The sequence below is a fragment of the Lagopus muta genome, chromosome Z (assembly GCF_023343835.1).
Source record: "Lagopus muta isolate bLagMut1 chromosome Z, bLagMut1 primary, whole genome shotgun sequence".
In the NCBI taxonomy this organism is placed as follows: domain Eukaryota; kingdom Metazoa; phylum Chordata; class Aves; order Galliformes; family Phasianidae; genus Lagopus; species Lagopus muta.
The window spans coordinates 15113681-15185769 of NC_064472.1; the positions used below are offsets into that span (position 1 = coordinate 15113681).

General features: G+C 39.9%; 1 protein-coding gene across 1 annotated transcript; it reads left to right on the forward strand.

The window, feature by feature from the left end:
* Positions 1-32724: 32724 nt before the first annotated feature.
* MRPS30 (mitochondrial ribosomal protein S30) lies at positions 32725-37531 on the forward strand. Its single transcript, XM_048931181.1, has 5 exons — positions 32725-33448; positions 33679-33824; positions 35108-35210; positions 35753-35929; positions 37034-37531. The coding sequence occupies exons 1-5, from the start codon at positions 32740-32742 to the stop codon at positions 37300-37302; spliced, it is 1404 nt and encodes a 467-aa protein (XP_048787138.1). The 5' UTR covers positions 32725-32739; the 3' UTR covers positions 37303-37531.
* The last annotated feature ends 34558 nt before the right edge of the window (positions 37532-72089 follow it).

Sequence of the window (72089 nt, forward strand, 5' to 3'; positions counted from 1 at the left end):
CTGAGCTCTGCCAATCATCCAGTTGTCAATTCACCTCACCATTCACTCATATCCTGCACTTTCTAAGCTTCACAACAAGGATGTTGTGGTAGATGGTGTCAAACGCTTTGCTCAAGTCAAGGTACACAACCTCCAGTATTCTCCCCCCATCTACCCTGCTGGGGATGACATCATAGAAAGCCACTAGCTTGGTTCAGCATGTCCTCCCCTTGGTGAATCCATGTTGACTATTCCTGATAACCTTTTTCTCTTCCAGTTTCTTGGAGATGGCATCCAGAACAAGCTGTTCCATCACCTTTCCAGGGATGAAGGTGAGACTGATTAGCGTGTAGTTTCCTGGATCTTCCTTCTTGTCCTTTTTGAAGATTGGAGTGGACAATGGCTATCCTCCAGTCTTCAAGAACCTTTCTCATTTGCCAGGACATTTCAAAGATGACGAAGAGCAGTTCAGCAATCAACTCTGCCAGCTCCCTCAGCAAATACAGGTGCATCCTATTGGGGCCCCATGGATTTGTGTATATCAGAGAGCTAAATGCTCTCTTATCATCTCCTCTTCACCCCTAGGGAAGCCTTTCATTCCTCAGACTCTCTCTCTTATCTCTGGGTCTGGGATTCCCAAAGGGCAGTCTTTATTACAAAGACTGAAGCAAAGAAGGCATTCAGTATCTGCCTTCTCAGTGTCCTCTGTTAGCAAGGCACCCACCTCATTTAGTACTGAACTCACATTTTCCCTAGCCCTTATTTTACTCTTGACATACTTCAAAAAAACCCTTTCTTGTTATCCTTTACCTACCTTACCCTACAATATTCCTGTATTCTTCCCAGATGGACAGGTCTGTTTTCCACATTTCATGGACCTTCTTCTTTTCTTTTAGTTTATCTGTGCAGGCCTCCTGCCTCCTCTCTCTGGTTTCTTACACTTAGCACAGATTTTAAGCTCAGAAGTAGCTTAAGTGTTTACCAGATCTCATGGGACACCTTACTTTCTAACATTCTAGTTCATGGGGTACCTCTATGTAGGTCTTTGAAGAGGTCAAATTTGACTCTCCTGAAGACCAAGGCAGCAATTCTACTGATTACTTTGCTTCTTCCACACAAGATCCTGAATTCCATCATCTCATGATCAGTGCATCCCAAGTTGCACCCACTCTTCACATCCCTGACCAGACCTTCCTTGTTAGTAAGGACAAAGTCAGGCAGGACATCTCTCCTTGTTGATTCCTCCACTTGGCACCCAGGTGTCAGAAGATTATCTTCAATGCATTGCAGAAATCTCCTGAACTGTGTGTCTGTCTGTGTTGTTTCTTATCCAACTAATATCAGGATGACTCAAATTTCCCATAAGAACTAGTGAAAGGGATCATGAGGCTACTTCCAACTGTTTGTTGGCCTCCTCAACTTCCTCTTCCTGATCAGGTGGTCTGTAGCACACATCCACAACAGCGTCGCTTATATTAGCCTGCCCCTTAATTCTTACCCATAAGATCTCCACTGGTTCATCATTCAGGTGGATCTTGATACGTTCTACTTGCTCGCTCACATAAGGAACATAAGGAACACCAGCACCACCTCACTTGGCCAGCCTGTCTTTCCTAAAAAGGACGTAGCCACCTATGGCAGCTTTCCAGTCATATCAGCTGTCCCACCGTGTCTCCAAGATTGCAATGATCATGGCCTTGTGACCACTCATGAATCTCTAGTTCTTCCTGTTTATTTCCCATGCTGCACGCAGTGGTATATACACACTTGAAGGAAGAAAAATGTGCAGGTATCCCTAGAAGAATACAAGATTTCAGCCAGTCTATTGACAGCGTTATCTTCTCTGAAGAGTCCTCACAAGATCCTATGGGACAACTGAGAGAGTTTTCCCTGTAGTTTCCTAAAATGACAGCATTTTTGTCCCTTCTCTGTCACAAGGAACTCCATCCCCTCCTCCCATCCAGTCAGCTTGCTCCTCAGAACACTTTTGCCCTATCTGCTCTCTCACATTCCATCTGACATCCACATACCCAGTCTCTCTAAGACCTACTCAAGATCATAGTACCCAAAATCTTGATCTTGACATGATCCCCTCAGCTAGTAATTTACCCGACCCCTTCTTTCTGGGTCCCAGCCACCAGTCGGGAGGATAGAGAAAACTACTTGGGTTCCTGATCAATTCAGAGTCTTTCCAAGGGATGCAAAGTCCCTTTTAATATTCTGTAAATTCCTTAATATTCTATAAATTCCTGTAATTTCCAGTTGAGCCTCTTGTGACCTACCTGAATGACAATGATTGGGTAGTAATCTGCTTGTTTTATCAGATGTAATAGTCTTCTTAACATCTCTGACATGTGCCTCCAGCAGACAGCAAACCTCTCCAGGAGAGGTTATCTGGGTGGCAAATGGGAGCCTCAGTGCCCCAGGAAGGAATCCCCAGTTACTAAGACTGTAAGTGTGCCCTGCACAAACCATCACACCACACACTTCTGATGTACCTTGTCTTTTGCCTTTTGCCAGTTCTGCTCACCACAGTCCTTGGTTGCTTCACTCTCTAGGTGCTGCCTTTGTATCTGTCGGGTGCAGCCCCCCTGCTGCTGCTGATTCTGCCACAGCATGTCAGAGCACTGCAACCATGAGCAGGCAATGGCATATGGCAGTTACTCACAGACTGGGGCTCGCCTTACCCACTAAGGTGATTCCTTGCTTCAGCATGGAATGCATCTGCCCCAGAGCCGAGTTCCTCACAGAAAAAGTGAAAACAGTGTTTGTAAATTTGATCAGAAGAATAGTTGGGGTAAGGTGGAAGCAGATTAACTTGCAGAAGTCTTTTCTTTGATAACTTCTTAGATATAAATACTAATCTGTTAGAATGGACCTTTTTAGCATTAAGAAAAAAAGCCAGTCTTTGTATAGTAAATGCATTATTAAAAAGAAACATGCAACAACAGTAACAAAAAGTTGTCCTTTCATGAAGCTTATAATAGAAATGGGACTAGAATAAAAGTGGAATAAGAGTACTGCCTTGTGCTGATCACATGAGTATGTTCTGGCAGAGGAGAGAAAATCTGGATTCAGAAACAATGGCAACAGAAGACAAGATGAAAGAAAGATGAAAGGAATAGCATGGGCCTAAATCAGCACAAGATGAATCAAAAACCAGCTCATTTAAGTGTCTGACTCTTCAGATTCTGCCAGTGACTTCCAAAAATAATAACAATAATTAAAAACAAACAAACAAACAAACAAAAAAACAGCTTTATATATAATGCCAAAAGGATAGAGACTGCAAAATATGGGAAAAAATCAGTGGTTCCCTTCGTCCCTCTATGGACCTTCTACATTAGGAAGCTGGATGTATTCACAAAACCCCACCAGAGGCACATAATTTAGTCAACTAAATTAGGAAGTCTTGCTAAAATCCATGGATAGGTACAGGAGATAGGTGTCTTCTGCAAAGGCAAGGTCCAACTTAGGTGCCCCCCTTACCAGGGGTCTTTAGGAGTGATGAACTTGGGTCTGCTAGCAGAAGTAGTATTCCTTTTTTGAAATGAGGTGCAACAGACTTCATGTGATCAGCCATATTACCAAGCATTTCTGAAGCTTAAATCGCAGATCTCTACCAAGGCTCTAAAGAGTCAAACTCTTGAGCTGAATATTTTAGCAAACTTATCTGCAACACAGCTATGGTACCAAAAAGGAAATTTTTTATGCATAACGACAACAACAAAGGTACCTTTGGGAGCTAACAAAAAGCAAAATCTATACAGCTCTAAGGCTCTCTATTTCATAGAAACTATTAATCATGCTAAGAAATACATAGGAAGACTGAACTACATGGATTGATGTGAGGTAACCATATGCTAAAGAGGCACTGATAACACTAAAATTATGCTTCTAGAACTTTTCCCTTAGGGAGGCAGGCTTTATAAATGACTCCAACAAATGTGGGATCTGAATGACCAGGGTCTGGAAGAGTCATATAATCACAGAATGGCTTGGGTTGGAAGGGATCCAATCAACAAGTTCCAACCCCTCTGCCATAGGCAGGACCACCAACCTCCAGATCTGGCTCTAGACCAGGCTGCCCAGGGCCCCATCCAACCTGGTGTTGGAAGCTAAATGCAAAATTATAAAGACAAAGATAAGGCTTATAATACCGGAAGATGTTGAATCTATCAGCAAGTTTGTTAATAATACAAAAGTGGGGAGGAGTGGCTGACTTACCAGAAAGGAGCTCTGGGGAGAAGGAGCTGGATGTCTTGGTGGACAATTGACCATGATCTAGCAGTGTGCCCTTGTGGCCGAGAAGGACAATGTTACAGAATCAGAAGGGATCAATGCTTACAAAAACCTAAAAGGTGAGAGTCAAGTGGATGGGGCTAGGTTCTTTTCAGTGGTGTACAGCAACAGGACAAAGTCCAATGGGCACAAATTGGAAGAAAGTAAGTTCCATGTGAAAGTGAGAAAAAAAATTATTTACTTTGAGGGTGACAAAGCTGCCCAGAGAGGAGATGGACTCTCCTCTGTAAACATTTCTGGATAAATATACCTGTATTCTGTAAATATATCTGGATTCCTGTAAATATACCTAGATTCTTTCCTGTGTAACCTACTCTAGAGAACTTGCTTTTGCAGGGAGTTGAACTACACGATCTCCAGAGATCCCTTCCAAATCCTATGATTCTGTGATTCTGTGCCTTGTTCCAGACATTGGAAAAGATAAACCTGTCTCCATTAGCTAACTGAAATATTTGGGCTCCTCTGCAGGAACTGCAGTTCTGAGCAGCAAGAACAGCAACAAGTGATGAGCTTACTGCTCTGTTGCCATCTCCTATCATGACTCCTATGCTAGGGTGCTCACCTGTCAACAGTGATTGCTACAGCATTACAGAGTGACACTTCTGAGCCTTGGAATATTGTTGGGTCGAGCAGATCTAACAACTGAGCAGCTCAGATATAAACTGCATCAGCAGCTTACTTAAGCATCACTGAGCAGGTGACCTTAAAGTTTCCAGGCAACCTTAACATAGGTGCCTGAAGGTGCAGTTTGTATCATATGATAGATACTGTTATGTACTTTTGTTTAAGATATTTGATTTTCCATTACTATGCTAACTATCGCAATTCAGTGTTTTTTTAATTATTTTTTTTTTAATTTTGCTAGTAATGCTTATTTTTCGGATCACATTAATGTGGTCCACACTGTTGCCTTTCCTTCACATTGCTTAGAATGCTAAGTAGTTACATCTTGAGTACTCATGACAGATGCTTGCCTGCCCTGTTTTTAAGACTGGCAGAAACTCCACAACTTCCCCAGGCAATCTACTCCTGCATTGCTCAAAAAGATGTTAATGCCTTGCGGTTAGAAACTGCGCACAGTGCAGTAATCCTGACAAATCCTGAAGGATTATGTGAGATGTTTTACAAGCTATACCTCTGTTTATTTAACAATATGATGTTTGCCTTTCTTATAACAGTCTGATGCTATTGACTGATCCTCAGCTAATCCCTTTCTCCTCCAATCCTATTTTGCAAAACCGTTTCCTAGTATCTTGCTAACTATATTCTATTCATGTAATGGATTGTTTCAGTCTACATGCAAAGGCTTTTCTAGACTGAATAGCACGCTCTTTTCATACTATGGATTTAATTTGTTCATATCTATTTGAATTCACACGTGTCCTCTAACACACCTTACAGAACCTCTCCTCCTTATATCAGGTATAGATTTAATAAGTATATATTATCTAAGTTACTGTTGGAAACAGTACCAGATTCTAAATGGACTGAGGTCAAGTCCAGATGTATGACATGCACTTTCTTTTTTCTAGCCCCCAGATTTTTACTCATGATAAACCCATATAAGTTATTAATTTTCTCTTTGTTTTCTTGTAGCTGACTATGAATAGTTTGGTTATTGCAGTGTTTTTGTCTGGGAATTAAATTTAACCAAAAATCACATAATTCTGCACATTCTGTTTCCTCATGTTTTGAAGACCAATCACCATGTTTCCCCTCTATTTATCCACTCAGAATCATAGAATCATAGAATCACAAGGTTGGAAAGGACCTACAAGATTATCTAGTCCAACCGTCCTCCCATTACCATGCTACCACAAACTAAACCATATCTCACAGCTCCTTGTCCAGACACCACTTGAATACTGCCAGGGACGGTGACTCCACCACCTCCCTGGGCAGTCATTCCAGTGCCTGACCACTCTCTGAGAGAAAAAGTTTTTCCTTGTGTCTAATCTACACCTCCTCTGATACTACTTGTGGCCATTTCCTCAGGTCCTGTTTGTTGCCTGGGAGAAGAGGTCAAGCCCCTCCACATCACAACCTCCCTTTAGGAAGTTGTAGAGTGCAATGAGGTCTCCCCTGAGCCTCCTCTTCTCCAGACTGAACAATCCCAGCTCCCCGAGCTGCTCCTCATAAGACTTGTGCTCCAGACCCCTCACCAGTTTTGTTGCCCTTCTCTGGATGTGTTCCAGGGCCTCAATGTCTTTCTTGTAGAAACTGAACACAGTACTTGAGATGCAGCCTCACCAGTGCTGAGTACAGAGGGTTGATCACCTCCCTGCTCCTGCTGGCCACATTATTTCTAATGCAGGCCAGGATGCCATTGGCCTCTTGGCCACTTGGGCACACTGTCATCTCATGTTCAGCCGAGCATCAACCAATACACCCAGGTTCCTTTCCTCTTCACAGCCTTCCAGCCACTCAGCTCCAAGCCTATGGTGCTACATGGGGTTATTGTAGCCAAAGTGCAGGACCTGGCACTGGGCCTTGTTGAACCTCATCCCATTCACCTCAGCCCAGCAACCCAGCTTATCTAGATCCCTCTGAAGGGCCTCCCTACCCTCAGGCAGATCAACACCACCTCCCAGCTTGCTGTCATCTGCAAAGTTACTGAGGGTAAACTCAAACTGCTCATCCACATCAGTAAAGATATTAAAGAAGATGGGCCTGAGTACTGATCACTGGGTGACACCACTTGTAATGGCTTGTCAGCTGGACTTAACTCCATTAACTATGACCTGCTGGGCATGGCCCTCCAGCCAGTTCCTTACCCAAAGAAGGGTATAACTGTCCAGGCCATGGGCAGCCAGAGAAAACTGTGAGAGACTGTGTTTTAAAGGCTCTGCTGAAGTCTAGGTAGACTATAGCAACAGCCTTTCCCGGTCACTCAGTTGTAAAAGGAGATGAGGTTGGTCAAACACGATCTGCTTTCATGAACCTGTGCTGGCTGGGCCTGATCCCCTTTCTAAATACCTCGACTTATTTGGCAACAACTACTAGTGGGTTATATTTGGCAGCAGTTTACAAATGACAAATGAAACTTAATAGTATTGAGTAATATGAAAATATTTAAAATTGCCTATTTCCATTTAAAGCTGGTTATTTTCTGTTTATGTTTTAATTGTGATAGCATTTTTTGTTAGTGAAAACTTGTGCGAAGGGCATATCTTATTTTACATGATGGACCTTGCTTATTGCATATTAAGCAGTTTCTTGACTCTACAAATCATGCTCCTACGTGCTTGAATCACATACTTACTCTTGTCTCTATAATCTTCAGGGGCAGTCACTATATACCACTACTTGTGTTTATTCCTGCAAATAGCAGTTCGGGACCCTACAGTCTCTGAGCCCCATGGATTGTGCTGGCTGTTAATGAGGCTAGAACTTCACTTGTCAGCAACTAAGGCTATTGATTTTGATCCTAACAGCCCTTCTGCAGATCTTAATATACGCCTTTTATCTTCTTTTTTTTTTCAATCTCTAAGCTTTGGATATGCTGTTATTACCATGCAGTAGAATGGAAACACTTATTGGCTTTATTGATATTACCAGTTTTATATTTTAGACCATTGAAATTACTGGGAATACTACTGGAATCTGCAGCATGTCCAGAGTAGGTTCATTATAATGAACTTTAAAAATCCCTCTGCTATATGTTTGTAACATGATTCAAAATGCGGACACCCCCACATAGTAACACACCTTGTCTCTCAAAGTGACAATGACAGTGGCATTTAGGCATCTAAATAATTTTGCGATTCAAACTCTGGATATAATTTGCAAGTGAGGGTATCCAGTTTGCTAAAATGTTGATACGTTTTTCCTTTGCTTTTTGTGGTAGTACACTCACCAAACCTCACACTACCAGCAGTGTTTTTGGCACACTGTACTATTAATGAAAATTAAATTACACTGCGTGACATTAAGCCACTTGGGATTTTTCCAGGGCATCAATTTAGCAACATGTGCTTTCAATCACTATATGTTCTGTTCCCTTGGAAACTGAAAAATACAAGAAATTAAACATAAGCTGCAGCTTTTTGTGTGTGCATAGAAATCAGAGATTATTTTCTTTTCAACAAGGGTTTGCATGTAGTTTCAGGCACTGATTTGTATTTTTCTAAGTGACAATGAGCAGCACCAGGAATTTGCAGACAGTTCCCATTGTGGCCTTTCTTTTCAGATTTTCATACCTTCCTTGTCTGTCTTCTGCTCATCTGTGACCTTCCCATACCATTGTAGACTGAAAAGGTTCTTGTCTACCTTTCTCTCCCTCAGTGCTTTATGTTTATTTCTGCTCTGGAAAAAAAAAAAAAAAAGTGTATTTAGAGCTTGGTCTTATGGGCAGCTACGTTTTATTCAGCTGAAGTTTCAGCTCTGTGGCCATGCAGCTGCAGCAAGCCTAAATTTCTATGAAAACAAGCACTTGGATCCAGATGGACCCCAGCTGTCTGGTGAGGCATCCAAGGTAGTACAAGGTAGTAAGCCCTAGGCCAGGCTTATCAGTTCAGGTGCAGCATTGGACTAACACTGCCAGACTGCTTTTGGACACAGTCTAGCATATGTCAGCCTGCCTGTGTTTTGTCTCGCCAGTTTTGGGGCCAGTAAGAGAAGGTTTGTCCATGTCTGTCAGCATAGCATTATCCAGTGTGTGAATGGGGCAGAACTGGGACGTAAATCAAAAATTGCAGTACTTCACCCATCCATTCAGATGGTAACTTGACTTTGTTGGTGCGTCAGTGTTTGCACTTCTCTGGTCAACCTCTGATAATGCCCTTAATTCTATTTAATACACTTTTCATCACCAAGCAGTAAGGCGTATATGTCTGGACTGTTGCTACATAGTAATTCAAAGCCTAAGAAATCTGACTGCTTCCTTAGAAAATACCAATAGATTCATTAGTATTAGAATGGAAAAGGAGAATTAAAATGGAATACTAATATGCTTTTTTTTCTATAAATCTTGAGAAGAACCAGAATAAACAACAGAAATGAGAAAAGAGGAGGTTATTGGCAAACTGTGACAATTCATGCTTAGGACTGTAGAGCAGGTAGGCTGCAGCAGCAAAGAAACTTACAGCGTATGGTTGCATGTATGTCTGAGTTAAATACAAGGAAAAACAAGCTAATCAAAAAAGGGAAATATCATGGAGCAGGTGAAGAGATTAAGGAAAAAGAATTATTAAAATCTGTGATTTTTTTCCATTACTCTTGTTATTTATGTGTGTTTTCTTCACTGTCCTTCAGTCCTTAAAGCCTCCTTCTGGTCTTCAGTGAACTGTATATAAGTTTAAGTTGTTGTAAATAAATTGAACTCTATTCCCATTCTCCCATCAAAACAGCTCAAAACCTACAAGAACATACAAAAGTGATCCAAATTTAAAGTTTTTTGAAATGCCGTGTTTTTTAAGCTAATTTTATTACAATGTGGGAAATGGTAGGCTGGCACATGAGTTCTGACTCTTTTATTCATAAAAACTCATGCCTTGCAAACAGTAGCTCTCGTGATAATTGAAACTCATGCATGCAAATGCACACGCATGAGAGGCTGTGAAAATGTGAAGCAGGGATAACAAAAGGGGTTGGGAGGAAAAGAAATGGAAGAGTTTCTTTTAACAGGCTTTTAGAGAAAGCCTATTTAATCTCATACTTACTTTTAAATTAGGGGTGTTTTGGCTGCTTTGGACAATGCAACCTCAAAAAATGTTTCCAGAATGTAGACGTGAAGACAAAGCACGCTTACAAGTTCTGCCCCTCAGTATCTCGTTTTTTTGTTCAGGGCCTATTTTCTTTAAAAAAGCTGTTAGGTAATTCATATCTGTACGTGTATGTTATCTTTGAAGGTGTCTTTTATTCACGTTTTGTTTTAGTAGTTAATAACACTGTAGCGCTTTGAGTCTCTGTAAATTTACTTTTAGGAACATATTCTTTATAATCAAAATCATCTGCTAGGCTCACAGACTGTTTTCTTTCCAGAATTGTTTTTGGAAGCCTAACCAGTGTAATTCCAGGGATGATTTTGGCCCCCTGCTTCAGAACCTGGGCCTGCAGAGGGACTTCATATAGCTCTTTGGGAGGAAGAACATAAACTACCAATGCATAATCCTCTGCCAGAATTAGGCCTTAATTTCACAAACCACTTATATTATTTAAGCTTCTGCTTAACTTTAAGCACGTGCACACTGATAGAAATACTAAATTTTTTCTTTATTAAAGTCCCCAGAACAGTGTTTCCTCAGGAGACTGAAGGCCGGAAAGACTTCAAGTATATGGTCCACATGTGGCTGGAGAAGAGGTGGGAGTAGATGGCTACTTGAGGAGCACTCATATGGCTTTCTTCATCCGGACTGGTAAGGGATAATGGAATGAGAAGAGAGACAAGAGAGGGGAAAGCTAGAAGAGTTCTGTGAAGATGCTGTGCTAGACAAGGAACGGGCTACATTTGGATTAAAATGGGAGTAGCAGACAGCTTATTTTCGAGGAGGAGGAAGGGAACACAAAGACTTTGATGTCACAAACTTCAGTTTACATTTTACCATTCCTCTAACTTATCTGCAGTACAAAGTGAGTACAGGTGCTGAAGATCACTGGGGAGTTTAACACCATCTATTGACTCTGCAATGAGAACTGTTTCATACTGTTGAGATGTCTGTGTTCATAGGTAAGAATATACCTACTCATATTTGCAGAGAAGAGCTATATGGACAAACTCCCTCTGGCTGGGTAGCCACTGCACGGGGACAGAGAAGTGTTAAGGTTGGCTTACAGCCCACCCTTAGTACATCTGTCATCTGTGTACTTGAATGGGAAAATGATGAGCTTAGACACTTGGGAGGGAAAGCTGAGCTTTCCAAAACTATTCATAATATTGATGTTTTAAAGGTTTTTCTGAAATCCCAGAAGAAGCTACACCTTGGAGGAGAGAATGTAAATTGTTTTCTGGAACAGAAAACAAGAGTGGAATTAAGAAATCGCACACACACACACAAAGTATTTGTAGGTTAAATTCCTAAACTAAACTGTTAATTTGAAATGGAGACATTTCAGTGTGGAAGAGCAAATGTAAGAGCAATAAATGCTATAAATATTTTACCCTGTACACCATGCTGTCAAATAAAAACAGAAAAATGAAGGACATTTTCTGGTTCCAACTGCTGACTCCACTTCTTCTGGAATCAAACAAAAATATGTTGATATATAACAGGCCATGTGTGATAGCAGCAGCAGGATTTTGAAAGTGACTTTTTTTTTTTTTTTTTCTGAAGGACAAGTAGAAGTAGAAAAAGCAAATCAAGCTCAGTGTAAAATCATTCAAAAGATTTAACATTTGAAAAGAAGAATATGAGAAGATTGAAGAAAGTTAAATCCAAATTGCTGGGCAGAAAAAAAAGGTGGTGTAGGCAGAAAGGAGGTAAATCAGAGGGATCATATTTCAGACATTGTTCTAGGAAAGGCTCTAAAATAAGAGGAAAAGAAAGCAAGTCTCTCCAACAGGAAATTCTGATATGTTGAAACTTACTCCCATTTTGGACTGGTATGAAAAGATGAAAAATAATTTTTTTTTTGTGGGAAAAAGAAGTTTATATAAAAAGAAAAATTTTCTATTTGTATATTTATGGAGAACTCTGAAGACAGTTTGTTGCCAGTGGCTCCAATGTCTCAAATCCAGACAGAAAACAAGGTTGATTTTTAAACGATCTTGTGTTTTGGTAGCCAAAACCTCCTTCATTTGAATATTGCTGTTGGTTAATGACTTAATTATAAAGCTAAACTTTTCAGCTATGTAAATGATGCATTGTCTAGTTCCAAGACTTTGGAATGAAAATTCAGACTTCACACTGCTTTCAGTAGGTTTTGGCTACACCTCAGCACCGTATAGGAAATTGCCTAGAGCAGCACACATGCAAGTACTGCACAATCACCTCTCTTTATTGCATAAATCGCAGCCCCAAGGCCAGTTGGCCCTGCTGGCTGACTGTGGTGAGCTAGGTCATTCCCTCTGGAAAGCAAAAGCTTTCTAATTCATTAGCAGAGAAGTTCAAGTTTGCCTGCACTACTGAAACACCTTTATCTGGTTTTGACTACCCCTAATGTATCTGGTGAAAATAAGGTACTCTCCACGTAAGTATCAGGAATGGATTCAGCTCTGATATCTGCCATGTGTATCTGCTGTTGTGTACAGACACATAATTTCCCACCATAGGGAACAGCAGTAGAGCTTACTCAGCTGACTCAATGTAGGAGGGAGAGGAATTGCCCTCTGACTGTTGTTGAATGAGTTGACTCATATCAATTTGCTGTGAGGGAAGTCTAAACAACTTTCCTAAGCTAAACACCTGTTCACTACATGCATATAATCTGACAAGTTTTTGTCCGCAATGTCCTTCAAATGATTTCATCAGATGCATCACATGTAATGTTTATAAAGGAAGATGGGAGGTGAATGGGTGAGGCCACGTTCTTCTTGGTGGTGTGTAGTGATAGGGAAAGGAACAATGGCATGAAACTTAAACGCGGGGAGTACTGTACTAACATGTGGAAGAACTTCTTTATGGTAAGGATACAGAGTGCTGGATCAGGTTGCCCAGAGACATTGTGGAGTCTCCTTTTATGCAGATATTCAAGACCTCTCTGGAGACCTCTGGAGACATGCACCCTATTCTAGGGTACCTGCTTTAGAAGGAGGTTGGACTCAGTGGTCTCTCAAGGATACTTCCAGCCCCTGTGATTCTGTGTAACATTTATACCTCAGTAGTGTAAAGTTAGTAAATGTTTTCTTGATTAGCCCTAGGACTTCCCATCAACCATTTTAGACCATGATATTAAAATCTCATTTAAAAGCTCATGATTTCTTGGGAAAAAAACAAACAAACAAACAAACAAAAAACCCACAACAATTCATGAAATATGATTTTCTATACTTAATCCTCAAAACCTTATTGATGTGTGTTCATGAACTGATGTCATCTGGAGACGTTAAGAACCTGTGTAGAATATAATGACAGTTTGCTGATTCTGTATTTTTCCTTGAACCTTGCCCTAGTCAACATCTGTTTGCTTTTCTTTTCATCACTCTGAATCTACATTTACCTGTCACTCTCTGCCATATGGCTTTTTTAAAGATGTTCTATGTTAAACGTGTTCTAATCCACATACAAATATATTACGATTTCTTTTTATAGAATTATATACGTTTTGAGAAACAAGACAACTCAGTTTTTGTACTTCAGCGGAGAATTTTCTGTCCATGTAATAACATATTCTCTGTATAACTGTCCTGTTAAAATAATGCTAAGATAGCAAGAGCTTCCATATCTGTGGAGCTTTTGATGGAAGTGCAATTGTGATTTTTGATTGTCTCATTTAAAGAACAAGTAGCAACACTTTGCCGCCCAGATTTAAATCTCCTGTGAACAACATCTGGTGTTCTTTAGCAAACTACTGCAAAGGCCATTATTCAATCTTTTATATGCTAATGACTTTGAATGCCTTCATTTTTTGGAAACCACAAAGCTATAGTTTTGTCTGATGATGCTGCCATTTGAAGTGTTGCTGCTAATCCTGCCATGGCTGCTGAAGTAATGTGATATAACAGTGTTGAAATGTATTATCACAAACCAAGTGTGTGCAAAACCAACTGTAGAGAAATCATCTTCTTTCCAACCCAGCTTTAACACATCAGCTTGCTCTGAGGGAAGCTCCACATCATTTGGTTTTTAACAGATGCTTCTGAAATAGGAGTTGAAAGCCATTTACATTTGTATCGTGCACTACCCAGGACAATGTTGCCTAAAGAATAAAAGCTTATTGTTTTGATAGCATGGCTATCTCTTTTCAGATGGCTGTGCTGAATATCAGTCAGCTTTCAATGGATACAACTAGTCAGATGCATGCAGGAAGTAATTCAATGGCGGATCAGTGTTTGTCTCACACTTTGTTGCAGAAGACTAGGAGGTTGTATTTTGAAAGTATACTGTTGTCGTTTTACAAATGGATTTCAAATCTGATATTGGAAAACAAGAAATTTGTTCTTTGACCATTTTAGAATGTGTAATACTAAAATTGCTTTTTTGCAGAAAAATGACCACTTCTGTTATGCAGTCTGCCTTCCATTTTCCATTCTGTGCCTCTTTCTAGACTCAGAGCAGCCTCCAAGGGACATTGTGGACTACTATGGTTGTCACCTAGTGCTCTGACAGGATTAAAATAAATGTTTGAAATGTTTGCCACAGCTTTCCATTTGTAACATACACTGATAGACATGAGCATATCTCAGTCAAACTGTTTGACAATGAAATGTGTAATTAAATAAAATCAATACCCATATTAGGGCTGACAGTTTATGAACATGTGTTCTTTTATAGGAAGCACTTAGTAACCTTTGTACTTTTTCTCATTAGTCACTTTTTGTTCTTCCAGCCATACATGCTGCAGCAGTAATGAGACAGACAAAATGGCTCAAAAATTTTTTTTTTTTTAGACTCAAAACAGTATTCTCATCAGCCTTTCATTTTCTCAATTCCTGCAGGAGCAAGGGGAGAGCTGTCAGTGGGAAAATCAGAGCTCGTTAGGTTCATGTTGAGGATGTTTGGTTGGGTCTGTGTTCAGAGTTTTTACCTTAATTTTACCTTAATTTTACCTTAACCACAGTCTTTTTTGGGGCGGGTTTTGTGCAATTACTTTTGTATTGCTTTTTCTCGATGGAAAACAAAAGCACCTAATGGAATAAAATGAGAATAAGTTTAATGGAAGGCTGCATATTCTCATTATTATCTTATTAATCAGAAAATTAGATGTTCCCCTTATGTTTCAATTGATCAGATCTAGCTGTGACAAAAGAGTGATCCTATCAATAAGATTTCTTTTTTAATGTTCTGTTTAAACGTACTTCTGTCAAAGACAGTGATGAAAAAAACAAATAGAAAACCACAGCCTGGATCAGGGCCTGTAATGGAGGATGGCCTGTAGAGGAAATGAGATTAATTTGGCTCCTCTCTGTATCATATCACAAACTTAGAGCTGAATGTAGAAGTGATGCCACTCAGAGGAATAAAAGGAGTATGAGCAAGAACAGGTGACTTTATGTCTAACTTTACATGGTTCCACTAAGTACCCTAAGCCTGGCTCTGTCTCTAAGGAAGTTTGATCAGTAAGGAGGTAATGAGCAAGGCTAGAATAGGGGTGTATATTTCTCTCCACTATTTCTCCCAGCTGGTCTATGAAACTTTTATTCATACTCTGTGGAATACCCAGCACTGAAGTAGAATAAAGGCAATGCAATAACCACATAACTGAGGAAGACATAGTGTCAAAAGCAAAGGGAATACAGAAACACTAAGATGAAACGAATTGCCAAAGTCATATAGTATGTCAGTCACATATATGGGAATTATGGGACCTTGACTTCTTATCCTCCACCAATCCACTGTCTGCTGGACTGTGCTACAGCAGCACTGGACAAACTCGACCAACAATGTTCGTTCTTAGGATAGCATCAGCTATCAACCAGCATTTTCATCTGTGAGTTAACCTTCTAAAACTGAGCACAGTGCAACTCAATAGAAACTATACCACTTCATTTCAACTGGACTGTGAGCTAACAAAGCTAGCAAACAGTGACCTAAATTGGTTGTTCAAGCAATTACACTTCAGTCAGATTTAGGAAGGAGTTCTCCTAAATTGTTGGTGGAAGGATGGTGACATCTAGTGGTATAGATTTTTGCATTTTTCTTCAAAATGTGTCTTGAAAGGTCTTGGCAAAATAGTGTGGTGACATTTTCTTTTACATACCTAACACATTTGCTTTTTGAACGCTTTAACACTAGACTTTTACATATAAATTCATGGCTTAAGTTCATGCATTACTTACACCAGAATGACATGATGAATTCTGTTTCAGTATGCACATAGATTCAGGAAATGAATTATTCCTCGTAAAATAAGTATTAAGAAAGGATGGAACTCATTCTCGTGCTGCTTTTCTTTCTGCTTTGGTTATTAATACTGTCTACGTGCCTAACTTTGTGCCAGTTGAAATTAGGTAAGATGAGTCGTAAGTAAAAGTGGCTTTGTTGTTTATCTCTCATTCAAAATCATAAAGTCTAGCCTGTCAAATTCATTGAAAGAACTGCTGGAAATGTATCTTAGAGAAGTTCAGAGAATGAGAGATAAGAATGTAGGGGTATGAAGAGAAGCTAAAGTAATATACATAGCAGATAATTAACCTGTGCCAGGTACTGTTTTAATTGCCATAGCTGAAATGTCTTCATTACTAACTTGCTGGATGTACCTGTGATCTTGTCCAAGTAAACCTTTCTAGGACATTTCTGGGCAAAGGACATTCCCAAAGAGCAGTGTCTATCCACCTTCTGATTTGGGAGCTAAGAAAAGTTGACTGCACGTAAGTATGCTGCCCTGCACTTTGGCTACAACAACCCCAGGCGACGCCACAGGCTTGGGGCAGTGTGGCTGGAGGACTGCGTAGAGGAAATGGACCTGGGGGTATTGATTGATGCTCAGCTGAACATGAGCCAACAGTGTGCCCAGGTGGCCAAGAAGGCCAATGGCATCCTGGCTTGCATCGGATACAGCATTGCAAGCAGGAGCAGAGAGGTGATTGTTCCCCTATATTCAGCACTCGTGAGGCCGCACCTCAAGTGCTGTGTCCAGTTTTGGGCCCCTGACTGCAAGAAAGATATTGAGGCCCTGGAACGTGTTCAAAGGAGGGCAACAAAGCTGGTGAGGGGTCTGGAACACAGGCCATATGAGGAGAGGCTGAAGGAGCTGGGAATGTTCAGCCTGGAGAAGAGGAGGCTCAGGGGGGACCTCATTGCTCTCTATAACTTCCTGAAGGGAGGTTGTAGTGAGCTGGGGGTCGGCCTCTTCTCTCGTGTCATTAGTGATAGGACCAGAGGGAATGGCTTCAAGCTACGGCAGGGGAGATTCAGGCTGGACATGAGGAAGTATTACTTTTCAGAAAGGGTGGTCAGGCACTGGAATGGACTGCCCAGGGAGGTGGTGGAGTCACCGAGCCTGGGGGTGTTCAAGGAAAGGCTGGATGTTGTGTTGAGGGACATGGTTTAGTGGGAGCTACTGGGAATAGGTGAACGGTTGGACTGGATGATCTTTTAGGTCTTTTCCAACCTTGGTGATTCTATGATTCTATGATTCTATGCTTTTCCATGCTATCTGATTTACAGGTGTAGCCTAAGTGTTATTCTGCTAATATGAAATGTAATGATAAACACTAAAAATATTCATGATACAACTTGGAAATACAGTAATGAAGAAGAATTCCTAAAAGTTTTCAGTCTTCACCTTTGTTTAGCCATATACCAGATTGCCAAGTGGCATGGTACCTTGCATAGGCCATTTTGCTGTGCATGCAATTATACAGTGATCACTGTGTTGAGGTTATTGCAGTCAGAGATATGGCCGACAGAGGAACGCCTTGAAGATGGACAAAGACAGTGCAAAGACAGATAATCCCATGCATCTCTGCAGGCTAGGGGCTGACCAGCTGGAGAACAGCTTTGTAGAAAATGACCTGAGGCACTTGGTGGAAAACAAACTCAACGCAAGCCAGCAATGTGTCCTAGCGAACATCAGAAGGCTGTGAGCATACTGTGTTGTATGAATAGAGAGGCAAGCAGCAGACAGACAGAAGTGATTCTGTCTACATGTGAGACTAATTTGGAATCCTGTGCCCAGCTTTGGACTTATCAGTAAAAGAAAAATTGACAAATTGAAGCATACTTAGTAGCAAGCCACTGAGATGTGCAGTCTGGAGCAACTGTCCTTTGAGTAGAAGGTTAAGTGACCAAGGCTTGTTCAGCTTGGCAAAGGGGAGGCTTATGTAAGATCTAATTGATGGATTCAGTTGGAGATCTAAGAGAGAACAGAGGCAGACTTTTTTTTTTTCTTTTTTTTGGAGGAGCAGAGTAAAAGGCTGAGGATGAACAGGCACAAGACGGAATGCAGAAAATTATAATGACGTACGATGATACAAGAAAAAGTATTTTTACCACAAGGATAACTGAACACTAAAACAGTAGATCCAGAGTAGCCCTACAGTCCACATCTTTGGAGGCACCGAAATGTGGACAGGACACAGCTCTCATAAGCCTAATCTAACTGTCCCTATTTTAAGTAAGGCTAGACTGGTGACCTATGGTCCCCTCTAGCCTATAAGCTTTATAATGCTGAGATAAGGCCATGCCAGATTTCATGAAATCAGCACTAGAAGGATGTGAAGAAAGAAGAAAGAAAGTCTTCAGTTATATGTTGTTATTCTTCTATTAAAAGACACAGTCTTACCAACCATTTGACAGCATGTCAGTTGTCAGTTGCCAGCCAGGTCATGTATTTATCTTACCGTCATCCTCTAGATTGACTTCCAGCTGACCATCAAACACACCAAATGTTAAGTAATGCTAGGGAAGACAGTCTAGCTAGTTTAAGTAGTCAGTAGCTGAGAGTTTATCAGTGAAAGTTTCTGTACTGTACAGAAAAAGGTACACTTATTTTTTTTAATCACCAAATACACTACTCTCAAACTATTCAGTTTCTGCTTCAGATTCCGTCTCACCACAACATTAGAGCAAGCCTTCGGCTTTTGGACACTATCTCATTTAATTTGATTTACTAGCTTCAATTGTAATTGTATTGTATTGTATCATAGTGTGTTATCTTGCATTCCGATATTATATTTAGTAAGTTAGCTTGTTTCTCCTCAGATTGTTGCCGCTGTTTTCCCTTTCCAGGGCATGGATCTGTGGTTTCCCCTCACCCTGCCAGTCACACAACCAGGCCGAATCAGCCCATAAACTACTGGCAGAATTGTCAGTTACTTATCCCAACAGAATCCCATTAGCTCTACATGCATTTCAAAATAGCAGTATATTATTTTCTCCAGTCAATCAATTTATTTCTTCTAACAACAAAAACATGAAGAAATCATTAATTTCACAAGAAGATTTTTCATTTAATACTAAGCTATCTCAAAGAATAAAGGTTAAACTCCCTCATGCTCCTGGATTTTCAACTCATAAAATAAACCTTACAAAAATTTGCCTTGTATGTTTGCAATGGCCTGAGAGATCAAATATGAAGTACCTACTATTTGGATGGGATGCATGGGATGCATGGGAAATGTGTGAGGTATTATTTCATAGCTGACATAATAGCACTGAAATACTATATAAAACTAAGAAATCTATTTTTCCCATTTTCCTGTAATTGAGGAGCTTTGATTTTGCTTAAGATTTGGGGGCAGGGGATTGATCTTTGATTTACACAGGCACATAGCCAATTGAACAACAAAAGAAATTTCTTTTGAGTAGCTACACTACTGTCCAACTGTAGCAACTGTAGCTGTTGAATGCAGCTTAACTCAGACGGTGCTGCTTGGGGTACTATGAAGCTGTAGAAGCACTTTCATTTTGAAGTATGTGCAGTGAAGTTCAGCCTACCACATGAATTTTTCATTCCTCTGAAGATATTTGGAAATCCTATGTTTTTGTTGATGTATTTTAGTTAGGAAAGATCATATTGGCTTATCCCTAATGCATGTATATACCGAATGGATTGTTTAAATTATTATCCAGCAGCTGTTGTTATAGCATATAATCTCTTTTAAAGTAAGCTAAGGAGATAAATAATAAAATAATGAACATCTGTCAACAGTTCAGATTGTGTCTATTACAATATGTGGAATTTTACATAGTGCATACAGTCCCACTGTACTTAAGGTGACAAATGTTGTAGACTATATATAAAAATATATCTATAAAGATAGTAATCCCAACTGAAGAGGGCAGGAAGCAGTTGACACTCTCTTTACCAATGAGTCAGTCAGAGATAGAGTGTGAGCATGAATATGGCACTCACTTTTTCTCTGATGAATGTCTATATCATGTGTTCTCTGTGAAATAATGAACTTTTAAACTTTTGGAATGTGTTCTTAACAGAGCTATGCCAATAAGAGGGTGAAAAGACCTTCAGGACAGATCTGTTCTAGTCCCAAAATACTCCATACATTTTAGTTACTCTATTAACTCTGTCTATAAATAGGTGGGTTCCAGTACTGGTCCAAGATTTTGTAATTTATGAGAGAGTGATGTAAAGTCCTCAGTAAAGTTATTTTGTGGATCTAGCCCTGCATCACCAGCAAAGCTTATGGCTACACAGGCAATTAAACTTAACTGATTAGAAACAGAGATATTCCTGTCTGGCTGAAATCTGGTCCTCACCTTCAAGGTCATCATAAAGAACAGGGATCAAGATCTGTCCAAAAATTGAGAGCCATTGGCTAACAGTGTTGCTGTAAAATTTTAAAGTAAACTTCATTGCTTAGAATAATAATTTGAAAAGTATGTTGTCTATAGTCTAGCATACTGAGAAGTACACTGCGAAACAAACAATTTTTATGTACAGGTAGCATATGAGCTGTTGCTGAGGCTCTAGTTTAAAAAAAAAAAAGAAAAAACAATAACAGTTAAAAAAAAGAGTTTGCCATCTTTGGAAAACAGGTCAGAAAACTCAGGAAGAGTGCGGGTTATACAGAAAGAAAATTAAAAAGAGAAAACCCAGCAGGAACTTAATCTGGCCACTACTGATAAAGATAATTAAAATGTTTTTTACAACTATATTAACAGTACTGTGCGCAGCCAGCCCTCTTTAATATCTTTATTGATGATCAGGATGAGGGAATTGAGTGCACCTGCAGTAAGTTTGAAAATTACACTGATTTGGGAGGGAATATTGATCTTCCTGAGTGTGGGAAGACCCTACAGAGGGATCTGGACAGTCTGCAACTACAGATCAATGTATAAACTTCAAGAATGGGTGCCAAGTCCTGCACGTTGATCAGAGCATCCCTGTGCCACAAGCTAGAAGAAGAGTGACAGGAAAGTGGTGCAGAGAAAAAGCATCTTGGTGTATTAGTTTAGCAAGCTGAACATGATCCAGCAGTGTGCCCCAAAGGCCAAGACGGCCAGTGGCGTTCTGGCTTGTACCAGAAACAGTATAGCAGGACTAGGGATGTGACTGTCCCTCTGCACTTGGCACTGGACACAGCTTGAGTACTTGTCTTCAGTTTTGGGCCCCTCACTCTAAGAAGGACATTGAAGTCCTGAACATGTCCAAAGTAGGGCAGCAAAGCTGGTGGTCTGACGCACAGGTCTTACGAGGAGCCGCTGAGGGAAAAGGGATTATTCAGTCTGGAAAAGAGGAGGCTCAAGGAAGAGCTTGTAGCTTTCTACAACTAATTGAAAAGGGTGGTATGAGGTAAGGGTAGATCTCTTCCCAGATAACTAATGACAGGATGAGAGGTAATGGCCTAAAGTTGTGCCAAGAGAAGTTTAGTTTGGATATTAGGAAAAAATTCTTCCTAGTAAGAATGTGGTGAGGTATTAGGACATGCTAGATAGAATTTTAACTCATGAGTTTTTATGCATACCAGAATGTGCTTTACCTGTCATATGGGACAGGATTTGTTGAACAAATTGAGGAGGTGGTTCAAGACTTTACCAAGAGCAGATGCCTGACCAATCTGGTGGCCTTCTGTGATGGAATGATGGCATTGGTGGATAAAGGAAGGGCAACTGATATCATCTCCCGGGACTTGTGCAATGCCTTTTGTTATGGTTCCACACCAGATCCTTATCTCTAAATTGGATAGATATGGATTTGAAGGCTGGAATATTAGGAGAATAAAGAATTTGCTTGATGGTTGTAGCGAGAGGGTTGTTGTGAACGTTCAGGTGGAGGCCAGTCATTAGTGGTGTCTCTCAGGGATCTGTCTTGGGACCAGTGCTCTTCAGTATCTTTATCAGTGACATAGACAATGGAATTGAATGTACTCTCACCAAGTTTGTTGATGACACTTGTTTAGGACCAAGTCAGCAGAAAAGACAGAAACCAAGTTAAAGAATTGAGTTTACTTACATTTAAAGCAATGAGATAACAAGAAAATGAACAAAACAGAACAAAGTAATGCACCTAACCATTACTAAGATTAATTATAGCACTGAAGATACATCTCCAATTGCTATAATACTTTACCATCATCCAGAACTGCAGTCACTGGTAAGCCCTCATTGCAGCTAGGATTTGGAGAGCATTTCCCAGCAACTGAGAGGTCACAGAATCACAGAATTGTAGGGGTTGGAAGGGACCTCCAGAGATCATCGAGTCCAACCCCCCTGCCAAAGCAGGTTCCCTACAGCAGGTCGCACAGGTAGGCATCCAGGCAGGTCTTGAACATCTCCAGAGAAGGAGACTCCACCACCTCCCTGAGGTCCTATGTAGCATGTCCACTTGTAGGTGAGGTCTCCACTACAAGAAAGTCCAGCTTTTATACTGCTGAATAAAACAGTTTATAACATCAAAGGCAGAAATATCTGGTTCATTCTCCCTTTTCTGATTCCACCTCAAGCTTGGCCAGAGCTCAAGGAGGAACAAAAGGAGTCTTTGTACTAGTAGACCTTGACACTACACTTCCAAACAAGGAAAGCTTAATACATACTCAAAGTGCTTTATCTAAACCACATTTCTTGCTAATGAGACATTTTATCCAGTATATATATTTCACCAATGATCATACTCATTTTGCTAATGACAAGATGCTGTTGTTATATAAGATGAGGTTGTGAGTTTCATCTGGAGGTCAACTTTGTTTCAAGGCCTACTATTCATGCCTTAGTGCTTCAACATTAAGCTGAGTGGTGCAGCTGACAAAACAGAAGGGAGAGGTGCCATCCAGTGGGATTTGGAAACACTCAGAAAGTGGGCAGTGGAGAATGTATTCAAACATAACAAGGCCAAATGCAAGCTGGTGCATTTGGGCCAAGGCAGTCCCAGATATGAGTTCAGACTGTGTGAACACATTGAGAGCAGCCTGTAGAGAAAGACTTGGGGCTCCTGATGGGAGAGAAACTGGACATAATCTAGAAGCATGCTGTTGCAGTCCAGAAGAGTATCCCAGGCTGCATCAGAAGAAGGGTGTCCAGCAGGGGGAAGGAAGTGATTGTCCTCCTCTGCCCTTGTGGGGCCCTTCTGGAATACTGTCCAAGTGTGGTGTTCCCAGTACAGGAGGGACGTGGAGCTGCTGGAATGGGTCCAGAGGAGGACCATGAAGATATCAAAGGGCCTGAGAACTTCTGTGAAGACAGGACAAAGGAGTAAGGCTTATTTAGCTTCAAGAAGGCTCCAGAGGGACCTCACTGTGGCATTCCAGTACTTGAAGGGACATTACAGGCAGGCAAGAGACTGAACTTTTTACAGGACAAAGAGGAATGGCTTGAAACTAGAAGATGGGAGATTTGCATTCAGTGTTAGAAAGACATTTTTTACTCAGAGAATGGCTTGATCTCTGGAAGGCATTCAAGGCCAGACTGGAAGGGATTTTGGACAACCTGATCTAGATGTTGGCAACTTTTCTCATGGCATGGGGGTTGAAGCTAGACAGTCTTTAAGATCCCTTCCACCCTAAGCCATTCTATGAAATAAGGAGCTCAGATAACTTCTGATAAGAACAAGAACTGGATTAAGATTCTGCAAGATAACATGTAGCAGGCACAAACCTGTTCATTACAGGAATTCTTGAGAGAAGAAAGCAAAGAAAAACAAATGTGTGCAGAAAAAGAAGGTTGTGGCAGTACCTTCTACTGGGATACAAGTGCTATGGATCAAATGGAAGAAATGGATGGAAGAAAAAAAATTAGCTCACCTCTTCTGAAAAGTGACAGCTCAAGAGGAGTTCAATCTCTATCCAGAGAGGGATATTGTTCCCTCAGCTGCTAAACCTTAAGTGAGGGTGTGGAGACGAGGATCCACAGTCTGGTTTGTCAGGTGCATTGCTTGCACCTGATTTCCCTGGGTTAGCCATGCCTTTCACTTCATGCTCAACCATTGTTTCAGGTTGTGACCTGGCAATTCCTCTACAAAGTGACTGACTGAAATTCCATCTGAAATCATGAATGCAGTAGTGCGCTTCGTGTATGTGTCACAGAAAAGCCAAATCTGCTGAGCTGGCAGAAGTAAATTTGTAACTAGCAGCTAAAATGGTAAGAGAAAATCAGTATCTTATGAAGCTGGAGGCCAATATTGGGCCAATATTGGGCTAGAACCTGCCATAGAGAATTTTGTAAAGTGTGAACTACTACAAGAATACTAGTTGAAATATAGTACTCCATTGTACCCTATTAAAAAACATGTTTTCATGATTATTGGATAATGTCAGCTTTGAGAGCTTTTAATCAAATTGTTACCAATATGCATCTGTAGTACCAAACCCCCTACATTTTGTTGACAACTATAGCTGACTCTAATGTTTACAGTTTGAAATTTGAAAGACACTTTCTTTTTCATTCTCTTGGAATAGCAAAGCCAGAAACTGTTTGCTTTTGAATGGGAAAGCCCAATGGGATGAAAGACTCAGCTCTGCTGAATGGTGTTTCCTTAGAAGTTTAAGCAAAGTGCTACCTTGTTTGGTAATGCGGTGGCTAAATAACTGCAACAATGGCAAGGTAGGAATTCAGCATTATTGATGTGACATTGAAAATGCCAAGTATTCTAACCCAGCATCATTGTTGCCTTTAAACAAGGGAGGAGAGCTATTGTGATTGTTTGCAAGCAAGTGAACAAGTACATTCCATCTAGCCAGCCCTAAAAGATACGCTCTGGAAAACCCTGACTGGGAGCTGTTCACTGAAGCAGTCTTGTGGCTAGGGGGAAATGGAATGCTGGATAAGCAATTGTCACCCTAGAAGTTGAAGCAGTAAGAAGATACAGTTACTGATGGCGAAAAATAATTTCTGGAGGTGCAGGATATGTCTTAAAAATAATCCTAAAATTCGGAGGAGACCTTGCACCAGGACAGGTTAGAAGAGGTTCCATACCTGGAATATTGGCAAATTAATTTTTCTGAATTACTGAAATGTAACAGGTATAAATAGTCATTACTATTGGCTGACACCTTTTCAGTGTGGCCTAGGGCATTCCTGTGCCAAGCAAACAAAGCAAGAGAATATAATTTTTACTCAAAGAAGTAATTTCAAGATTTTGTATTCCAGGAGCATTCTCATCAGATAGAGGACCTCATATACTATAAATTTTACGGGAAATGGCAATCGGATATATATAGCTTGTGATCAAACACTTAAACTATCTCTTGTCTTGTCTTTGGCAAAAGTTATTTCTTCACCCCACTGCAGTGAAGAACCTCAGTATCCCTGGACATGCCTGTGTATTTTTTTAAACCAGAAGAATAAGTGTATCTTTGAACCTGGAAGGATGAATCTTTGGCCAAGAAATGGAAAGAACCTTATCTGGTGCTCCAAACAGTGAATACTATGGTAAAAAAGAGATTAATTTTTGGGTTAATTACATGAAGATAAAGGTATATATGTGGGAGAAATGGAGAGCTGAAGAGAGATTCTCTGTAGCTGAAAATCAAAAGATACACATAAACTGCACTTAGAACATTTTTAATACCTATTTAGGATTGGACAGTACTCAGTGAATATTGTTCTTGTAACTCTGATATGACTCATACTATCTTTTACCTATTTGTGTAAGTATACATATTTATTTAAATATAGAAATGAAGGAACTAAGTTGGGATGATGCACATCCATTGCCTTAGGATGAGTAAGAAAACTGAGGGAAGTGCATGGAAACCAGGAGACCAAGGGGATCAGAATAAGTTTCATTAAATAATGTAACAAATAGATCATATTGCTGTTAAAATGGGTTTCACAGAATCACAGAATCACAGAATTGTAGGGGTTGGAAGGGACTGCTAGAGATCATCGAGACCAACCCCCCTGCTAAGGCAGGTTCCCTACACCTGGTTTCTGGATTTGTGCTCATGTTCCTGGTTCCCTGATTTATATTTATGGATTTATTTGAATTTACAGATATGGAAAGTCACAGCAGCTGCATTTCTAATAATGTTAGCATTTGTCTGCTTGTATGTTATATCAGTGTATAACTAAGTGCTACTTGATATTATTTAACAAAGCCTCAGAGAAAAAGAGACTGGTCTAATCTGTATTGCTAGATAAATCTCAAACAGGGGAAGTGTCAATCAAGCAGGAGTTAATTTTTGTACAAACTTTTGTGTATGTATCCTTAGATATAGCAAATATGTACTTTTATCTAAGTCAGGATGACAATCCTTGAAACTGCTAATGTGATTAAATAGAGGAACTCAATCACAGCGCAACAATTAAACTTGTCTTTGAAGACTGGAGCATCTTGAAAAAAAACCCATGTAGTTAAATAGCATGACTTGAACAACTTGCAGGGAGTGAGATTAGCCCTATCTTAAGTGACCAACTTCAGCCAAAGACTGTAAGAGAAGTGGTCCAGTGATAAGAATATGTATAAAAAAGCGTCATGAAAATCCTGGGGTATGCTGGCTTTGCGGAAGACCACTTAGTGCCCAAACCTGCACAGCTTTGCCATAAATCATTATCCAATCTCTATGCAGAAGATTGGTTTACTGAGTGTTCCTTTCAGACAACACTTACCTAAAGAGGACCTTTGGTAAGGTTCGTTGCATTGTTTTCTGAGCTACCTTTGGGCTTCTAACAATCTCCAATTGCAATTAATTTGCAACTGAGAGACAGTTTTCGTTCTTGGTTCTGTTTTAGAGATTTAATGACTGGCTATAGTGTTCACTTTAAGCATTTATATCAAGCATTTGACATACGAGTTTCCTAAGGTTCTGTTTAACCACGCATGTCTCACCAGCAGCCAGCATGCGGCCTGGTCCAGCAAGCACTGCATACTGCCCACTGCCCAGTGCCATCTGCCTCTGCTGTCACGGAGGCTCTGCCCCAAGTGGCCGGTCCCAGCCCTGGCATTCATTGGCTAAACATAGTCCTGTGAACAACAAAAAATATGCAGCTGTGCTTTCTGTTCTGATAAAGGAACTGGAGAACAGGTTTCAAGACTGCCAAAAAATCATTGTTTTTTTTTTTTGTTATTTTTGCAACTCCATTTTCAGATGACCTAAGTACATAACCTGGGAATTTTCAAATGGAATCCACAGGGTTGTGATCAAGACACTCAACTTAAAAATCTGACCATGTCTCTTTACTTTTATAAGCCCTGTCTTATCAAAGGAAAACATTCCTCACTTCACAGTCACACTTTATTCATACCAGTGCTTTTTGGCAGTCTGTGCATTTGTGAACAACTGTTTTCAAGGATGAAGGAGTGGAATAGCAGTGGAGTAAAATTTCACCAAAAATCTTTGAAAACTCACAAAGGGAGCTAACGAAGAACTGCAGCCACTGCCACGGAACCACTGATGCACATTCACAAAAACAAAGTTAAATATCCCAGTAGTTCCGTGCTTTTGTTGCTCTCTTTAAAAAAAAAAAAAAAAAAAAAAAAAAAAAAAACATCAAAGATCCAAACAAGTTTTGTGACTTACATACATGAACTATATTATGTATCTTGTGAAGGCTTCTCAAAAATGAATGCCTTCAATTTTATTATATTGGCACATGGTAAAAAAGGCAGATTGGTGGTATGGTAGTAGAGGCTGAATCTTCCCACCAGTATTCCATTACATTTTGTCACCATATGATAGACAACAGCAGAGGGGCAGTCTTACAGAATGGTGTCTGACATGAAAGTGTGCATGAAGCAAAGTCTGTCACTGAATTCTACCATGCAGAAAAAATTGCACCAATTGACATTCATCAACACTTGAGAACGTTTATGCAGACCAGTCAGTAAATCTGAGCACAGAGATGCTGTTGGTGGCGCATTTCATCAGTGGTGACAGTGACAGTAGGTCACCTTTGCTGGCACAAACTATAGCATGCAGGCTCTTGTTTCATTGCAGGTGAAAATGCATAGCTTATGGCATTTTGTAGCTGAGATTTTGGTCTATCAAAAGTGTTATTGTGCTCTTTGTATCAGTTGTAATTTCCAGTGAAATAAATGGAAGGTATTATTTTCAGAGTGACCTTGCATATGTAGCCCAAGACAATTTCTGTTCACTCAGTGCAGCCCAGGCAAGCCAAAAGGTTGGCCGTCCATGCATTTAAGCATTCATTTAACCAATATAAAGATCAATTTAGGATATTTTTGATATTGCAGAGTGGTTCTTTCAGTAAAGAAAGAAAATAGATCATTTTTTAATGGTTAGTTGCTTTTCAGAACAGGGAGATGGATGGTTGGATTACATATAATCAAAAACTTAATACGGAGCTGCCAGAAAAGTATGCCAGTATCTTTAACCACACTGTCTATTGGACCTTTTTATCCATGGGTTTGCAGTTCCTAAAGCAGCCCTGAGGAGAAGCATTTGGGAGTGCTGAAAGACTCAACATGAGCCAGTACTATGGGCTTATGGCCCAGAAAACCAACTGTATCCTGGGTTGCATAAGGAGAAGTGTGAACAGCAGGTCAAGGGAGGTGATTCTGTCCCTCTACTCTGCTCTCATAAGACCTCATCTGGAGTACTGCATCCAGTTCTGGGGCCTTCAACACAAGAAAGACATGGAGCTGTTGGAGCAGGTCCAGAGGAGGTCCACAAAGATTTTCAGAGGGCTGGAGCACCACCTCTATGAGGACAGGCTGAGAGAGTTGGTGCTTATCAGCCTGGAGAAGAAGAGGCTTGGGGGACCATACAGCAGCCTTCCAGGGGGCCTACAGGAAAGCTGGAGAGGGACTTTTTATAAGGGTATAGTGACAGGATGAGGGGAAATGATTTTAAACTGGAAGAGGGTAGATTTTGACTAGGTATCAGGAAGAAATTCTTTATTGTGAGGGTGGTGAGACACTGGAACAGGTTGCCCAGTGAGGCTGTGGATGCCCCCTCCCTGGAAGCATTCAAGGCTGGATGGGGCTTTGAGCAACCTGGTCTAGATGGAGGTGTCCCTGCCTATAGCAGGGGTGGGGACAAGACGATCTTAAAGGTCCCCTCCAACCCAAACTATTCTATGATACCCTATGATTCTAGGAATATCTAGGAATAGTAATGGTGATTTTTTTTTTAATCTAAGTTTATATGTATTTCCGTGATTACAAGGGACTAAATCTTGCCAGTGTCCTTTATCAGTCAAGGAAAAAATAGGCTTCCAGGGCGCTTGGACATTGTAGTATGTGGGAAAAAGAGCAACACTGCTGCCTAAATGGCCCATCATCAAAATCTGAGGTCTAGTACCTTCAATGCTTTGCAAGGGAGGAGTCAAATTCCATTAATATATCTAGAAAGAGAAAAAAAAAAAAGAAGTCTGGACTTTCTGAGACGTTATATGTATGGCAAACGGAAGATTATCATATAATCATAGAATCCTTAGAACTGGAGGTACCTTTAAAGATGATCTAATCCAACTCCCCTGCAATGAACATGGACATCACAGCTAGATCAAGTTGCTCAGAGCCCACTGGGCAACCTGTTCAAGTACCTCACTACTCTCTCTATAAAAGACTTTTTTCTTATATCCAACCTAAATCTAACCTCTTTAAATTTGAAACAATTTCCCCTTGTCCTATCACTGCAGACCCTGATAAAAAGTCTGTTCCCTTCTTTCCTGTATCTCTCCTTTAGATACTGAAAGTCCAGGATGTTGTACACCTGCTAATGACTGATGCAGGCAAGCTGGTAACAACAGACAAGAAGGCTGAGGTACTCAAAAACTCTTTTTATCTCGGTCTTCTCTGATAACTGCTTGTTACACACTCTTGAACAATGGGATTAGAAGGAGGGGACTGGGGAAGCAACGTCTCTCCTGCTGTAAGTGAAGACCATGTTTGTGACCACCTGAGGAACCTGAGTATCCACAAATCTATAGGTCCTGATAAGATGCATCCTAGAGTCCGGAGAGAATTGGATGATGTAGTTGCCAAGCTCTTCTGAAAATTCTGAAAAGTCTCTAGTGACTGGCAAAAGGCAATATCACATCCCTTTTTAAGAAGGGTAAGAAGTATGAGCCTGAGAACTAATGACCTATCAGTCTCATCCCTGTGCTGGGAAACATCATGGAGCAGATCCTCCTGGAATCTGTACTAAAGCACGTGGATGATGGGAACGTGATATGGGGCAACCAGCATGGCTTCACCAAGGGCAAATCCTGTTTGACCAAACAAGTGGCGTTCTGTGATGGTGTATGTATATCAAAGGACAAGGGAAGAGCCACTGATGTCATCTATCTGGCCTTTGGTGGGCTTTTCACACTGTACCCCACAACATCCTCTCCAAATTGGAAAGCTACACTGAAGTTAAAGAAGTGAAGCAATGCAGCTGCCCTCTGCCCCACACAGTCATGGTGGTGATTCTGATCCACCAAGCAGCCAGGCCTTGGGTGCACACCCATCACTCACAACTACACACTGTTGTGCCATCAGCACTGTCTGGGCACGGGGAGGGTACAGTGCAGTGCCAACTCAAGTTATGGCAAATAATACTATGCATTTTGACACATTGTCTAAATACAGTCCTGTGAATAGTGAAAAGTATGCAGCCACATTTGCCATTTGATAAACGAATTTGAAAATAGTTTTCAAGACTGCTGATAAAATCCCAAATTTGTTGGTAAATTTGCATGTTCATTTTCATTTGACGAAAGTGAAATTTTTTTTTCAAATGGAATGTACTGAGTTGCAATCAGATATCACATTGAGAGCTCACTAAGAATTGCAACCACTGCCATTGAACCTCACAGATGCATTATGGAGACCACAATGAGGTAGTAGGTGGTGTGTTTCAGCAGTGGCAGCAGCACTAAAAGGTTTTTACAAGTGTGTTCATGGCTGGTGAAAATGCATAGCTGTGAGACACTGTGCAAAAGACGTCTTCCTTCTCTCTCAAATATTATTGTGGAAAGCAAGGACAACTGGAGGTGTCTCTCCCTACATCAGGGTGTCAGGAATAAGGAAGATAAGAGGAATATCTTGTTGCTTATCACTTTCCAGGCTATTCCTGAGATGCAGGGGCTTGGCCTTGTGTGGAGGCCCTAGCTTCTATGATGTGGACAAGCCTCTACCAGGCTGTTGCACCTGGGTTGGACATGCTGTTTCTACTGGCAACCTAAGAAGAACTGGACTGTACACATACATATACAGACTTTGCAAATATATGTGTGCGCTTCTCCATTGTTCATTTCCCTTCTGCCTGTACTGACCAAGAAAGAATCTTCACCCGCCACCCCTGCTGCCAACTGGACTCTTGAGACATTGAGACACTGCGGCGGTGATTTTCTCTGCATTTCTATAGCAAATCCATGTTTGTATTTAATTTTCTATTGCTTTCTGTGTCCCACCTCCCATCTTCAGACCTAGCTAACCAAAACTCTTATAATAAACTGGTCAGGCAAATATTTGACTCCTTTCTGAGTCTTAATCTCATGTCCAGTATACATCTATCATGAACCATCTGGCTACCAATAGCTGGAGCGAGACAACAGCTAATGGCTAGACAACAGCACTATTAAGAACAGTGCTTTGGAGCTGAGAATTTGCTCTATCAAGCACTTATAGTGCTCATTGTTGTAGTGCATGTGGCCCAGACAAGCCCAAAGGTTGGACACCCATGAACATACAGAGAAAATGAGGCTGAACTGTGTTCCACATATCCTGGAATGAGTCATACATACCAAGGCTTTCAGATTCAGTCAGAAGTTTTCTCAAAATTCTGCTCTATTTCTTGGTTTGTACAGTTTTCTTTGTCCTTAATACTTCTAGGAAGAAAATGATCCAATAAGAATATTTTTTGTTTAAATTTTAGAAATAATTTATCATTCAATCTGAACTTTCTTTCTAATCACTGAAGATGAGTGCGTTTGCTCATGACTCAAAACTGCGTTGGCTCATAAAACCTGGCCTTCCTGAATGACAGAAGGCAAAGACTTGCAGTGTGTGGGCAACATCACTGTTTTGCTTTCAGGAGACATGGACAAAAAAAGGGGTAGCAGGCAGGCAATCTCTCATTAGATGGATCAAGATGGCAGTTTCACAGACATCCATTTCCCTGCCATAAACCTTAGAATAACATGAGAGCTGGCTGCATGTTCTAACACATTTTATTTCATGGCTTAATCAGAAGGTAATAAACATGTTAATCCTGCCAAGGCCTTCGCATCTTTGCAAGCATCCCATCCATCTCGTAAAGTCTGAGGGAAGCAGGGCGGAGGCGGGACCAAGGTCTCCTCCTTTGCCCGCCGTGCCTCCTGGGTGAGGTAGTTCCCGTCCCCAGAAGGCGGCGGGAAAACAGAAGCGCATGCGCATAAACGGCACCGCCCTTCCTGGAGACGGGCGCGTGGCGGCGTGACTCACTTTAAAACCCCACCCTATATTTTTTTCCCGGCACCACTTGCTCTACCGTAGGAGCGCGCGGATTGGAGGTTGTCTCTTTCACGTGGTGTCCGCCGTCCAATCAAGCTGCTCATCCGGGCGCCGTGCCCTTCCGCTGTCCAGCAGCTCTGCAAAATGGCGGCGTGCAGGGGGCGGCGGTTGCTGTGGCACGGCCGTTGCTGGTTCTCGCAGGACCCTACAGCCCCGCCGCCGCCCCCCCCCGCCCCCGCTCCCGCCCCGCTCTATCCCCCCATCGTGGCGTCCCACACGGCGAGGAGCAAGGCGGCCAAGCGGCGCCGCCTGGAGCTCTTCTACCAGCAGGTGCACGAGGCTGCCACTATCGAGGAAAAGCTGCGGCTGTACGGGAAGCTGCAGCGGCCCAAGTACATGGTCTACCCGCAGACCTTCGCCCTCAACGCCGACCGCTGGTACCGGAGCTTCACCAAGACCGCCTTCGTGCCGGGGCTGCCGCCCAGAGCACCTCCGGCGGTCGAGAAAGCACCGGGGCCCGGGGCGGGGGCTGCCGAGGCCTTGGAGCGGGGAACGGCAGCGGCTGGGCCTGCGTCATCGGGGGCTGCGGAGGCCTTGGAGCCGGGAGCGGCGGCACCTGAGGCCGCGACAGCGACGGAGCCCGCGGCCGAAGCGGTGGCAGAGCTGGGCCTGGACGTGCTGCGTGACCTCGCGTGCGATGCGCTCTTGCAGGAGAGCTTCTATCAGAACAAGAAGCGACCGTTCCTCTACCGTGACCAGGACCACACACCCGCGCCTTTTCTCACGCAGCTTGTTTCCTCCCTTGCCGCCTTTCTATGCAAGCGCAACCCGCTATTGGCTGCCTCCTCTCTGGGTGCGGAGTGGCGTTGGGTGGTGGGAGAGGGATGCGGGCTTTCTGGGCAGGGCTGTGAGCTCTGTGGGATTGCCACAGGTGCAGCGTATTGAGCATTGCTATTGATCTCATCGCTGCTGTCTCTTGCGGTGTGAGCAGGTTTGGATTTGTCTTGCTGTATTGCTGTGTTGCTGTGTTTAAAATACAAGTGTGTGATCTTTGTTTGCCTCTGCTCCTTTGTTCTGTTTCAGACCTAAACCCTGAAGTAAACTATTACTGGCATCATGGTGAGGAAGTTGTTGTTCATGGACATCGAAAAGGTAGAGTCGATCCTGTGCGATTTCAAATAGATGATAAGCCGCACCTCCAGATCCGTGTACCAAAGCAGCTTCCAGAGGTGTGACTATTTTCAACAGCTAGTTAATAACGTGTATTTTCATTTATATTTCTATTGCTGAAGCTGTGCAGTAGTATGTGGTGCAGCACATACAAAACCTGGTTAATCAAATTACATAGTATATTTCTGTGTCTTACCACTCTTAAGGCTTGCAGTGTAAGTAAATGCTGTATAGCTATTGAGAAAGCCTTCTGAACTTAATAATGTTCATACTTGTGCTTTAAGTACGTTGTTACCATTAGCTAATTGTTTTTAAGTTTTATGGTTGTGCCAATAAGTGGAGTCAAAAATAAGGAATGTGATGTGGAAGGTAATTTTATTAGTGAAGGAGAATAAGTAAGATGATGAGAAAAATGAAAATTAAAGAATAAAAGCATGTATCTAGTAACAGAGCATAGCAGTTGATTTTTGAAATTCTGAGCGTGATTTGGTATTCTGACACTTCTCATTTATGTTCACAGAGTGCTAATTATGTAGCCTGTAAGGATCTATTACGCTCTTTCCATCACACTTAAAACTATGCTCCACTTTCCTTAAATTATTTGTAAAACTCTTTGCCTACATGATTGCACAGTTTGCTTAGGTATTACTGTCAAATGTTTCAATACACACAGTTTTTTAGACAAGTATTTGTGCCAGAACTGGTACAAATATGTGATGCAAGAAGTCCCCGCTACTTGCTATAGCACCCGTATTTGTGGTTGATTACTGCCTCTACTGTCAGTGCAGCCAAGTCCCACTAATACTAATAAATGGAATCAGTTAAATATTGTCAGAATTACAGCATTTTCTGAGAATAAGCTCATTAATAAATGGTAGGAACACACAAGCTTGTGTGGCTTCAGCAGTTACATGATTACATCATTAGTTTTTAAATATTAATGGATATGTTCTGTGACATAGTATTATGCATGGACACCTATGCTTTTTAATTTACCTAGCACCCCTTGAAATGTTTCATAATGCACAGCAATGAGAATAAGTTCACTCTTCTGCTACGTGTTAGTTTGACTGCTGCTAGAACTATTTTTGTATATATTGTTAGTGCTATTTCACACAGGACTGTTTGAATTTTACAGAAAATTCAGATATGAATATAACATGAATGTACTATCACTTGCTTTAAGACATGAAGTTCTGTTGCAAACATATTTTCAGTAAATTATATATAGTGTCTGTAAGCAGGAATTTCACTTTCTTGTGCTTGACCAGAAAACTCTGTATTCTTCCTGATATCAGAAACATGGGTTACGTAGTGGCTGTTTTCTTTTGTTTTCTTCAAGATTGTGCCACTGGAGTCAGATCTTGGAGATGTTCCTGTTATTGATCACAAACCATCCAAACTGCCATTGTTCAAAAAACAGTATGAAAACAAGGTATTTATAGGTAAGAATTTTTGGTCCTGAAACATTAGCTGTTTTTTTTCTATGTAAAATAGCAAACCAACAATCTCTCCCAAAAACACTTCACCTGACCTTTTACCTTCTTTCAGCAGAGAGAGCTATCTATTTATATATTTATATTATAATGTATGACAATACATATTATATAATATTATAATAAATCTCAATAGATAGATCCATATCAGTTATGTAATGAGGAATAGTGTCCTCTTGTACATATTGTATTTTGCTTCAGGGTTTGTTTAAAGGAGTTGAGTTGGATAGAAATTCATCAGAAAAACTTGCTTTGTACTGGTACATATCCTTCAGAGAGATTTTATTATGTGAACTTCTGCAAAAAGCAGTCAGTTCTCACATTAAAGGAAGAATCTCAATATTTGTGTTGATTTATGGTAGAGGTTTTAATTTTCTGAGTTTTGGGCTCTGATAGTGAAGAATTGTGGGTTGTTTGTTTGTTCTGGATTATAAAGAGCATTCTGTTACTCAGCTGTAATTTTTTTTTTTTTTTTTTTTTGGTGGACACAGGATCAAAGGTAGCAGATCCATGCTGCTATGGCCACACCCAGTTTCATCTTATTCCTGATAAACTGAATAGGCAGAGGTTTAAAGTAGCAAATCTTGAGGATCAGATTGAAGTTGTTTATCGAGCTAATGGTATTGCAAGTCTCTTTGCTTGGACAGCAGCACAAGCAATGTATCAAGGTAAGACGATCACTGTGGGATTTTATTCCTGTTTGTGTAAAAACAAGCAGAAAAAGCATCTGGGAAGACATAGATAGGTGGATGAATTTTCTGCTTACTTCTTTCTCCAGAAAATGTTGCATTTTTTGTCCTCTTGAGATGCTGCTGTTCTAAAAAACATGTATGGTAACAGTATAAAAATATGAGACTGACCTCCTGTACCTGCTACCAGTAGAGGTAGCAGATTATTGTGTATGAAGTGCTAAATAACAATCTTTCTCTTCTCTTAGGAGGTAAACCAAATGGAAAGCTGTGTGTGTTTTTTTGTTGTTGTTGTTGTTGTTGTTGTTTTTTTTTTTGTTTGTTTGTTTGTTTGGGTTTTTTGTGTTTGGTTGGTTTTTTTTTTTTTTAGGATTCTGTTATGAAGAATTATACAGTTAGTATTTTGGAGAATAAATATCATGAGTGTGATAGTAATTTCACTTCAAAATTTTATGCTGTTCAAGAAACTGAAGCTGAAATTAAGATCTCTTTCAAATTCTTGTCAGGTGGTTTGAAGCATTCGAATACACTTTCACTGTGCTTTACTCGCCATCTGCTTTTGGCAAGAGTGAAAATGAGAAGTACTGAAGAATCAATCCATAATAGTTATTTGCAGTTCACCTCTTGATTTGAAATAAAGAGAGGAGCCCTTTGAAACATTTTCCTTGAAGGAGAAAAAAAAATATCTTGTACAGCAGCATTTTGTTACAGGTTTTTTTGTCAGTTGGTGATTCTTTTGTCAAATACTGGTAGTGTCTCAGTTGACTTTGAACCTCTCCCTGAAAATCTTTTGAATTGTGATCTGCTGTTCTAGCAAAAGAAGGTTTCTCATACTCTATTACAGAAAGTGAGCTTGTGTTAACATTGTGATTGGTGTCCAGGTTTTAAATGGAGCTAGATACAGAACCTAGTTATGTTAGCATGTCTCTGATCTTGAGAAACTTTTAACTAGTGGCTGTGTTTTATCTTTTTAGTTTCAGCTAGTATTTTGCTGTATTCAGAAGTGGGAATTAGATGTGTATGCTATGAGAACTGAGCCCCATAATCAGTGCTTTTTTTTTTTTTTTTTTTTTTTTTGGGTAGGATTCTGGAATGAAGCAGATGTGACTCGTCCTTTTGTATCACAGGCTGTAGTGACGGATGGAAAATACTTTGCTTTCTTTTGTTACCAATTAAATACTTTAGCATTAACTGCAGAAACCATTCAGAAAAACTCTCGGAAGAATATCTGCTGGGGAACCGACAGTAAGCCACTGTATGATGTTGTTGAAGATGGTAGTGTGAAAGGATTTAATGATGAAGTTCTGCTTCAGTTGGTTGGTTTTCTGTTAAATAGACCAAAAGAGTTATAAATCATTAAACTATATTCCTGTTCATGTACCTGAACTTGATTGTAACTCTGAAGCATGGGCTAGAATATGCCTTGTTCTTAGCCAAATATGTCTAACAAATACAGTATACAAACTTCATTATGTTTGAGACTTATATTTTAATTTCAAATGTACTGTACAATGAAAAAATGTCTACAATACATTTGTCTCTTGTACAATTACTATTAAAAGAATATTGTATTCAAAGTCACACCGGTACCTTCTTTCTGCAGATCTATATTGCTATGTTGAACCCCTGTAGCAAAATATGAATTCATTCAGTTGTCTGGTTACTTTGTCTATTAACTTCTGTCTTGGTGTTTAGGACCAGTGAAAACTTGCTAATTTTGTGTCTGGGAGTTTAAAAAAAAAAAAAAAAAAAAAAGCTCTTCAGCACTTACTCACTTAAAGAATAACTGAACTTAGAATAAAAGTGTTTCTTAAGAGTGAATGATTGGCACTTCAGGTACATGTCGAGTGAAATTTTAGGTATTGATCAGGAAGTAGTACAAACATGATGAAACCTGCTTCCCTACAGAGATCCTGCTAGGAACATGCATATGCATCTTAATGCTGTCACCTCAAGAACTGTGGAGAACTTGCACATTATTTGGAATCTCTTTTCCCTTGAGCTTGAACTATCCTTGAATGTTTTTCTTTTTGATTTACCAAGGCTAATTCAGATTACTGCTGAACTTCGGATTCAAAACTTGCTTCTTCCAAGCTGAATGGAACACAAAGTGGTGGGTAGGCATATTGATATTAAAGAATGACTTTGGGCCTAGCTTGAAAAGTAGTGGTGGGTGGAGTTGGGTTTCTGGTGTGATGAAGGGATGATGCAAAATTTCAGGTATACTAGAACATACTCTTAAAAGAGAGGTTTACCTCTGTGCAGTTTTACTAGTGGCTGAAATATTTCTGTAAATGCGTAACCTTGTAGAGGAGCACAGTGTTGGAGAGTAGGCGGACAGAAAGGCTTAGGATTAGCTGGCTGTTAAGTGATTGCAAAAGGGCATGTTGACCTTTCTGCAGCTCTCAGAAGGCAAGGGGATACCCTGGAAAAGCAGTGGGTGGCACTGTTTTACCTTCTATCAAAAAAAAAAAGTAAATACTTTCGTCCTTGCTTTTTGGTACTCTCTGGAAAAGTTTAGACATCACAGAATTGCAGGGATTGGAGGGGGAGATCTCAAAAGATCATTGAGTCCGACCTTCCTGCTAAAGCAGATACACTGCAATAGGTTGCACAGGTAGGCATGCAGCCAGGCCTTGAACATCTCCATAGGAGGCTCCACAAACTGGGCAACCTGCTGCAGTGCTCTGTCACCCTTACTGTAATAAGTTATTCTGCATGTTTGTATGAAACTTCCTATGTTCAAGATTTAGGCAATTACTTCTTATCCTATTGGCTATGCACCACCAAGAAGAGCTTGGCCTCATTCATTTGTCTCCTACCTCTCTGTAGATACTTAAAAACATTAATCAGATTCCCCTCTCAGTGGTCTTTTCCCCATGCTGAACAGACCCTGGTTACTCAGCCTTTTCTCATAAGGGAGATGCTTCAGGCCGTTAATCATCTTTGTGGGCTTCCTCTGGACTCTCAGAAGATTCCTCTTTTTTGAACTGGACACAGTGTTATAAATGTGGCCTCACCAGGGCAGGGTACAGGAAGAGGATCACCTCCTGGCCACACCTGAGGATGCACCCCAGGATACCATTGGCCTTGGCCATAAGGACACACTGCTGGCTTATGGCCAACCTGTTGTCCACCAGGACATCCCAGCACTTCTCTGCAGTGCTCCTTTCCAGCAGGTAAGTCTCTACGTAAGCTGTGCTGATGTATGCGGCACATATTATTCTTCCCTAGGTGCAAGACTCTACACTTGCTCTTGTTAAATCTCATCAGATTCCTCCCTGCCAAACTCTCTAATCTGTCCAGAACTTTTTGAATGGTAGCATAGCTTTCAGGTGTGTCAGCCACACCTCCCAGCTCAGTATCATCAGCAAACTTGCTGAGGGTGGGCTCTATCCCTTCATCCTGGTAGTTGATGAAGATGTTGAACAAGATAAGACACAGCACCAACTTTCATGACAAAGAATATAGTGCTGAAGTCAAGGTACACAACATCCACTGCTCTCCCCCACCTACCCAGTCAGTGATGACATCATAGAAGGCTATCAGGTAAAGTATGATTTCCCCTTGGTGAATCCATGTTGGCTATTCTTGATAACCTTTTTCTCTTCCAATTTCTTGGAGATGTCATCCAGAACAAGCTGTTCCATCACCTTTCCAGGGATAAAGGTGAGGCTGACTGGCGTGGTTTCCTGGATCTTCCTTCTTGCCCTTTTTGAAGATTGGAGTGGACACTAGCTATCCCCAGTCTTCAGGCACCTCTCCCATTTGCCAGGGCCTTTCAAAAATGATAAAGAGCAGTTCAGCAAATCACCTCTGCCAGCTCCCTCAGCACATGTGGATCCATCCCATTGGGCCCCATGGATTTGTGTGCATTGATTTTGGCTACGTGCTCCCTGACCAGATCCGCCTCAACCAACAGAATGTCTTCCTTTAACCAGAATTTCTCAACTCCAGAGATTGGGATTCCTGAGGGCTAGTCTTAGCATTAAAGAAGCAAAGAATTGCATTCAGTATCTGCCTTCTCAGCGTCCTCTGCTAGCAAGGCACCCACCTCATTTAGTAGGGGACTCATTTTCCCTAGCCTTCATTTTTCTCTTGACATAGTTAATAACCTTTCTTGTTATACTTTACCTCGTTTGCAAGATTTAATTCCAGGAGGGCCTTAGGCTTCCTTATTGCATCCTTACAAGTCCTTACAGTATTCCTATATTCTTTCCAGATGGACAGGTCTTTTTTCCTCATTTCATGCACCTTCTTTCCTTTCAGTTTATCCATGAGTTCCTTGCTCATTCAGGCAGGCCTCTTGCCACCTTTTCCCGAATTTCTTACTCTTAAGGATGCAAACGTTATAATGTATGCACTTTCCTACAGCAATCTTTTATCTTGTACTCAGTTATTCAGGGTGTTTAATACCTCTGTAAAATGATAAAATTATTTTTTTAACAGTATGATTACTAAGATCTTTGAAGTGGAAGACTTAGAAGCTGCAGCGTACCTTTCTTGAGCTTTGTTCAGCAGAAATCTTTTGGGATGCTTCTGCTTTCAGTCCCATGGGACTAGTGCTCTGTATCACTCTTACTTTGTTATCACTGTTTAATATAACACAAAGAAAGGCAATTCAAAGAAGATAGGATGGAAATCTAAGAGCTTTGGATCCTTTTTCCTGTATTAATTTCTGCTCAGGCTTGTTGAAGAAGATCACAAAGGACCATAAGGCAGAATCTAAAAATAGGATTTGGTTTTACATAAGCAAGTATTTTTTTTTCTATCACTGAACTAATTTGTTTCAAAGTTGGTGTTACCTTCAAGTATGAAATGCTGTTTGTACTGTTATTTTGGATTATGGAACTGCAAGTTGTGGCTTGGAATTAAACTTCTTGAATAGCATCTGAAAGTGGAAATAAGAAGATGGAAGGACTCTGGGACCCTATAAAAGGTTATGCTGCACCAAACTGTTGAGGGGGGTATGTTTCTTCTCAGGTCGGAGAAACAGCTTCAGTGTTAATAGTACCTGCATAGTCATGCGGAATTCTCTCTTGATGTCATGATTATTTCTCTCATTGGAGAAGACAGCTGTTCTTTTTATCTCAGAAGCAGATAAAAGTCATATCTATTCTGGAGCAAAATTGTGAGGTTTCTCCCAAGGAAAGTGCAACTACTGAAGTCAGCTGTTTCTGGGAAAGCCTATTGAGAACTCAGTCTGCTGGCTCTGTAGAGGATGCACACATGGGCAAAGCAATGAATTAGGCAGAGTTTGTTGAAAATGTGCCATCCTTAATCAGTGATGTAACTGAAATGATCTTACACAATTTAATTACCTTACAACTTAACAAACTTCTTATTGTCCTTGGCCTCCCTCACTAGATTTAATTTGTAGTGGGCCTTAGCCTTCCTTGTTGCATCTCTGCAAGCCAGTGTTTCTATATTTTTCCCATGTGGCCAAATCCCTTTTCCATATTCTGTAGAATTTCTTCTTCCACTTGAGTTTTTCTGTGAGCTTCTTGCTTCTTCATGTTCTCTTGCCTTACTTCTTACTAATCTTGAGCTTGGACGAAGAGGTTCTTAAATGTCAGCCAAATTTCTTGGTTCCACCCCTCCCTCCCTTACCTTCTGATGCTCTAACTCTTAGGATACTTTCAAATACATTCTTGAAGAGGTCAGTGTTGGTTCTTCTGAATCACAGAGTTGAAATTCTTACTGCCTTATTTCTTTCATGCAATATCCTGAACTCTACTCATGATTGCTGCATTAAAGCCTGCATTCAACCTTCACATCCTCAACCAGTCCCTTCCTTGTTTGTAACAAGGTCCATCAGCATACCTCTCCTCGTTGGCTCCTCCTACACCTGCATCAGACAGTTATCTTCAGTGCACTTCAAGAATCACCTCATCAACTTCCTCACTCTGATCAGGTGGTCCATAGTAAAAACCAACAACAGTGTAACCTATGTTAACTGGAGAGACCTCATTGTGGCCTTCCAATACTAAAAGGAGCTTATAATCGGGGAGGAGACAGAACTTTATACAATCTGATAGTGATAAGACAATAGGGAACAATTTAAAACTGAAAGAGGGGAGATTTAGGTTAGATACTGGGGGAAAATATTTTCTCAAGAGTGTGATGAAGTGCTAGAACAGGTTGTCCAGAAATGTGGATGCCCCAACTCCGGAGGTGTTCAGGACTGGGCTGGGCAGGGCAATGGGCAACCTGATGTAGTAGCTTATAACCTTGCCTGTGGAGTTGATACTGTGGATCTTCATGGTCCCTTTCCAAATCAACACCCTCTATGATTCTATGTTATAAACCTCCTGCACACTCCTTCAGGAGCAGGAATTTAGAATGAATGGGAAAGACAGCTTTTATTTATCTTGAATTCAAAATGGAAGAAGGCAATTCAAATTCTTGGAGCTGAACTTGAAGATGACTGCTGTTTATGTGAGGTTAACAATTGTTTCCACAATTTTTGAAGATTATCTGGTTCTGTCAAATTCACTTGGGTGAGAAAGGGATCTCTGTAACTTCCTTGAATGCCATCCTTTTTGGAAAGCCTGGGAGGAATGGCACTGTCTTTGAAGTTTTGTTTGCAGCACTTTTACTTAACTGTTAGAGAACTAGAGGTCACCACCACCCTGGATCTTCTCTGTCTACGTGGTGTGGTAAACTCCTGAGATATTTCTGGTGTTGGCAACACATCCTCAATAATCTGAGTAATATCCTAGTAGAAGAAACTAAGCAGCAGAAGCAGGGAACTGTGAGGCTCTTTACAGAAAATGATGACAATGAATCCTCCAAAATAGCCTCAATATGTATGAAAGATGGAAAATCTACGGTTTCAGTATTGCACTCTTCTGTGAGAGCAAACAATAAGGTGAAGCTGCATTTCTTAGCAGATTTATTCTTTCTTAGCAGAATAAATCTAAGCTTCCACATCCACTAAATTTACTACTTTTCTTTGACTTGGGATCAGATAAAAGTGAAAGTTAATAATTGAAATCTGGAGGCTACTGGGCTCTGGCTGATATGTTTCTGTGGCATATTATAGATATGATGAGTTTTAGTCAGTCAGGGAAGACCAACACAAGAAACATCCTCCATGCTTCAATACCCCAGAGTGAGCCAAAAATAAGATCTAATGGATTTTTATTTCAGGATGATACAACATCCAAACCTGATGAGCAGATATGACATTTATAATCCATACTCGGTTCTGTATGAGAAGCTTACACCCTTTTTCAAAGTCTTCAAAAAAATCAAAGAGGTAGAAGAACACTTGCAAGGATTTTTATTTCTCTGAAGTACAAAGTGCTACTTAACCTCTGCTGCTGGAAATATAAAGATTGTTCTATAGGAAAGACAGCTTTACACTATCTGCTCAACTGTGTCGATCTGTAACTATTTGCAGTCATTCTTAATCTTTTCCCTCCCTGTTTATTTTTTTTCTATTTTATTTTATTTATTCTGACTGGTATCTGCATAATTTGGTAGTTATATCTTCAGCTGAAATATTAAGTCAACATTCAGTATTACTTCTTGGTCTTTTAATAACTGTTTGAAATACAGTCTATTGACCTACATCTTATCCTGACATAGAATCTTTTTTGTATCACCTCTCTCATTCCTACTAAGCCATGCTCCATGTCATAGAATCATAGAATCATAGAATCATAGAATCACCAAGGTTGGAAAAGACCTAAAAGATCATCCAGTCCAACCGTTCACCTATTCCCAGTAGCTCCCACTAAACCATGTCCCTCAACACAACATCCAGCCTTTCCTTGAACACCCCCAGGCTCGGTGACTCCACCACCTCCCTGGGCAGTCCATTCCAGTGCCTGACCACCCTTTCTGAAAAGTAATACTTCCTCATGTCCAGCCTGAATCTCCCCTGCCGTAGCTTGAAGCCATTCCCTCTGGTCCTATCACTAATGACACGAGAGAAGAGGCCGACCCCCAGCTCACTACAGCCTCCCTTCAGGAAGTTATAGAGAGCAATGAGGTCCCCCCTGAGCCTCCTCTTCTCCAGGCTGAACATTCCCAGCTCCTTCAGCCTCTCCTCATATGGCCTGTGTTCCAGACCCCTCACCAGCTGTGTTGCCCTCCTTTGAACACGTTCCAGGGCCTCAATATCTTTCTTGCAGTGAGGGGCCCAAAACTGGACACAGTACTCGAGGTGCGGCCTCACTAGTGCTGAATATAGGGGAACAATCACCTCTCTGCTCCTGCTTGCAACACTGTTTCTGATGCAAGCCAGGATGCCATTGGCCTTCTTGGCCACCTGGGCACACTGTCGGCTCATGTTCAGCCGAGCATCAATCAATACCCCCAGGTCCATTTCCTCTACGCAGTCCTCCAGCCACACCGCCCCAAGCCTGTAGCGTCGCCTGGGGTTGTTGTAGCCGAAGTGCAGGACCCGGCATTTGGCCTTGTTGAAACTCATCCCATTGGCTCCAGCCCAGCTATCCAGCCTGTCCAGATCCCTCTGTAGGGCCTCGCTACCCCCAGGCAGATCCACACTTCCAGCCAATTTGGTGTCATCTGCGAATTTACTGAGGGTGCACTCGATGCCCTCATCGAGGTCATCAATAAAGATATTGAAGAGGACAGGCCCCAGCACCGACCCCTGGGGAACACCACTCACCAGCTGGATTTCACTCCATTCACCACCACTCTCTGTGCCCGGCCCTCCAGCCAGCTCCTCACCCAGCCAAGAGTGTACCCATCCAAGCCTTGGGCTGCCAGCTTCTGCAGGAGAATGCTGTGGGAGACAGTGTCAAAGGCTTTGCTGAAGTCTAGGTAGACCACATCAACAGCCTTTCCCTCCTCCACCAGATGGGTCACTAGATCATAGAAGGAGATCAGGTTGATCAAGCAGGACCTGCCCTTCACAAACCCATGCTGGCTAGGCCTGATCCCCCGCAATGTCATTTGTGGGTGAAAGCTTTTGTATAGAGAGAAATAAAAAGTTGATACCATAATGCCTACAGTAAAGGAGATCTTGCTTCTATTTATTTCCTTTTTTTAATACTTCCTTAAACTGTAATCAAGTAAGTACAATTTACTGCTGCCAAGGAACCTGATACATGATCATTTTCACTGTTGGCTTCTAACACAAGAATGTCTGCGCTGAAAATATGCATGCTTCTGTCAGTCACACATCCCAGAGCAGATTTGAATTTCAGCCTTGAATTTCAGCACCTAGGGGCTCTATTTCTGTTTTTAGCAGCAATTTCTACACCAGCAAATTTTGCTAGGTAATTGAAAGTGATCTGGAGTTGGAATTTTAAAACCCAAGTTTTGGCACTGTTTAAGCTGGAGAACAGAAAGCTCAGGAGGCATCTTATCAATGTGTGTAACTGGTAGGAAAGAATGAGGACTTCTCTCAGTAGTATCGTATTTTGCAAACTGCTAGGCAAAGTAGGTTTTAAAAATACCTTTTTTATACCCTTGCAACTTCATAATTTTAGAAGTAATGTAGGTAGGTGCATTTTGCTTGCATTTTCTTCTGTTTGTGTTTTAACTTGGTTGACATCAGCTGAATATGGCTGCATTATTTCTGGACATGTTTTTTTCCTCATTTCTGTTACCTGGGACTAAAAAAGCTAGATAACAAATGCAGAGATTTGGCAAAAATAGAATGACTGAACTTGTTCATTGTGGGTTTTTTTGTTTTTGTTTTTTTTTTAAGCCCTACATAAGTATTTCTCTAATGTGAGGTATATCTTGTGCTAACAGTGGAAGATTAAAGAATATACCAAAGATTGCTTAACTAATAAACTTTCATGAAGGCCACTAAAATGGATTTGAGGCCAAAACCAGGTAGCTTTTTTGAATACTGGAACCACCACAAAGCAATATAGAGTCAGAATTGCTAGAATTGGAAGGGACCTTGCAGGTCATCCAGTCCAGCTCCCCTGAAATGTACAGGAATGTTTACAGGTAGACCAGGTTGCTCAGAACCTGGTCACACCTGACCTTGAATATGTCCAGAGAGGTGGTATCTGCCACACTTCTGGGCAACTATTCCAGTGCTTCACCAATCTTAGTGTAAAAAACTTCTTCCCTATTGTCATGGAGTTATCTCTAGATCTGAGCCCATGACCGGGGCACAAGCCGAGGAGGAGACAGAACAGAAGTTACTAAATCCAACAAAATGAAACAAAATGGGAGAGAAAAGTGTCCAAAATACGAGGTCTTGCCTAGTACATTGCAGGGGAAGCGTGTGATTTTCTCCCCAGCGAACAGAGAGAGCTCGAGTCAGCGAGAGGAGAGCGGCGGCTGCGCCACCAGGAACTCCGAGAATGCCGCTCCTCCCCTCTGAGAACCCAAAACGCCCAAAAAAAAGGCAGTCCACCGACCCAGAACATTAGATCTGTAACTCCCACTGTTTTACATGATGTTCTGATATGGAGTACCGACAACAAAAATCACAAAACCACAAAATTTATTTACAGTCAAAATCTCTCTTTTTTTTTTTTTTATTAGTTTGAAACCATTTCCCCTTGTCCTGTCACAGTAGACTCTGCAAAAGAGTCTGTCCTCTTTCTTATGGGCCCCCTATAGATACTGAAAGGCCAGTATCAGGTGCCCCTGTTGGAGCTTTCTCCTCTCCAGGCCCAACACTCTCAGCTGGTCCATGTGAGTGTATATGTAGAAATTTGGGTAAAAAATGGGTACTAGGGCTGGATTTATTTTAGAGCCAACATTGACCTCTTCAAGGATGTATCTGAAGTTATGCCAAAGGTTAGAGGACTGGAAGACAAGAGCGCCCAAGAAAGCTGGCTAACATTTAAGTATCACTTCTTCTGAGCTCAAGTTATTGCATCCCTAAAAGTAAGAAATCAGGAGCTCGTGGAAAAATTCAAGTGGAAGAAGAAAGTCTACAGAGTGTGGAAAAGGGTTTGGCCACTTGAGAGGCATACAGGAATGTTGTCAGGGCATGCAACAACGAAGGCTATGGCCAGAAATAAGAGAGCAGAGATCAGCAGTTCAGTATAGTTTTAGGCCTGTAATTAGTTGGCTCCCCAGGGATTGGTACTGGATCCGGTGTTGTTTAACATCTTAATTAGTCACCTGGATGAAGGGATAGAATGCACCCTCGGCAAATTTTTTGATGATACAAAGCTGAGAGGAGTGGCTAGTAGGCCAGTAGTCTTTGCTTCCATTCAGTGAGACTGGACAAGTTTGAGAGTTGAGTGGAGACGAACCTAATGAGATTTAACAGAGGCAAATGCAGAGTCCTACTCTTGAGAAGGAATAATTGCATACATCAGCACAGGTCAACAGCTGAACTGCTGGAGAGAATCTCCGCAGAGAAAGACCTGGGGGTCCTGGTGGACAAATAGGTTGGCCGTGAGCCAGCAGTGCGCCCTTGTGGCCAAGAAGGCCAATGGTATCCTGGCGTGCATTACAAGGAGTGTGGCCAGCAGGTCGAGGGAGGTTATCTTCTTCCTGTACTCTGCCCTGCTGAGGCCACAATTGGAGTACAGAATCTAGTTCTGGACTCCTCAGTTCAAGACAGGTTACTTCTAGAGAGGGTCCAATGAAGGGCCACAAAGATTGTCAAGCGCCTGGAGCATCTTCTATATGAGCAAAGGCTGAGAGACCTGGGACTATTCAGCCTGGAGAGAAGAAGGCTGAAGGAGCATCTTGTCAGTGCTTACACATATCTAATGTCCAAGAGTCAAGTGGATGGGACCTCGCTCTTTTCAGTGGTGCTCAGCAGCAGGACAAGGGCAATGGGCACAAACTGGAATACAGAAAATTACATAAGAACATGGGGGAAAAACTTCACAAGTTGTCCAGAGAGGTTGTGGAGCCTCTGTCCCTGGAGATATTAGAAAATCACCTGAAAGCTTTTCTCTGTAACCTATTCTAGAAAACCTGCAGGGGAGTTGGACTAGTTGATCTCCACAGGTCCCTTCCAATCCCTACAATTCTGTGATTCTATGTTTTTTTTTTTTTCTCCACTCTTTTCTTGTGGTCTCAGTGCAATCATCCATGTTTATACATTAATTCAGGATGGTCATTTTTTTTTCTTGATATATGGCTGCAAGTATTTTCAGCAGAAGAGTCTATTTTTACATCCTCATATGTTGGTAAACTACTGATACTGAGAATGGAGTTAAAGCTGTACACTGAAGTGTTCATCCCAAAATTCATTTTGCAGCTGATTTTGCTCTGAGCTTCCCATAAGTTCAGCAATTCCTTACATTACAGCTCTGAACACACCCAATTGTTTTCTCTCTCCTGGAAGCTGACAGTAGGCATGGTGACTCAGTCTTTGTTTCTGTATATGAAAGTTCTGTAGATAAGCATAGGTATCAAATACAGGCATTTCCAGAATGCTCCTCATAACTACAGTAGCAAGATGCCCTTCTTTCTCAAGATACAGTATTTCATCTGTGTGAATATCTGACTAATACAGATGCTCTTAAGAAGCTCATGTCAGATATTTTATTTTTGTCTTAATAGGGCAGGTAAGCTCAAATAAGCTCTAGGAGAAATCCTTTGTGAATACACAAACAGACCTTGCCATGCAAAACTATTCAAATTGATAAGGAAAGCAAAGAAAGATGGGGGGAAGTGGGAGCTGTAATGCCTGCTTAGAGCAATTATCCAAGATCATAAAGAGAGATTGAGATGGAGACTCTTTGTAGGAGAATAAGATTTAAGTGTTTATCTAGGTCTACACAAGGGATTTTGACTATTAGATGACTATTCGATTATATCTTTTTGAAAACAATAAGCCTTAATTTGATGATTTTTTCTTCATAGCATGTTATTCTTGATGAATGTCATTTTGGACTGAGAATTTTGGTTTTTTTTTAGTTTAATTAAATGTTTATATACTTGTACTAGATAGATTCCAATTAGAAGTTTTGAAGGATCTGAACAGGTTAGATGCCCAAATTACATTAATGCTAAGGAATTGGAATTTAGGTTTTGAAGATGCATAGATATTTTGATGATTTTTTAATGTACTTCTAAAGGTGCTTGTCCGCCTTTTGAAAAAGCTCAGTAAGATTTCATTGCAATATGAATCTACTAAGTAAAGTATTCTGCTCTGCTCAAACTGGACAGTACACAACTTCTGAAGCACACTGCTTTTCCCTTTGGTAAACCATGAGCTGAATTATCACATGGCTGGATTGCACTGAGGAGACATTAAACAAAATCAACATAATGACAGCATGTTTGGATGTTTGCCCTCTTTGGGGACATATCTAGCGGGCTTTTCTGAAAATGTCGTATGTGCACAGAGAATTATGGTTCAAATAAAGCAAACTATATTTTTGTTGCAAACCATTGGATTGGACTATGGCATTCCCCTGAATCTGTGGACGGCTGGAAGCAATTGGAACTGAAGTTTAAATGTCAAGTGTGATATTGCCATTTTACCTTGTGCATTAAAACATATTTGGGAAAGGGCAGGGTGGGCTGAAACACCTCACTGAGCACAAGTTGAGCCAAATAACATAAGGAAACAATTGAGGAAGTATAAGTCTTTTTATCTTCTAACAGAAACTTTTTTGTTAGCTGAATTAAAAGTGAATTGCAAATCTTAAAACTGTAAACAGACACTCCCATAAGAGGACAGATTATAGTAAAAAATGATGACTTTGCAAATAGTAGCTGAAGGGATTAAAATAATGCAAACCGTTGCTGTACTGGTTTCAGTATTATATTTAATTGGTATTAACACTGAATAACCACAATGAAGCCCCTCTGGGCTTGCAATGGTACATACTAGGGAGAAGACTGAATGAAAGCCACTAGGATGATCGGGGGACTGGAGCACCTCCCCTATGAGGTGACTTCACCTTCCCAGCTGAGGGAGCTGGGCTTGTTCAGCCTGGAGAAAAGAAGGCTGCGGGGTGACCTCATTGCAGCCCTTCAGTACCTAAAGCGAGCCTACAGAGGGGAGGGAAATCAACTATTTGAAAGGGTTGATATGTGTAGTACAAGGGGAAATGGTTTTAAGTTGAGGGAAGGGAGATTGAGGTTGGATGTCAGGGGGAAGTTCTTTACAGAGAGAGTGGTGAGGTGCTGGAACAGGCTGTGCAGAGAGGTTGTGGATGCCCCGTCCTTGGAGGTGTTCAAGGCCAGATTGGATGGGGCCTTGGGCAGCCTGGTTTAGCATTAAATGGGGAGGTTGGTGGCCCTGCATGTGGCAGGGGGGGTTGGAGATTCATGATCCTTGAGGTCCCTTTGAACCCTGGCCATTCTGTGATTCTGTGAAAGAGAGGTCTGCTAGCAGGCATATGTACATGACCAGAGTCAAGCAAGCAAGCAAGTGCTGAAGTGCTGAAGGGGAGTCTGTAGGTAAAGGACTGGGAGACCTTCTGAAGCTTTCCAGCCTTCTGGAGTTTCTTACCAGTCACCCACTGTTGAGTCTCCCAGACACTTCAGCAGGAACATGCAGGTGGCTCTGATCTGTGCCTCTGGGTTTTCAGATGCGGCACTGAATCTTACTAGAAGCTGGCTTAGTGATGACAGCTGTGGCTCATAAATATTGCTGGGGGTTCTTGTGTGTCCCTTGCTTTTAATGTACTTTCACAACAGAAAATGTAGGTGTCCAGATTTTGTTGCTAAAGCAGACCTATGAAATAGTTAATGAAGAACACTTACACTGCCTGATGGGAACACTTTGACTAAAGCATAGTCATCATATATAATGTTTTCATCTCTTCTGAAGGTGTGGGTCCCCCGGTGCAGGAAGGACGTGGAGCTCTTGGAGCGGGTCCAGAGGAGGGCCTCTAAGATGATTAGAGGACTGGAGCATCTCTCCTGTGAGGAAAGGTTGAGGGAACTGGGCTTGTTTAGCCTGGAAAAGAGAAGGCTCTACAGGAACCTCATTGTGGCCTTTCAGTATTTGAAAGGAGCATATAAACAGAAGGGGAAATGACTGTTTGCATGGGTTGATAGTGATAGGACAAAGGGGAATGGTTTTAAACCGAGAGAGGGGAAGTTTAGGTTAGATATTAAAAGGAAGTTTTTTGCACAGAGGGTGGTGACACATTGGAACAGGTTGCCCAAGGAGGCTGTGGATGCCCCATCCGTGGAGGCATTCAAGGCCAGGCTGGATGTGGCTCTGGGCAGCCTGGTCTGCTGGTTGGTGACCCTGCACATAGCAGGGGGTTGAAACTCGATGATCTTTGTGGTCCTTCTCAACCCAGGCCATTCTGTGATTCTATGGTTCTGTGAAGTCAGTGGAGAAAGACTCCCCACTGAGGAAGAATTCAGGCTTGCCAAGGAGTAAAATAACAAAGTCTTTGCTACTGCAGGTTAGAAGACAGTAGTGATACTGAGATAAAGTGCCTCTCTTCCAGTGATTGTAGCTCTGATTCTATCCTGTAGGTCTTAGACTGTTGAAGTGCTGTGACAGTTGAGATATAACAGTATGTGGCATAGGTGCTGTATGGATCTTTCTGAACTAAAAACTCACTGCTTTTTGAAAAGGAGACTGGAATTTGTCATCAAAGTGGTTTCCTCCAGGGATTAATACATACATCTCTGTATCCCTCAGAACATCAAGCACTGTAATATGAAGATGAGGTAACATTCTTAAAAAGCATTAGTAGTACAAGATTGGAATATTTTTTCTTGGTATTAAACAGCAGAAGTAGTATTTAAAGGAGGGCTGTAAGAAAAAAAGGAACAGGCTTTTTAGCCAGGGTTTACTGTACGTTAGAAGACAAGGGGAAATTGTTTCAAACTATAAGAGGGTCAGTTTAGGTTGGATAGAAGGAAGAAGTTTTGTACAGTAAGGGTGATGAGGCACTGGAACAGGTTGCTCAGGGAAGTGGTGCATGCCCCATTTCTGGAGACATTCAAGGTCAGACAGAACCAGGCTCTAAGCAACCTGATCTAGCTGTAGACATCCCTGTATATTTCATGCCTCTGATTTTATACTTTCTTTGATGTTACACTTTTTCCCTCATCAGACTTTAATAATATTTAGAGGAATGGGAATGTAGCACTATGGCAAACTGAAAACCTTCTATCATGTTTTGGAAGGAGGCTACTGAATTTCATTAGGGAAAGTCAAGGGAATTTATAAGTACATTTGATGCTTTAAAATAAATGTGCTTAGTTCCTGTCTACAGAAATCTAACATTTAATTTGAACCAGTTTTGAGGTAAGTGGTTTTAAAATATCCTTTAATGTTGCATTTATTGTTTCCTATGGGAACAGAATGGGTATAATGATAGATAATATGACTGTCAGAGGGGAGGAGTCATCATAGGAAGAGAAAAGGGGAAAGAGAGAAAGCAAAGAGGCAGAGTACCGTATACTAGAACTGAATTCTAGGGGGATGATGCAAGGTTGAAATAACGGATGGAAGATTTAAAAGAACCTGACAATACTTCCATGGAGCTTCTACCACTAAATTTTAATGATTTGTTACCATTTCTTAATCACTTTCTTGGTGTTGCTTAGAGTTAAGTTCAACACTTTCTCTCATTGTTTAAATCTGATGGGGTTCCTCACTGTGATGCATGGGAAAGGGTAATGCATTTTTAACTCGTATACTGCCCTTCATGCCATTAGAATGGAGGAAACATTTCAGATGTGACTTTCAGATGTTGATGGGATAGAAGCAAAGCCATTCTCTGAGCAAGGAGAATGATTATCCTTCAAATAAAGATCCACTCACATTCATTTCACTGTCTTCTGGGGGAAAAGAAAATCAAGCCTAAAATGAAATAGGGAAATGCTTTGAGTACTGCAGGAGTAAGGAGTTGGTTTGCAGATGGGTCTTAACATTATGTTCCTTATTTTGCTGTCATTTGTTTTTTACTGGGAAGCCGTACTGAAATGCTTCTGGTGTAGTTAATGGAATACAAATTGCAGTCTCAGTTACCTGGTTACACTCTGCTGAAGCTTTTGCTAAAAGAGCAATTGTAATATCCTAGCTGCTATATTATGCTGTATGTGAATTCATGAAGCCTAATAGTTAATGAATTCTGATAACTGAAAAAATTTTAGTGGCGAGGAAGTACAGCCTGTAGCCAGAACTGCCAGTGTAGATGAGATTTTTGTACATGGAAGTGTGAGAATTCACAATAAAATTGAAAATAAGGAACAGAACTGAGAATGCTAAACAAACTAGTAAGAAGGGGCAAAATAAAGTCTATGACAATATACTGGCAAGAATGCAGAACTACTTAATTCTATAATTTACTTAAAGAAGACCTAATCATAGAATCATAAAATCATAGGACTGCCAAGGTTGGAAAAGACCTAATCTGGTCCAATAATTCACCTATTTTCCCACTAAACCATGTTCCTTAGTACCGATCTAAACATTTCTTGAACACCTCCATGGATGGTAACTCAACCCCCTGCCTGGGCAGGATGTTCCAATACCTCACCACATTCTGAGAATTTTTTTTTCCTAATATTCAACATGAGCCTTCCTGGAACAACTTAAGGCCATTATCTCTCATCCTATCATCAGTTATCTGGGAAAAGAGACCTACCCTCCCCTCACTACAGTCTCCTTTCAGTTAGTAGTAGAGAGCAATAACGTTCCTCTGAGCCTCCTGTTCTCCAGACTGACAATTCCTGCTCCCTCAGCAGCTCCTCATGAGACTTGTGCTCCAGACCCCTCACCAGCTTCACTGCTCTTCTTTGAACTCACTCCAGGGCCTCAGTGTCTTTCTTGTAGTGAGGAGCCCAAGACTGAACACAGTACTCAAGGTGTGGCCTCACCAGGTCTGAGTACAGAGGTGTCACAACTTTCTGCTGACTACACTATTTCTGATACAAGCCAGGATACCATTGGTCTTCTCAGCCATCTGGGCATGCTGTTGGCTCACATTTAGCTCAGCATTGACCAACTTTTCCACTTTCGTTACTTCCACACAGTCTTGTGGCCACTCTATCCCAAGCCTGCAGTGTTGCCTGCAATTTCCAGAGTCTCCAATTGCTAAGACTCTTCACACTTTTTTAGTGGCACTGATCATGTTTCAGATGCACAGCTAGACTTTCTTAGTGTCATCACCACTTCACAGTTCTAAGCTGCTATCTGCAATACTCCCATATTCTTCAACACCAGAGCCTGAAATATATTAGCCAGCAGGACTGCAGATGCAAGGGAGAGGCTTCTCCTTTTGCCCTAAGCAGAGACAAGGGTCTCGCCCCCCTCATCTTGCTCAAGCTAGTCCTCTGTCAGGTGGGAAGCCTCCTTATTATTCTCCCCTGACTTGGCCTCAAGACAGGACTGTCTGTCTGCCTGCTTAACCCTGTGATATGAGGAATCAGTTTCCCTCTCTAACTGTTGAATGCATCTCAGCCTGGAGACCTCCTCTCTCAAGCTGATCAGACGCCCAATAAGATCATCAAGTTGGACATATCTGCACCCATTAAACTCCTCATCTACCTTGTTGCTACGGGTGACTTTGCTCTTGTAGCTCGAAAACCAGATGGTATCCTGGGCTCCATCAGAAGAGGGGTGGCCAGCAGGGACAGGGAGGTGATTGTCCCTCTCTGCTCTTGTGAGGACCCATCTGCAGTACTATGTCCAGGTTTGAGGCCCCCAGTACAGGAGAGGAGATTTAGATCAGATGTCTGGGGGAAGTTTTTTACTAAGAAAGTGGTGAGGTGCTGGCACAGCTTGCTCAGAGAAGTTGTGGATGCCCTTGCTGGAAGTGCTTAAGGCCAGGTTGGATAGATAGGGCCCTGGGCAATATGACCTAATACTTCATCTAGTGGTTGGCAGTCCTGCCTGTGGCAGGGGGGTTGGAACTTGATGATCTTTGGGGTCCCTTCCAATCCAAGCCACGCTGTGATTCTGTAATTTTTTTACAAATCAAAATACAAAAAATACTGGATAAAAAAATTGTATTGGGAGAGCTAATTAGTAACACACAAAACTGGACAGGTAATTCAGGATTGAATGACTTCTGACTTCTGTCCTGAACAAATAACTGCTGAATCAGTTTCTCATCAGATTTGAGTGGAAGTTCTGTTCACAATTTTATATGCTCGTATTTTCAAAGGGGATTGCTTTGGAGACCAAGAGTTGGTCTGTGTTTATTATTATAGAGATGGCTGCTGGTTGCAATGGCACAGGGAGTGAAGCATTCAGTATTCACGTTTTTTTCTGGCTACTGGAAAACAGGATGTTGATGCTCTGAGTCTGCAAAAAAAATCAAACGAAACTAGAACAGAAACCTAAGGAAAATAATAATAAATGAGTGATAGCCGATAACAGTTTGAAATTTGGTTCCATTTTTCTTATTAATATTCTGTCATGTTTAGAAGTGTGGGCTAAAAGAAGAATTTAATGGAATAAAACTTAGCCCTGCTTTGAACAAGAGGTGTTGAATTAGATGACCTCCAGATGTCACATCTTACCTGAATCCTTCCATGCTTCTGAAAAGGTAGGACAATGACTGTAGTGCTAAATTACTACTCTCACGAGTGAGACCACTACCATTTTACATCTCAGTCACTGTAGTCTGAGAAAAATGCCATTTTTTGAATTATTGTATGTTTGTTATGAGCTCCCATGAAGTGTACGTTATGGTTTCCCAATGTTCCTACTGTGGCTGTTTTTATATAAGGTATGCAGAGCTGTAAGGTCTTGACAGTGAATTTAGCGTTAATACATTTTATGAATATTTGAGCTTGAATAATTGCTATTTTACTCTCTGAAGTCTTGAAAATTTTAACAGAAGCTGACCTCTTCAATATGTGCTTGGGGTAAACATCATTCCTATTTAAAAGAAGTTTTAGTCACCCACTCAGGAAAGAAAACTAATCTGGTCTGATTTAAACAGTCAGTCACGCAAAGGGCACACAGGCAACAACACTGTCCAAAATATACATTCTGAAAACAGCCCCGCGTACTGAAACCATTTGGGATCGGCTTTCAGATGTTTCATAAGCAAAACCAAGGTTTAACTTCACCGAATGAATGCTTCACAATGAATAATGCACCCAGCTGTAGCAGTAAATGCCATTTGCTCAACTGCTTAACTGTTCATCCTTTTGACCAAGGTTTATGGTGGTGTGAAATGAAGCTTAACTTTGCAAATATGGAATGTATAGTAAAATTATCCCCTTTTGTGAAATTAGAAGGAATAAGCTTCTGATGGGTGTTTATGTACTGTGCTAGCAGATTATAAAAGATTAAAAGGAAATTTTAATGAAGTGAAAAGCAGCCCTTGCAGCTTCTAACCCTCATGATTAGAGGAGCAGAAGCTAGGGGATTTAAGAGGGTTTAGCAAGATGAGGTTGATGGGGTGGGGAGATTATGACCTGTGATTGAAACTCGTTGCTTGTCTATCTCGTGTGTCCTTAGTTAATGTATTTAGGACCATAGTTGTTTCAAAAACAATGAGGATGAAATGGGCAGAAGAAATGTAGTCCTGAAATAGTTTAAAGGTGCGTTTAATAAACTCGATCAAATCAAATACAATAGAATACAGCATCTACATATACATAAGGCAAGTTATAGGCTTGTGGTATTTCTTTTATACTTGTAACAAAATTCACAGAAAAGTGGGTAATACAGAGTTTGTATTTATAGCTCTCCATCATTTTATAGGAGTGTTTTGAAATGAAGTAACTCAGTCTGCAGTGTAACTTGGATTAAATATCCAAAAAGATTTTTTAGAATGTATTCCAGAATACTAAAAACTTTGAGCAATAATTTGTTCTAATGAAAGAAAGGTAAAATATTACTGCCATTATACAATCTCTAGAAAACTGCAATGAGACCACAAAAGGTATGTACAGAGCACAATTATTTTTCTACATTTTGTTGTATGAGTTATACAAACAGTCATTCACCTACAGAAACTCAGTTTCTGAGCAAATGTCAGTTTTGCAGTTAAGCTTGATTTCTATCCTAGCAAAATGCCTGAGACAGCACTACCCAAAAATAACTAGGCTTCCTCTTGTATCATTGGATCCCATTTCCTGCTTTCTCAAGTTGGCCTGGCCAAGAAATCTGGGGAAAAAATTTGATATGGAACCTTCTTTTTTTCTTTTTTTTTTTTTAAAGTGTCCCTTCTGTCTTTACATCCAAAATAGGTTACTACAAATGTACTTAAAGAGCAAAATATTAAAGTCGTAGCAGATGAATTGTTTTAGTCTGATTCATGAAAAGAACAGAGAATGAATTTGGACATCTTATAAGCTCCAGACCCTCAAAGTAGTTATGACTTTAGGCATCTTTAGCTATCTAATTCATTTGGTATATGTCACCAGAATTCTTAACTTTCAACTCATTTGAATATTAAATAATGTGTTCAGGTACTACACAGCAACATAAAGACCATTGCCATCCATGCAGCCACCTTGGAACCATATCTGAAACAAAAGTCGTAGAAGCTACCCTAAGTAATTGTCAGATGAAGCATAACCTAGTCTGTCATACATGCATGTTTGGACAGTCTTGAAGAGATGGAATAAAGCAGCCGTGTGCTTCAGAAAAACAGTCAAAAGGTTAATTAGATTTTGCGTATCTTCATTCATGGCCAAGGAGCTATCCTAGGGTGCAGGCTACGGATGAAATCCCTCTACATATGGAAGAGATTTGAAACCCTATATCTTAGAACGTAGAGAGTTTCTTTATCACTACAAAACAGATTTCCTGTACTGTCAATTTAGATCTCTTTAAAAAACTTGAAAAGAGGAGCTTGAACGATCCACTTTGGAAAATGCAGTAATTACAGTTTTGCCATAGTTCAATATGAGCGCTAATATCAGATCTAATACATACTTCTGATTATTTCCCTCTTATTTCTGGAGGGTGGGTTACTTAATTTCAGAATTGAAGAGACTGGTTCACAGCTGATGATGTCTGGGTAAATGTGATCAATTTGTGGCCAAATGTTTGTAAATAACAACATCCCACACCTTTTTTCATTTATTCACTTCTGGCTAGCCTAAATATCTTCAAACCATCAGTTTCTGCTGAACTTCTACATCTAAATGTGTCTTTTGAATTGGAAGTTTAACAATCAATTAACAAATCTCCACTTTTCCAACTTCTACAAAAGAGAACCTTGTTTTTAGAATCTGAGTCAGCTATATTGCGTTTCCTGGGACTATCAGTAGTGTAGATGTCAAATAATAAATATTGAACTTTTCCTTATGATGGATTTGCAGTCCACTGAAAATACAGTTTTCAAATCTGCTTTTGAAAGATTGGAAGAGTGTAAGGAAATTAGTCTATAGCTTAGTGCTGGAGGGAGTTACTTCTCAAGTTATAACTTCTGCTGATTGGCACTAGAGTGAATTATTTACCTATTGACTTTTGAAAAGTGGTCTGTCTGTGGACTGCGAAAGTATGTAATTTTCAGTCATTACAACTGAAATTTGTCAATCCAGCATAAGGAAGGGATAAACGAGTTTGCACTAATAGGAAATGGCTTTAGTAATATGGTTTGACCAAGTAATTACCATAGCCAATTTCCTGTGAACTTTAAGCTCGAAAAGAAAATTATATCCACATTTCCTTGGAAGAAATGTAGTCCAGACAGCTTTACAGTCCTGAAGAAATGTCCAGAAGTTTGTCTGTTTTTATTCTGGGTGTTACCAGTTGATCCGAACAAAGAAACAAATTATCTTTACCACGTTGTCTGCCTTGCATTCTTTCACTATTCTAGGTGAAGCAACTTTATTATTATTAAACCAGATGGCTATATGCACAATAGCTTTTTTCAAGTAATGGAGAGCCATTATTAACTGCGATACTCTTTATACTTCAGTTGTACAAGAATCAGCATTAATGAACTTTCAGTTGACTGATTATCATTGTCCTAGTGGTTTATTACAGCTAGTGCTGGAGCTAACAAGTTCATTATTTTCTGAAGGTCTATATGTTATATTGTATGCACCATTGTAGCTGAAAACAAACAAATATATTTTCCTCTGAAACTGGGGTCAGTGAATGAAAAGGTTTATTCAGAGGGAAATTTTTCCATCTTTGTCTACTGATGCCAAAGTATTATACTTGGGCACTGAAAGCTACTCAAAAATCTTGAGTCAGTTCAATTCACTAATTTCATATTCAAGTAACTGATAATAGAATTTGGCATAACTTTTTAACTTGTGTATGCTGAAATTTATAGAGATAATTGGCTGTTAAAGGCAACAGAATTAAACAATTTGTGGTTCAGTCAACTCAAGACAAAGATGAGTTTGAGGAAAATCTTCAACAATAGGTCACTACAACATTCTGAACAAACTGTTTGCAAAGATTCACATATAGAGGTTTCAGTTTGTCCTTCTTTCTGATTTCTCCATCAGATTAACTTTCTTTTTATAGGTTGGATAACCGTGGAATCTTGTTGAAAACATTGCACTGAGTCTCCTATTAAGAAACTTGAATGTTTTCGATTTCTTTGTAAATGTTCCAATGAAGCTTTCTCTTATTTTATTGTGAATTTTTACATAATTGCAGACATAAAGAGATGCTGTCAATACTTTTTTCATTGCTTCTAATTGTTGAAGTGTGAAAGCCACTTCTTCTTAAAAACTGACATTTCATATATTTATAGTCATCTTCTCTCTGATCAGAGCAGCAGCCAGCCTGAAGAATGGCTTAATTCTGTAAACATACTCCAAGAAAATCCTCAAATAAAAAACCTTATTCTTTACTACTTACTATTCCCTTTGGATGACTTATGGCCGCTGTGACTGCCGACCCAGTATTAATATTAAGGCAGAGAAAGTGGCCTGATAAAATTTCTCATTCTTCCCCTGTCCCCATTACATACTGGTAAAATATGAACTCACTGAGGGAGTCCACAGGTATTCATAATGCTATGTAGAGGATTTCATTTTCAGTGAATGGCGTTCTGATATTCTCTCCCCTACATATTGTGCATACACTTAAATATCCAGTTGTTCATTTTCCTAGGAATTCCCTCTAAATTTACCTAATTGACGTAAGAATTACAAATCATTTGTTTTACTTATCTGTGAAGTTTATCACATTTTGAGATTCAAAATGTGGATTCTGCTGTGAAAAGCTTACAGAATGTTAAAAAAAAAAAAAGGAAATCATAGGCTGATGTTTTTTTGTCAGTTAAGCCAGTTCTGCTCTTAACAAAATTTGGACACATTGCTATATCTCTTGTCTGGATTTTTCACAAAAAAAGAAGGTTGAAATATCAGTTGCAAAATCTGCAGAGAATCTTCATTTTTCATGTCTGCTCCTGTCCTCCCAGTAATTCAATCGCAGAAAGATTGGGAAGATGTGAATTAAATTTATATAATGCATGTAACAGTATAATTTTAAAAATATAACAAATATATGTTTTTAAAAATGTATATTTATTACTGCCGATTAGTACGTCACCATCATTTCTCATTTATAGTGTGAAGCATATTATTTTTTAAATAGTAAGCAGCATTTGTTTCTGTTATTCAAGTGCAGCATCAACCTGAAGATGTGTTAAGACCACTGGTGGAGCAGCACCAACTGAATGCAGCTGCTTAACTGTAGACTGTGGTTCAGATCCAGCAGCACCAGATAAAGAACAAAGTAGCCTGTGGCTTGCAGGGTCTCTGAGTATTTAGGCTCTTCAAATGCTAATTTCAGCCTCACTTGTGAAATTCAGCTTCAAATTGAGAGAATCCTTCCTTTATTCATGATCTGTCTTTGTTCATGATATGTGCTTGTTACTATTTGTGAAAAATGAAAGTACTGAAACTTGTACATCAGCTGAAAATGATGTCAATTTAACCTTTCATGACATTAATATTCTTATTCTGCTTCTGTGGATGTTCAGATCTCACTATGTTCATGATGCTGGATATAATGAGGGCAGTAACATTAGTTTCAGGATTTTAGTGTCCTATCACAATATTGAAGTAAGCCACTGTGCCAGCTGCACAAAAGGGACACAGGAGTACCATTCAAAATCACTACATGAGGCTGTCTCCAGTGGAGATTTCATTTTTTTGTGCACAGAGACAGAAGGTCAGTGCTCAGGCTTTGCCACCAGAGGTCTTCAAAGAACGTATTATAGAAATATTTTCAGTGGCTGAAAGTAAAAGGTAAATTTTACAGTCACTGCTGACAGAAATAGTAGTAGGTGTAATTTGCTTAGTGCTTCAAGTCAGTATTTGTCTGATATGCAGAATCTGTGCCTAACAGAACTGATCTTGGAAAACAGTTACAGCTTGGCTTGTTTTGTGTGTCTGTCTGAATGTGTTCTCTATTCTCCTGTTTAAGAGGTAGTGATTTTGGTGATGATGAGTCAACATGAGTTTCTGATTAGTTCTTCAGTTTTATTTAACAGCAGGAAGATTTCAGTGCCAGCTGAGGGATGCTGCGGGCAGGAGCAAGCGGAGAGGACAGAGGTGCTGCAGAGAAGTGGTGTTGCAGGCACCCTGCTTTGCAAAGGGAGCTCTCCCATGACAGGCCTTCCCACCCAGAGCCTGGAAAATTCTCCTTAATTCATCAAACTTCTCATAGCTTCATTCCCTTGCTGAGTTAGGCCAGTGTTATTGGATCTGCCTTATGGAGAGCCATATGACAGACACATTTCTTGGATTCTTTATCTTTTATCCTTGCTTAAGTAATGGAAAAGGCTTTTTGATACAGCAAATCCTTTTCAAAAATGAGATATTTCCCTTCTTATTGGCTTTATATTAGAGTGTGGTGACCTTTACACTATGATAAAGCAAGAGAGAGATAACTGCTTTTTTTATGCAATAGGACCCATTGAGACTGTTGGTCTCCTAACGTCATCCAGATAAACTTGATATAAATAAATTGAAAAAAAAAAAAAAGACTTAGAAGATGTAAAGACCTAGTAATTGTCATATACTCATATCATACAACTTATGTTTTCAAGAATGAATACTTAGATTGACTGATTGATTGACTGAATTTTCATAGAACTTTTCTATAGGTAGATACACCTCCACTAAATCAGGTTGCTCAAAGGCCCATCCAGCCTGGCTCTGAACAGCTCCAGGAACAGCCTCTCTAGGCAACCTGTTCTTATGTATTACCACTTCACAATTTTTTTCCCAATATTTAATATAAATCTGCCCTCTTCCAGTTTAAAGCCATTTCCCCTTGTCCTGTCAATTCAAACCCTTATAAAAAGTCATTTCCTGTAGTGCTTGTACTGGAAGGCCACTATAAGGTCCCCATAGAGCTTCTCTTCTCTATGCTGAAGAACCTCAACTGCCCCCATAGGGGAGGTGCTCCAGCCTTCACGATCCTTTGTGATTTTTCCTTCATTGTTGAGGAATGAAAAGATAACAAGAAACTGTGAAGTTTCTGATCTCTACATACCATCTTTGTGGCTAAAAATGGTCATTATTTTGGCCACAAATATGGTAGGGTATTACTGAGAGATTATCACACTGAGAAAGGATAAGAAGTGGACAGAAGACACGTGGATGTGTCTGTAATAGGCAATGTGGAATGTTGCAAGGAAGAAGTGAACTGCCAGGCTGTTAATCATTTTTGGTCATAAGGGCATGCCTGTCTTTATTCATACAAGGCCCTCGTGTTTTCATACTGTCAGAGATAAGTTACTTTAAGCTAACACTCCTCAAATATATATTATTAACTTTGTATGTTGCCTTGAGGCCATCACAGACATACAATTTTACTGTCATTTTTGGGGGATTTGGGAACTTTTGTGTGTCACCTATGTGGGTTGCTCCTAGTACGATTAAATCTTCATAGAAAGCATCAGACTCCAGATATAGAGAACCAGACACATTCTGGAGATGGATTTGTCCCTGAGAAGTAGAAAGAAAAAAAATTGCCAAACTGTGCCTGAAAGTTTGGGGAACAATTTTTGATACAAGTCTGGGGAGATTTTCCAGCAGGCCAGACAGTTCATAAAATTACAAACTCGGTACATTTAATCTTTTCTTTGACACCCTGAAGGGAATAAAGCATTAGGAAACACAAACATTTTCAGTTTATTTACCACAATAAAAGACTTGATTGATTTTTGTTACACACACACACACAAAAAAAGAATATATTAAAAAAAAAAATTACATCTTAACTGATGGGTAACAATGAAATAACAACAGCAAGCACCTGCTGTATTTGTTATAGTCTTTTTTTTTCTTTTCTTTTCTTTGAGAAGAGAATTTCTTTTACTCAGCAACAAGTCTCATATGTTTCATACATCTCTATTGCTGAGAATATCACAATCCACTGGTGAAGTTCTTTCTTCTTATGGGACATATTTTGAAGTAAGCTGGTAAGATTTGGCTTGCACTGCCAAGAAAAAAATAACAACAAACCAGGTCTTTCTCTGATACAGTAAGTGAAACCAGAGATCCTCTAGTACTAGTGTCATATCTTGCAGATGTGCCTTCTGAGCAAATCTACCAAGCCTCTCCACCTATGTGGCTGATTAGTACCAACGAAACATCAGCATTTCCCCTGTAGTAGATATTTTCAGGCAGCTATGACTGTGAACAGTTCTCTGAAATCCTTAAAATATGTAATATTTTAATCACATATGGCTGGTACGGTGTATGAAAATATCAGCTGGGCCTGCCTGCACTAGTACTGCTGAGAACAAGCTCTGCTTCTTTTATTGTTGATTTCTCAGGAGAAATTATGTATACTGGGAAAAACAGCAAGTAAATGATATACTAAATTTGGTGTCAGAAAAAGCTAAGAATAATTACAGCTAATAGAAAAAAAATGGTATTGAAAAGAAAGCTTCAGCAGGCCTAGTTCTAGTGGTATGTAGCTTGATAGAAACTCAATACAACTTTGTAATTCTGCAGTTAGGAACAAAACACTTGAAAACAATGGAGTTTGTAAAACGCTTAGGCTAATGCAGAGGTCCTGTCTTCCTTAAACTTTGTTCCTGGCTCAAAAATAGCATCTGGATTTGAGAAAGAAAAACACCCTAAAATATGTTTTTGCTTTCTTTTCTTTCTCTTTTTTAGCCTGTAGAAACCAGGGTTGTTTGTCAAGAATACACACCTAGATAACATGGATATAAAAAGTTTCAGACAAGCTAGATAAAGTTCAGCTTCTCTGGAATTTCAGCATAGAGTACAGTAACTACAACTACAAGAACTGAGGAATAACTTCCAGAATTGGTTTATTGTTGGAAAAGATCAGCCTTAGGAGTACTCTGAATCTCCAACAGAAATAGCCGAGATATCTGTATCAGCCATTAGTGAATCATAAAGCATAATATATATTTAATAAACATTAATAGCTGATGTTCTCAGGAAAGTTTTTTTTTGTTTTGTTTTGATTGTTTTTTTTTTTTTTTTCCTAAATATTTTGTTTTCTGGCATGAATTTCAAACAGAACAACAGATTTTAAAAGCTGTTATTTGTGCAATCTGTCACATTAAGTGCAACCCATGCTGTAATCTAAGAACAAGGTGTTCTTATCACTGCATTCAATTTACAGTTTGCTGCCGTGGTTCCTGAAAGACTTGCAAAAATGAGTATAAAATTCAAGAATAAAACTGCTCATTTTATGTCTGTCTATAAGACATAAGCATAAATCTTCATATTGATATTCATTTAAAAACTGATATTGTTGTTTTCAATAAGGAAAACTATTCTGAGTAGTGATCTATTACTTCTACAAAGTGAGAAATCTTATTTCTAAGCAGAGTTCAAGGTTTTTGGCCCAGCTTCTGTTGGGAAAGTGTTTCAGAACATGATTTTTTTGATGGATCATGAGCCTTTGTTTTGTCTCAAGCCTTCACTTTAACAGTTAGTTTATGCCATTTTATTCCACTGCAGGATACGGTCTTGTAAAATGCTGAGTACTGCCTGTGAGAAGCCAAGCAGGTCCGGTTTCCTTGATTAAGTTATGTTGTGAGAAAAACCAAACACAGAAATGGAAAAAAAATCTGATTGGCAAAGAAGGGTATGTCTTGAAGGTCAGAAAGGGTAGGGATAAAATGAAATTTGTCATAAATTAAGCTGAGTTTAACCTTATAAAGAAAACTAAAGCAAATAGTATTTTCTTTTCATATATACATGAAAAGGCAGTGAGAAAAAAAGCAAGTGAGGGTACTGAGAAGCAAGGATGGGCCAAGACTGAAAAGACTCCAGGCAGTAAAAAATAAACAGTGACATTTTTTTCAAGTAAATAATCTAAGCTATTCTTAAAATGAAGATAGATATGTATTTTTTAAGGACACAGACAAGGGCATGGATTTTATCAGAATGTGAGGGAAAAAGGAATACAACTGACTGAGAGGGAGGAGGGAATCTTGTTACCTCTTTCTCACATAAGTGATGGATATTGGAATTTTTTGAGGAAACGAAAGTCTGGTTTAGCACCCAAGAACAGAAAAATGCAGTAGCCTGTAAAAGGGAAGGGAGGTGAGGAAATTTAGGTGATTGTTGACTTGTTACATTATTCTAATAATACATTTTTAGGAAAATTTTGAAGGAGATAGTGATTGAAAACAAATAGATCACATTAACCAATTTTCCGTTTACCAGATGATTAATCACATTGCACTGGCTCAATGTGTTCAAATGACTCACTAAAAAACAAGACTGGCTTTATTTTACTGAAGTAACAGCTATGATATTGTTAGTTGAGCTAGAAAAGATTAGTGTAGAAACTGTAAGGATTACTCTTTGGTTAGTATTAGTAAAAATGATCCAGATAGACTTCCAGATAGGACTTGAGAATTAAGTTATTATGGAGTAACTGTGGCTTTTATGTGTTCTCTTAAGAACAAAAATATAGGTGGTATGTAAATTGTCTGAATATGATACAAAAAGTACAAGTAAGACGTGTACCTTAAAACAGTCTGAATTTTATTTGATATGTTTCTGGGTTATATCTTCTATCTCAGTTTACTAGATCCTGACTCAATTTTCTTATGCATGATGAGAGGATAGTATATTTTTATGTAGGTAAGCAGGAGGTACCTAGGGAAAAGCTGGAGATATCTATACCTTCCCACTCCTTTTCCTACTTAAAAACATATGGTATATTTTAGCCATGATCTGCTGGTTGAACAGACTGCTGAGCTGAAGCAGGCATTGCATTTATGCTGAAATGTGATCGTGTTGTTGATTAGTGGTTATTCATCATTGTCTAAGGTCAAAGGGCCATGGTACAGTGTTGCTAGGTCTATGGGAGAGCAGAAGTCATTTTTGCTGAGCTGCATACACTAGACAGAAAGACAAAAGCCAGGAAATAGAACTGACAGCATCATAACTGGATGAGGGAATAGTCTGGATTTTTCAGTGACTAATAGCGGCATAACATCTGCTGATTTTTTTAAATGGTTCCTGAAGAGACCTTAGTTATGTATAAAGCATGGCTTTTAGGAATATTTTAAGGAAATGAAACATGGAAATTAGAAATATGTAGTTAAAAATAGCTAAAACTTTGCATAATCAGGTCATTATTTGACAGGTAATATAGTGTAAAGGCAATATGTGTTCCTGTAAAGGAATGTCAAACATCAACACAGACACATTTGAGCCATACAGATTTGTGGAAGACACTGAAATACCTCTAAATAATTCAGCAGGCCTTTTCTCTGAAAATACAAGTCAACTTCTAGTAAGTCTTTTCCAGAACCTCTTCTAATTACATCTTTCTTTCTAATTTTCAGCTTAATTGATACCATAAAAAAAACCAAACAACAACAACAAAAAAACCCACCACACTCTTAGAATTACATATAAATGCAAAAATTAAATGGACTCATCCTGTTTAGTCAACTTTTTTGATACAGATAATCCTTTTATTTTAGTGTATTCTTCTTTCTTGTTTTTGGATAAATATGTTCTCTTCTCATTGATTTCCTGCTATTTCTGTGGCCGCTGCTTAAGAATCTCCTTTAATCATCTTCTTCCTTGTTTGAGTTCTTTCATAAACATTCAGAGGTCCTGATTTCTCCCTATTCTTTTCCTACTATTAGTATTTGAAAGATTGCAAGGAAACATCATGAGAGCTCTAGCTAGTCTCTCTCTGCAGACAATTCCCAAGTTTACTTCTTCACCCCATTCTGCCTCTTCCAATTCAGTTTCACATTTCAGCCTGTCTTTCTGGATGCCCAGTTCTCAGTTCAGACTTGAAGTGAACTATTTTTCTGAAAGTGAACTATTTTTCTTTCCTTTTAAATTATCACTGTAGCTTAGTTCTTTGTCATAGCTTGCAGTTTCATTATTTGTTTTGGGATTTAGACTGTGGCATGTATCCTTTTACAGATGCCATTTGTGCCAGCTGAGGAAATCAGTCTTCCATAAATCCAGTGACTGAGGACTTTTAGAGAATTTTGTTCCCACACAGTCAAAATGTACCAGGTTATTGTAAACAATGAAAATTAAGTCTATTTTGATGGAAGTATGATCAGAAAAAATCACATGAACATTTCTCTTGCATGAAAAACTGCTCCATGGTCCACAACTTTTTTCAGGTTTCACAGTTGTGCAGAAAGCCTTTGCCTGGGAGCTGTAGCTGTAGATAGTAACAATGAGTATCCAGAACTATAGCAGTGTGAACATGAGTTTTCTTATACCTCTTTGCTTCACTGTTCTGGTAAGAAAATGTGGCATAATTAAAATAAACCAGAAAGGGAAAGAAAAGGAAAAAAAAAAAAAAAAAAAGAAGAGAAAGATGTGTGGTATCCACAGTCAGGAATAAGAAACTAAAAACTACAGCACTTCGATGCCAGCTGAGACAGTACGCGGGACAGCAGGGAATGTTTCAGAAAGGGAGATCTAAAGGTGTTCTGAAGCTCTTAGTTTCACTGTTTGGTATCACTGTTGCCTCTGTATTTAATTTTCAGAAGCATCTTTTGGGATAAATTTCTAAGATTTATTTATGCAGAAAGTGGAAAGCACTCAGTGTTGTCCTTTAAAGTGGTGAAAAGTTATGACACAGTCTTTGAGTGCTTGTTAGGTCAGGAGATAAAGAGCTCACCTAGCATATGAAAAGCATATGCTCAATTCTTCTCTGCCTACACAGATTCAGACCCTCATTTGCTGCTTTAAGAATACCCTGAGACAATATAGGTTTCATTCTAAATCACTAAACCATGTCAACTATACTTTCCATAAATATCCACATCAGAAGGTGGTTGAGATGCTTAAATATTTTCTGTCAAGGTAGGCTGTTACAATTAGGAGTAACCAATGGCTAGTACATTGACAGAACGTCGTGAAAAATTAAGTTAATATTCCATTAAATTGTAACAATCTTGCTTTTCTTCCTCTATGTCCTGCTGATTGTGTTTTTGGTATCTTTTCATCATATCTCTGAATTAATGCATGGAACAGTTAATCCTTTCTGGGACACAGTGGCCAGAACTGAATGCATTTTTCCATGTGAAAACACTTCATTACATTATATGTAACTTTATATTATTTTTAGAAACAGTAATGCAGCTGTTTTTTATATCTGATTTCATCTTACATTTTTTTCTAGAGAGAGGACAGCTTTTTTTTTTTTGGAGGTCTGAAAAGGAAAACTCAGAAGCAGAGGTGGTGGTCCATTAACATTGCTTATCTAAAAGAAGTTCATTGCTAGAACCCTCCAGACACTATTTTCTACATTTGAATCTGTCTGCATTTCCACTCTTATGCACAACTGGGCAGTATTGCTTGGGCTTGATTTAGATGGCCAAAGGTAGTCTTTACCATCTGTTCTTCATTTAGCTCTTTTGACCCTGGTATCTGAGCAGCTGGCTTTCTCTTTACTCTCTTTTTAGCTTTTCTCTTTTTTCTTTCCTCTTTCATATTTTCATCTAATGTTGTCAATAATTTTTCTTTTTCTTTTTGTGGACTATATTAGAACTATGAAGAGTTCTTTGCTTACTCTGGCTCTTAATCACTGAGGAAGAAAGCATCTTTATTTGTAATAACACTAACCAACAATAAATATAAGGAAAAGAACAGGAATTCAAATATTTGAGACCTAAGGAAGTGGAAGACCTTTACATGTGCTTTAGAGACTAAGGATCTTGCTTAATTGTTGGTTGAAGTACCACATTTATTATAATAACTAAAAAGTGATAATTGTTTCATAGAGTTTTCATATTAACAAACAAACGGTATCAAAAAGATGTAGCCTGATCCTACAGATTTTCCTTCTCCAAAAATAATCTCTTGTCAGTAGGAGTTTTGACTGTGTTTTTCCTTTTGATACTTAGGAAGCTAAAGAGATGGTAGAGCACAACACAAGCTCCCAGAGCTCATGCTATGCTGCACCAAATGGAGATCTTAAGTATTGTGCTATCACACAGACAGCAGATCTTTGCTCCTTCCTTCCAAGATCTGTGAACCCCAGGGCCAGCACCAATGCCAATAATGTATAATAACTAACAATAAGAAAACCACAAAAAATTGTTGAGAAGCAAGACCAATGAAACACATCTGTCATTACCATTTCCAATTACTTGACTTCTAGGAGTATCCAGTTACCATCTCAGTGTTGGCTATGATTGCTGTTCTGATGTGCCCAACACCAACCTTGTGCTAGGTGAGAAGTCTTGGTGCACAGTACGGCAGCCTGCATTTCATTGTCAATGATAATAACCCAGAAACTATTATGTCTTTCAACCCTTAGTTTTACTCTGGATTTAGCATTTTCACTCATGTCTGTTAAGTCATGTAAGTTAAACTGTTTCCAGCAGAGGGTGATGGTACATTTATGCTCAGGCAGCCGATTACAACGAATTGCGAATAGGGCTACTTTGGGACATAAGAGGATGTGAATGTATATGGATTTCATTTAAACACACTGAAGTATGCAGGTCTGAACAATTTCAGTGTGTGAAACTAACACTGTTTACGCTCATGGTAATTCATTATTGATCCAAACAATAAACAAGTAGATTCATGAACAAGAGAACTAAGGAAATCCAGTTTCCTGTGGTGTTTCTTCATTGATTGATTACTTAACTAAATTATAGTTAAGATTGTGTATTGTAGTTATAATTACCTATTGCCTCCAGAAGGAAAGCATTCAGCTCTCTTAGTATTGCTGCTATTCTCTGGAGCAATAGATACATAAAATCTTTTTTTTTTTTTTTTTTTTTTAAATATATCTACCTATCTGTTTCAGCAGTGCTACTAGGAGCTTAATTAACCTCATGACCTCTTTGCTTCCACTGCCTTCAGTTGAAAGTAGCCAAGGGTTTTGAAGATGATCTTGTCAGGAAGGGAATTGGAATAACACAGAATTGCTGCATGTCTTGTTTCTATAGGAGTTCAAGCTATAGAAAAATAAATATACCTAGATGTTCTGTGCATTTTGGTATCATCACCAGCTCTTAGCTGATTTAACAGCTACCATAGTATAGGCAAAAACTCTGCACAGTCCAGTTGGATCACACTCTGGCACAGATTGGAAAAAGAAAGATCACAAAAAAAATCCACTCATCTATGTAAACAAAACAAATGAAACCCAAAAGAACTACATATGCAAAAAACAAACAAACAAACACCCTTTATATCTTCTCATTTTACCGAGGGTGTTTATTTCATCACTACTTTGTGTCAGTCATTAATTCCAGTGATTTAATAATTAAAGCAATATCAATCAGTGGCCCCAGATATGTTTTACATAAATACATATTCTGTAGATCTGTAATTGATCTAGGCTATTGTGTGTTTCAAAGTCAGTAAATTAAATAAAGAAGCACTGAAGTCTTCAATACCTGTCTCTTAAGAGAAAAATAAATGTGACATTGTGTACCTTAAATGAGAAAAAGACAGATGTCACAATAATCCTCCAAGCAGCCTACTTCTATATGTCTTTTAAAATCTGGAAACTTGTTGAAAGTTTCATTTCTACTTTTTTTTTTTCCCCACATTGTTTCTTTACTTTGTGATGGTTTTTTTTTTTTTTTTTTTTAAGTCCCATACCTGTGTTTTCAAGTAGGTGTACATCTGACAACTAATGCTTAAAGCACAAGTAGAGAAATTTTCTTTAGTGCACTGTGTTTAGATGCAAAATTCTTTCAGAATTCCTAGGTAAAGAACACTGAGTTCTCAAATGGTAATTCCTTTCAGAAAAGTACTTATTATCTGCTGTCAGAAAGGAAATTGAATACCAGATCCAAAATAGACTGAATTCGGAGAAGAGTCTGTAATTGTAGTATGATGTTAATTTGGTTGCATAATGAAATATTCATAGCCTTCTGTAACGCATAAATAACAACAACAGTTACTGACATTTTTACATACGCACTCATAAGAAGCAAAGAGAAGGGGCATGTCAAACTAACTTTTACAGCAGTAAAATCATCAGCTGGATGCTTCTGTCCGTCAGAAGCCACACTTGCAAACAAGTAGCTGGAAGGAATTATAGCAGCAGATGCTGTTGTTTCTTTGCACTCTTCTGGGCTACTAACAAGCACATGGCAGATGTTGTAACCTTGATGCTTCTAATGGAATAAGTTTGTATAATATATCATTTTATATCTGCTTGATCACTCTTTTATCATTTCATTGGGGAAATTCTGGAGGCTCACAGTATCTTTTTGGACATGTTGTTTTCCTTGTTTACTATTATTATTATTATTATTTTGAAGCATTAATTTAGGGGCCAGGTCTGAACATAGATAATCCAATGCTTCCATTTAAGCCATGCAGCAGCAGGGCTGATTAACATATACATATTCAGTTGTTTAATAGTTAAATTAACTCTCAATTTGTCAAAATGAAAATTAGCATTCAAAGTAGATGAATCTGCAATAAACCTGATGAGACTGTGATCAGAGGACCAGAATATCCCTTAGAATCCCATGTTCCCAGGTGAACTGCGTGGGATACACAAGCTGACTGGGACAGAGTGAGGGAAAGTGTTTTCCTCTGGGATGGAAGTGTGGGGCAAATTAACCAGGCAAAGCAGAACAACTTTTTATCCTGGTAGCAGGGTATTTTGCCAGCTGAAGTCCCTTTCAAAAGATCAATATTTCTATTTCATAGATACGAAATTGCAAGTTATTCCAATGGACCTCTTTCAGATCATAGGAACACTTTTTGCTTTCTTGAATGACTGTATTCTGATTAATTCAAAGAAAAAAACAAGTCCCAAGAAACCATCTGATTAAGTGCTAATTATATAAAATGAAAATTAACCATCTTCGTGGCAACCTATGTTTTACTGATTGTACTTGTTCTTAAAGAAACTTTGTAGCCTGGGGAAGGACGTAGTACATAACTTCTT

What these genes read in the sequence shown, in the direction of transcription:
- MRPS30 (XM_048931181.1), top strand. Translation starts at nt 32,740, where the DNA reads ATGGCGGCGTGCAGGGGGCGGCGGTTGCTGTGGCACGGCCGTTGCTGG. An exon ending in TGAAAACAAGGTATTTATAG is followed by an intron (nt 35,211 to 35,752) that starts GTAAGAATTTTT and finishes TGGTGGACACAG; the next exon opens with GATCAAAGGTAGCAGATCCA. An exon ending in AGCACAAGCAATGTATCAAG is followed by an intron (nt 35,930 to 37,033) that starts GTAAGACGATCA and finishes TTTTTTGGGTAG; the next exon opens with GATTCTGGAATGAAGCAGAT.